Source organism: Saccostrea cucullata, unplaced genomic scaffold (assembly GCF_032062105.1).
Source record: "Saccostrea cucullata isolate Sc308-1 unplaced genomic scaffold, CSIRO_AGI_Scuc_v1 ctg2745, whole genome shotgun sequence".
In the NCBI taxonomy this organism is placed as follows: domain Eukaryota; kingdom Metazoa; phylum Mollusca; class Bivalvia; order Ostreida; family Ostreidae; genus Saccostrea; species Saccostrea cuccullata.
The window spans coordinates 140,775-212,863 of NW_026923164.1; the positions used below are offsets into that span (position 1 = coordinate 140,775).

A 72,089-nucleotide genomic window follows, 5' to 3' on the forward strand; every position below is an offset into this window, starting at 1 on the left:
TTTCGATGAACGGTGTTGCCATGGTTACTAAAAATAGAATTTTCTGTGAAATTCCTTAAAAACGCTACTCCTTCTACAGTTTTGGTCTGATTTCAATATAACTTGGCACACAAGTAGACTACACTAAGATACATAGAATAGTGCATCGATTTTTGATTTCGATGAACCGATGTTCCCATGGTTACTAAAAATAGAATTTTCTGTGAAATTCCTTTAAAACGCTACTCCTTCTACAGTTTTGGTCTGATTTCAATATAACTTGGCACACAAGTAGACTACACTAAGATACATAGAATAGTGCATCGGTTTTTGATTTCGATGAACGGTGTTGCCATGGTTACTAAAAATAGAATTTTCTGTAAAATTCCTTTAAAACGCTACTCCTTCTACAGTTTTTGTCTGATTTCAGTATAACTTGGTACACAAGTAGACTACACTTAGATACATAGAATAGTGCATCGGTTTTTGATTTGGATGAACGGTGTTGCCATGGTTACTAAAAATAGAATTTTCTGTGAAATTCCTTTAAAACGCTACTCCTTCTACAGTTTTTGTCTGATTTCAATATAACTTGGCACACAAGTAGACTACACTTAGATACATAGAATAGTGCATCGGTTTTTGATTTCGATGAACGGTGTTGCCATGGTTACTAAAAATAGAATTTTCTGTAAAATTCCTTTAAAACGCTACTCCTTCTACAGTTTTGGTCTGATTTCAGTATAACTTGGCACACAAGTAGACTACACTTAGATACATAGAATAGTGCATCGGTTTTTGATTTCGATGAACGGTGTTGCCATGGTTACTAAAAATAGAATTTTCTGTGAAATTCCTTTAAAACGCTACTCCTTCTACAGTTTTGGTCTGATTTCAATATAACTTGGCACACAAGTAGACTACACTAAGATACATAGAATAGTGCATTGGTTTTTGATTTCGATGAATGGTGTTGCCATGGTTACTAAAAATAGAATTTTCTCTGAAATTCCATAAAAACGCTACTCCTTGTACAGTTTTTGTCTGATTTCAATATAACTTGGCACACAAGTGGACTACACTAAGATACATAGAATAGTGCATCGGTTTTTGATTTGGATGAACGGTGTTGCCATGGTTACTAAAAATAGAATTTTCTGTGAAATTCCTTTAAAACGCTACTCCTTCTACAGTTTTGGTCTGATTTCAATATAACTTGGCACACAAGTAGACTACACTAAGATACATAGAATAGTGCATCGGTTTTTGATTTCGATGAACGGTATTGCTATGGTTACTCAAAATAGAATTTTCTGTGGAATTCCTTAAAAACGCTACTCCTTCTACAGTTTTTGTCTGATTTCAAAATAAGTTGGCACATAAGTAGACTACACAAAGATACATAAAATAGTAAAATGGTTTTTGATAAGTACAAACCAGTAGAGCTACAGTCTCGACAGAGACTTCTGGTTGATAAGTACAAACCAGTAGAGCTACAGTCTCGACAGAGACTTCTGGTTATCATACGACTGCCGTCACGAGAAAAGGGCCCTTAAGGTCAAATTTTCATAAATTTACTTTTTGGTAAATTTTGATACCCGGACTCCTTCTGAATGCAAATATACATAAATTTTGAAAATATCTCACTTTTTCAGTATCTTATAAGCATTTTAGTAAGGCGCACCAAAACAACTTTGACGTTACTCACTGAAAACGTAATGACGTCGAATTATAAACTTGAGAAAATATTTATTTTTTTTCTTCCAGGCGACTAGTTTGTGACTATTCCTAAGGGATTTCGTATGTTATAACTATTTTCACACTATTTTAGAGCAGATCTATTAATATCGAAAAGGGGGAATGTGGGTCTAGACAGAATCTATAGGAACGGTTTATAATATATTCAGTAGGAAAAATAATACTTGTTTACATCCATACGAATTATTCTTTTGATATAAATCAATCTCACTCAATTTATAATATATATAAAGCACTGGTAACTCTTAAACATTAAAAGAAATAGAGAGAGAGAGAGAGAATATTAGAAGGACGCCGCGCGCTAAACGGGACATCCCCTCGCAAAAAAGCACTTCGATCCCGATATTAAAAAGAAAATAATTTTCTTATCAGTTATCAAAATTCATCATTCACTCACCATTACACACACACTTAACTTTTTTTCCTAGAACTGTTACGATAGGATCAAAACAATATATATTTTTGGTATCACCGAAAAATGAGAAATAAATGCTGATACGCCAAGATATGTAAACTTAAAAATGTTTATTCCGTTTATAAAAAAAAATATGAATGCATGAATTGATGTTCGCTACTTCCATGCAAGCGGATTATCAATTGTTTATTCAACTCATTTTCTTCGCCTGTCTTAGTTATGGTGTAAAAATATAATAAAGAGGCAAATGATGTCAAAGGATTGTCTTATGAATGGTTCATATAGTTTACCTAAAACTGAAACTTTCTTTGAACTTCTTTTTTTTTTTTAAAGTAAATCACGATTAAAATCGGTCACAAATATTTCAGCACATTCACCCTTTTTTTTTTTTAAATTTTGAGGCACCTTTACCCTGTTTCACTTGAACATAACATTTGTATATTTTTCTACGGCCAGGAAAGGTCATCTTTTCATCTTCCTCAGTGACATTGGTAATCTGACACCTAATAAAAGCTTTTCACATTTCGATGCGACTGTTTTAACCAATAATGAAATATTACGTCCAACACACGTTTATGTATTTTGTACGAGGCGATGCGGTTAAGTTATAATCCACCACTCTAATCCATTTCTTCTTAGTTATTAGTTCAAAACATACATGTACTACTTTCTCGATATATCGAAATTAAAATATATATGTATGACTCCATTTCGCCTGTTCCCTACAACTCAGTGACGTAGCGTCGTTTGAAAAGGGGGTGAGGGGCAGCCAGAATTAAACTTCAATTAACCATTAAAAAAAAAAAAAAAAAAAAAAAAAAAAAAAAAAACGTGGGGATTGTCCAAACTCGAATCCAATTTCGCCGTTGGGGGGTGTTGATTTAGATCAGACTTTTTGCAGTATCATTTTTTAAATCAAGCGTAATACACTGCATTTTGTCCTATTGTGCACTAATTTTACTATGCAGCAACAAAAAGTGGGGGTGGGGGGGGGGCAACCGGACTTTCAATGAACCCCCCTTCCCCTATGCTACTAGCGTGCAACTGTAATATAGACAGTATTTTTCTTTCAATGCAGAAATATTTGAGTTTGTTTATTAATTTCTTTCCTTAGAGTATTTCGATTTCAACGGAAAATTAATAAATGTCCAGATATGTGGGATATTTAGATACATGTACATTTATCAGAGTTGCAGATTTCAACGTAAAACAAGACTTATTTACTTCATGTCATGAATTCAGTAGTCAGTGACATATATCTCACGCTCCTTAAAGTTTTGCACGAACGTCCTTTTTTCTGCAATAAACATCATCAGTGCTAAAATTTATTTTTTCATCATTCGTAAATTTAGACTTCTTTGTTGTCTAGGGTTTGAAGTGGTTTATGATTTTAAACATTTTCATAAAATTTGGAAATTACACCCATAACCACTTGTTATCATACTTTTTGCTCTATCATTAATTCTCAAAAGATGTCGCCATATCTGACATTAGTCAGAAATTCGTACGTCTTTTCGCTAGCTGCAAAACAATAGCTCTCTTAAGAAAATATTTTGACAGAGAACTACAGTTCCACTCACTGAAAAAAAAAACTGTATATTTATTGCACACAAAAAGAGCGCTGTTTCTTTAATTTATTTCTCCATGTTTTAAAATGTCAGCTCAAAATATTACGAACTGTGTGTTCCTAGCATATTGTTTCACTGTTTTCACAATAAAACATCCCTTATAATTGTTGTTAATAGGCCTCCTGGCCCTGATATTGAGATCATCGAAAATTTCGTTTATTTATACTGCCATTTTGGTTTGAAAGATATTCCGTCCGACACACTTCGTGCAGATGTCAACTACAAGAGTACCTTATAGAGGATTAAGGTATTTTTTTTTTATAAATCTATCTTTTTCGCCATTGAGGTAAGAATTTGGAAGAATTAATCCAGAACTAAGCGCAGAACTAAGCGCAACTTTTTGTGCGCAATAAATATACAGTTTTTACCATGGGTGGCACTGTAGCTCTCCGTTCTGCCGGTTTTTTCGGAAAGCTACACTTCTTCAGCTATCTTTTCGCTTAATCTATAGTGGGTTTTTTTCTGGTTTATAAATATCCCCATTCATAAATATCACTGTCGATGTAATATGTTGATATTTCTTCAAAATTGGGTATAATGTTTTCGGAAAAAAGTGTACAATAGCTGTATATAATTCCTAAACATATTGCAATTCAGTTTCGAGTGGGATTTCATTCATTCATTTCATCGGAACAATTTTAAAAAATTGAAACATGTATTTATTGGATCATTTTAAATTAGTTTTTGAAACAAAATTTATTTTTAGCAAAATTTTCGTGGCACCCCCATCCACCGTAACGTATTTTTCCTTAGCATATTCTAGATCTCTTACTGTTGATTTCGTATAAAATTATTTATTGTTGATGTAGAAGGTTTAATTGGATCTCCCATGTTACCGGAATATATATCCAGCTAAAGAGGGGTTATGTTTTTTAACTTGAACTTTAACCGGTTGTCTTTTTATTCGGAGATTTGTTTTGGCTTGTCTACTTATCCCCCCCCCCCCCTTTTTACACACATTTTAAAATCGAAAGTTCACAGTGGGCTGGCTATCAGGATACATCAGTATGATACACTGTGGATTAAAATCAAAATGCTTAAATTATGGTATATATTTTTCAGAAAAAAAGCGCTTATTAGAACGGTAATACTTTAAGTGCATAGACCTCTCGCTCGCTCTTTCTCTCTCTCTCTCTGGAAAAAAAGTACAAGGACGTGTATGGAATAAACCTTTTGATATTAAGACTTCTTCACATGAATTCAAATTTAAGCATTTGGAAATTTCTCAAAAACAAATATGCAGCATCTTTAATTTAGTCATGAATAGACATCGTTTTAATCACTGTTCCTGGCAAGGTGCATGTCCAATGTCGCGTATCAATCAACATCAAGTTAAATACATGTACTTAAACAGAATTGTGAATAAATTCACGTATTATATAGTAATAATATCATACAATATATACCTATTAAAAATGTCCGCATCAAATTTCAAATTTTTGTTGCACTTTGAAAGCTAATTTTATTTCTGGATCACGAAACGCAGTTTACAATTTTTTTTACTTCCGTTTTTACAATACCGCGACTTTGACGTCGTTTTCTGAGCATTGTGACGTCAAAAGATAAGGGCCCTTTTCTCATGACGGCAGTCATATCTAATATGTTTAAAATCTAAAGTAAACGATATCTTAGGTATTTAATACTTATATCATTGTTCAAATATTCAACTATTTTTCAAAGTGCTAATTGGAGGTCTTTGATTTCAAATTGCTTAATTAGGAATACATATCTTTTCAAACTTGCTTTCACTGGGCAAGATGACAAGTATCATTTTTAACCATCAGCCTTCCTTCACTAAAACGATTAATCCAATCATTAATTGAATTTATAGGAACTAATTTATCTCAATAAACTGTCTACAAATTATTATATGATACTGCAGAGGGATTTCTAAGATATACAATAAATTGTACAGTCGTTTGTTGAATCAGTTGGACTGAGACAACCATTTTTCGTCACAAGTGACCTAAATAGTGACGTCATTTTCACATTGTGACGTCACAAACAAGGAGAGAAACTTTATTCAGCATAAGCTATTTATAGAACTTGTGTATGGCTATATGTGTACTGAATTTCATTCTAATCTGAATTGTGGTTTTCTAGATATAGAGATAGTTTGCGAACTTTTTGATCACCCCTCGTATATTGAAATCAGACCAAAACTGTAGGAGGAGTAGCATTTTAAAAGTATTTCATAGAAATTTCTATTTTTAGTAACCATGGCAACACTGTTCATCGAAATCATAAACCGATACACAGAATTATGTATCTTTGTGTAGTCTACTTGTGTGCCAAGTTATATTGATATCAGACCAAAACTGTAGGAGGAGTAGCGTTTTGAAAAATTGTTTACAGACAGACAGACGGACGGACGATGGACGCATTACTATCGCATAAGCTCTAAGTAAGTAAAGTTTGAATGTACATTGTTATTTACAAAGTTGTACATATCGAAAACAATAATAATACACACACAATACCTATTGTCATTGTTACTTGATCAGTACGTTCTTGTTCCTGTTGACAAAGCAGGTAACAACCTTGTCTTCGTTTGTAAGGCTCATTATATAAATTGTATTCTAGAAGAACTTGGATTTAAATCTACAAGTAATCCTACTTATACTCATACTTCCCTTTCTAAGGAAGAAATTCTTCAAAATCATGTGTCAGTTTTGAATATTTTTAATATTCCACAGAGCCAAAATGAATTTGAACTACCTTATATATATTGGATTCCGAAACTTCACAAGAATCCTTACAAAGATACATTGCAGGTTCCAGTTAATGTTCAACCAAGCCTCTTCCGCTCTCATGCGTGAAAAGAAGAAACACTTGTTGTGGCCTTCAACTCGACTTTCAGATATATCGATGACGTATTGTCAATCATCAATGGTGATTTCCATTCCTACGTCGATATGATATATCCAGGAGAGCTTGAGATTAAAGACACGACAGAGTCTGACACATCTGTTTCATACTTGGATATTTTACTTGAAAAGGACGTTAATGGTGTAACGTGTTTATCTGAACAATAGGGTTCTTTATAAGGGATATATGATTTTCCTTGTACTCTGTCTGAGTAAAAATGATTAGGAGATACAATAATTTTCCTTTACTCTTCCTGAGTATAATGATTCTGTATATAATTCAATATTATCCTATCAGAGGCTTTACCGAGGGCTATCTAATTATATGCAAGTGACTGGGTAACTTAATTCACCGCGCTTTCTAGGTAAAAGGGTTCCTATTAATATAGAGAATCAGGCGCCTCGATCTTATTAGACCTACTACCTCCTGACTCTCAAATTAATTCCCCTAATACCCTACCGCTGATGAACTTATCTATTCCTACCCTAGCCTTACGTTTTCCTGTCGTCTTCAATGTGTCTTCTTCGCCGTCTGACTGCGATTATTCGAATCTGCCAATTGCACCGACTTATATACCCTTGGAATAATCTATTTCCAAGGGGTGTCAGGTCATTCCATTCTATAGGGGTGTTATATACGTTTCTCTTACGTTTCACTACCCACGCCTCTGATATCGTGCGTCCCGCACGCCAAATCAATAAGAATCATATATATATATATATTTTTATATTTATTCACTTATATATAAATTTTTTTTTTATTACTATATATATTTTTAAAGACATATCTAGAGTAACTATCTGTTACAACATGCATAGCAATATAGTAAACATGTGGATCCCGTCTAGACCCCAATTACATCTACATATACTTGTGAACTGTACACAATAAAGCAGTTAATCATTCCAGATGTCCTCTTCCAATCGCTCGACTACTTCACCATCCTTTTGAAATTTTCTCGTGACTCTGATAATTTTCTGGTGACTCTTTTCTGCCTTGATTGCATCAGTTTGCGTTTCAACATCAACTTTCTGTACTTTCCTCTGACAGCAAACACAGTGTTGTTCATCAAAAGGCTCATTTTGGACATCGGAACCACTGTCGCTAGGTTCCACTACCTCTTCAGTTGTTGTAGGCAAATCTTTTGTCACGGTTTCTTGGACGCTAGCATTTCTTCGCTTAATCCCTGGTAAAACTGGAGATGTCTTCTTTCGGTACGTTCTGCCAGCTTCTAAGTCCACATCCTCAAACAGAAGTTGACCAGGATCCTTCCGCCAGTCTTCCTCATCTTCAACTCGTTTTGGTGTTTCATTCTGGTCAGTGGTTTCTTGATTTGGGTGTACTCTTTTTACATGTCGCACTAACACAATCTTTTTGCTAAAAGCTTTATCGCAATGATCACATTCAAATTTTCTCTTGTTGATATCTTCCATACCACAATTCAGGATATGTTTACCCCACTCGTCCTTGGTTGGTAAACGACTAAGGCAAATACAGCACAAAAATCCAGGTTTTCTTGGTGTAACTTTGGTCTTCGGCATTCTGTCTTACAATCTGAAATAAATACAATCATATTAAACATTGTAATCAAACTCGTATTCAGAATGCCATGCAGGCCTTTTTCTTTGTCTACGACCTGTATAAGCTAATTCTATTTCATTCAATTCTGAATTTCCTAACATTTCCATATGAGTTTCATCATTGTTAACTTCAACATCAGCACCCTGATCCTGATCTTTTGAAATGACACTTTCATTTTCATCCCTAAGGACCTGAGCCCCATAAGGTCTTATTCTATCTACATGTACAATGAGGGTATTTTCAGTGTCACCTTTGCTGATTTTGTATGTGACATCAGTGTGTTTCTCTATTATTGTATATGGACCGTACCAGAAACTCATAAGTTTTGCAGACCTCCCTACGCTTCTCTGTGGAAAGAAAACTAAAACCTTATCACCAACACTGAAACCTTTCCCGACAACATTCTGATCATGGTACTTCTTTTGCCTCAACATTGATTGTTTACTTATTTGGCGTGTGTATCTATATGCCTCTTCCAAGCTCTCACGAAGTTTCCAAACATAATCATGTACATAAGTCGGTTTCATATCACTGGGTAACTCGTACATTATATCTAGAGGTGTTGCTACCTCCCTCCCTAACATGAGCATGTTTGGACTGTAGCCTGTACTTTCATGCAAAGAGGACCGATATGCCATGAGGACATAAGGTAAGTTTTTGTCCCAGTCAGTTTGGTGGTCAGACACGTAGGCACTAAGCATGGTAGCCAAAGTTTTATTGAATCTTTCCACCATGCCATCGGACTTGGGATGGTACGCTGTGGTTCTGGTCTTCCGTATACCAAGTAGATTACAAACCTCATTGAAAAGCTTGCTTTCATATTGTCTGCCTTGGTCACTGTGTATAATTTGTGGCACACCGAACCTGGTTATGAATTGTTCCACTAAAACTTCAGCCACTGTCTGTGCTTCCATGTTCTTGAGAGGGTAAGCTTCTGTCCACTTAGTGAAGTAGTCAGAGATCACTACGACATACCTATTACCGTTTTCAGTTTCAGGAAGTGGCCCCATGATATCTGTAGCTACTCGCTCCATAGGGTTTCCAGTTTGATCCATCTGCATAAATGTCTTCCCAGCAGAACGAATCTTTCTTTTCCGACACTGAGAACATCCGGTGACATAGTTCCTAACGTCACTCTGTAATCCAGGCCAATAAAACTTTTCTCGAACTCTTGCCAATGTTTTTGCAACACTAAGGTGTCCGGCTGTACGTACATCGTGACACTGCTTAAGGATTTCTCTTCTTTCTGATAATGGGATCAACACCTGATTATAACTTTTCCTATCGGCTACCCATTTTCTAGAAAGTAAATTATCCTTCAATTCCAAGAATTTATACTGTGACCAAAGAGACTTAATAACGTAGCTTTCATTTTTGATCTGGACATATTCTGGGCGTTCTTTCTGTTCCACCCATCCCCTTACTTTCTTCAAATCAGGATCATTTTCTTGAAGACTTAGCATTGAAGATTTTTCATAAGGAACACAGTCCGAGGTTACTATCTGTACATTTGCCTCATTGTCAACATCTTCTTTATGTCCACACTGACGACATGGGTATCTACTTAAACTGTCAGCATTACTGTGTTTGGCTCCGGGTCTGTGAGTGATTTCTAGGTCATAGGTACTAAGTAGCTCGATCCATCTGGCCACTTGTCCCTGGGGATCTTTAAAACTCATTAACCATTTTAGGGCACTATGATCGGTGCGAACGATGACTTTATGACCATAAAGATAATGTCGAAAATGTTTGCATGCAAAAACAAGAGCCAGCAATTCCTTTCGGGTGACACAGTATTTTCGTTCACTCTTTGACATTGTTCTACTTGCATATGATATTACTCTAGTTTTGTCGTCTATATTCTGCGACAATACGGCGCCAAGTCCAACTTGACTGGCATCCGTATCAAGTATAAAAGGCAATGCAAAGTTTGGATGTGCCAATATCGGAGCAGTTATCAAACACTTTTTCAGTCTATCAAAGGCATTTTGACAATCAGACGTCCACTTGAACTCTCTTCCTTTTTCTGTTAACCGAAATAAAGGTTTTGCAATGCTAGAAAATCCATCTATAAATCTTCGGTAATAGCTGCATAGGCCTATAAAAGATCGTACTTCACTGACATCACTTGGTAACGGCCACTGTTCCACGACAGCTACTTTCTGGGGATCTGTTTGAACTCCGTCACCAGACACCTTATAGCCTAGAAACAGAACTTCCTTTTTAAACAAAGTGCATTTTGCAGCTTTAAGTTTTAGACCCGCCTACTGTAACTTTGTAAATACCTGTTCTAAGTTTTGAAGCGTTTCATCGAATGTTTTCCCAAAGATAATAATATCATCAATATATACCAAACATATATTGAAATTTAGTCCAGCCAAAACTACTTCCATGAGCCTTTCAAACGTTGCTGGGCTGTTACATAGTCCAAAAGGCATCACGGTAAACTGGAAAAGACCATTTCTAGTTACAAACGCAGTCTTCGGTTTGTCAGGCTCATTCATTTCGACTTGCCAGTAGCCTGAGTGAAGATCTAGCGTGCAAAACCACGAAGCTCCTTCAAGTCTATCAAGGGAATCATCAATGCGCGGTAAAGGGTAGGCGTCCTTTACCGTTTTACTGTTTAATGACCGATAATCCACGCAGAACCTTTTTGTGCCGTCCTTTTTCTCAACAAGAACGACCCCGGCAGCCCATGGACTGGAGGAGGGTTCTACGATGCCTTTTTCAACCATATTTTTCACTTCTTGATCAACGAACTCGGCAGCATGATGCGGTAACCTTCTGGGAGGTTGCTTGGTTGGTTTTTCTCCTTCTGTCTTGATATGATGCTTTATCAATGATGTTCTTCCAAAGTCATCTTTGCTCTTCGAAAAGATTTCACTGAACTTGATTAGAACATCTTTAACTTTAGTCGCCTGTTCTTTTGACAAATCAGTTTTCGTTTTATCAAATAAATCTTTCAAATGCTCAGGAACATTCCCTTTATCCTCTTCAGAGGTAACATTATTAACAATGCCTTCTTTTTCAGGCACAAATACTTCTCTTATTGGGGATGTCAATCCTACTACTGTGTTCTTATAGATTGTCTGAGGCTGACTAGATATGTTCATAAGTCTCACTGCCACTTTCTCAGATGAATGGACAAGCGATCTGGCCACCAAAGCTCTTCCACTATCCTGAAACTTAGCCAAGGGTTCAATCAACAAAGGTATCTGTGGAAGTTTTGGTATGTCCAACACTTGACCCGAACACACCATTTCGCTTTTGGGAGGAATAGATATGGTTTCACATAGACTGACGCGAAAGCAACCGATATTTCCTTGGAGTTCTAATTCATGTTCTACTCCATGAACATGCATCTTGGTCTTACAAACGTCGACAAGACATTGGTTTGTTTGTAAGAAATCTAATCCTAGAATACCATCTGCTTTGATGTTAGCTATTACTGCCTGGGTTTCAAATTCTTGAGAACCAAGTTTTATGTGGAATAATCCTTTCCCTTGTACATTAAGAGGAGCACCATCAGCACCAACGATTCTCTGTGTAACTGGTGAAAGTCCAATTTTCCCGGTCTTATTTATTTTATCATACAACTGATCTGATAAAATAGTAAGAGTTGCGCCAGTGTCTAACAATAAATTACACCGAGTTCCATTTACCATCGCCTTAATAAACAAACCAGATTCTTGTATGTTTTGGTCAACTTTCAGTGAGGTTGTGCTGGAATCTATTGAACTACTCTTCTTCTGTGAATCTGTATTTTCCTTCAGGTTAGGCGAATTCTTCAAGTCTGTTTTTGGCATCTTAGATTCACCCTGACTGTTTTTTACAAAGCAATCTTTCATCATGTGACCTTTTCTTCCGCAATTGTGGCATTTAAAAGGAAACTTGCCTTGCTTGCTTAAAGAACTTGAAGTGGTGATTGTTTCTTTTGTTGAGACATTAGCAATTTTCTTTTCTTAATCTTTTAGGGAAGCCTGTATTTCATCCCTCAATTGCCTTAGTTCTTCCCTGACCATCGAGTCTTGTTGAGCATCAGGTGACACTTGGTTATTGCTTGTGTTCCTCACATATCCACCATCTCCTCTTCTCTGGCGCTCTGCTCTACAGAAGGCCTCTATTTCCACGGCAAAGCGTACAGCATCATTTAATGACTTTGGTCGTGATTGCTGAATGCGAAGTCGCATATCAAAATCAGCCAGTGCGTCTACAAATTGATCCTTCGCTATCATCTCCGTAACTTCTCTGGGTGCCGTTGGATAAGCGAGATGTGCCAATCGTCGAATGCTTTCACCAAGTTCTGGCAAAGATTCACTTGGCTTTTGACGTTTTTCTCTAAGCATAGCTCGATAGAGTTCAGTTTGATTTGCAGGTGCGAATCTTGATTCCAATGCGTCACACAGCTCCATATAGGTTCTATTTGCACCTGGTCGCATATTACCAAGGACCGTTTGAGCCTGTCCTCTTAAAGAGGCTGCAAGGTACAAACTTTTCTGTTGTGAGTTCCATGAGTTGATATCGCTACATGCTTCGAAATGGGCTTTATAATCGATCCATGATCCCGACCCATCATATGTTGCAGGTTTCATAATTGTTTTACCGTATGAATATTCCTTGGGCCGTGCATCTGAAACGTTCTTGCTCAAATCAAGAGTAGGTAGATGTCTATATACCGGTTCCTGCAATGGATTCTGGTTGTTTGACCAAGTAACCGTGGAGGAAGTTGATGACGACACCGCACACCTATTATACAAGGGAGGGGTTGGTGTCAAATGTGTCTCGGTGAAAACTGGTTGACTTATTGTACCAAAGCGTCGCAGATTATTTTCTCTATCCCTATGTAAGGTTCGATCTGTCGTTTCTCTATCTTGGTACAATGTATAACCAGGCTCCGGATATAGCATCTGTCCAAGTGCATGTCCTGTGTTGCTTGGTGTCCTGTAATCTAATTCATCTAAAGTGTTGTCTGAGTTTCTGTACTTAACATCTACTCCGGAATCTGGTACCACTGAAGACTTGGTAATCTGAGGTGTTGAACGTAATTTCTCTATTTCTTCTCTGAGCTTTTCCCTTCTGGCATCAATAGCGCTGAGGTCAGCTATCAATTCGTCCTTTCTATCACTCATTCTGGTAAAATTTGTATTATGTTCCTGGTTTTCTCTATTCTATAATTGCACACAGTCAACGTACTTGGTACACTTTACCAAGTCACACACAATACCAAAATTATAATGAACCTAACCTATATACCCGGTAAAATATACACAATTTCTAAACTTGATAAAATCAAAATACACCTGGTAAAATAAAATCAACAAAAGAACAATACTAATTTCCCTACAGAATCAAATTTAATCAAGTTTCTATCCCTTAACCAGCTGCCACCAAAATGTAACGTGTTTATCTGAACAATAGGGTTCTTTATAAGGGATATATGATTTTCCTTGTACTCTGTCTGAGTAAAAATGATTAGGAGATACAATAATTTTCCTTTACTCTTCCTGAGTATAATGATTCTGTATATAATTCAATATTATCCTATCAGAGGCTTTACCGAGGGCTATCTAATTATATGCAAGTGACTGGGTAACTTAATTCACCGCGCTTTCTAGGTAAAAGGGTTCCTATTAATATAGAGAATCAGGCGCCTCGATCTTATTAGACCTACTACCTCCTGACTCTCAAATTAATTCCCCTAATACCCTACCGCTGATGAACTTATCTATTCCTACCCTAGCCTTACGTTTTCCTGTCGTCTTCTATGTGTCTTCTTCGCCGTCTGACTGCGATTATTCGAATCTGCCAATTGCACCGACTTATATACCCTTGGAATAATCTATTTCCAAGGGGTGTCAGGTCATTCCATTCTATAGGGGTGTTATATACGTTTCTCTTACGTTTCAATGGTAACCTAACAACCAAGCTATATGATAAACGTGACGACTTTAACTCTTCTATCGTCAACTTCCCTTACGTATGCAGCAATTTCCTTCATCGTTAAATGGTGCCCCGTGTCAAGGATAACAACCCCGTGGCACGTAAAAGATCGTTTCTCTGGAATTCGAAAAAGAGTAGGCTCATTGGGGGCCGCCAGAGAAACCAAAAACTTTCAAAATCGTTCATATAATATTTAAATTTCTCCGCCGAAATATGGCTGAAATATTGCCGACTCGGCGTTAAAAAACAATAATAAATCAATCAATCCTTCATCGCCTGCATACGGAGTGTATATATATCTAAGTCGATTCGATACGCAAGAGCATGCTCTACGTATGAACAACTTTTAAAACGAGGTAAATTATTGACAAATTGACAAGCAAGTTGATGAAACAAGAATATCAACAGTCTCGTTTAAAGTCATCATTTCGTAATTTCTATGGTCGATACAATGACCTTGTCAGCAAATACAATTTATCATAGAGTCAAATGCTGACTGACCTTTTTCATACCAATTGTTTGTCCATTATTTATACACTGAATCACAGGTGCTTGAGGACAGGACCCCCCCCCCCCCTTCGATATAGACCCTTGGGCTTTATCTATTTTTTTCTCATAAAAAATCTTTCATTGGCATATTTGTGATATGATCTATACCAGCAAATCGAAAAATTACCTAAAACAAACGTTCTATTAAATCTACCCTACATTCTCTATATAAAAATCAACAAGGTTGCCAACTCCGTCAAAAGCTTATTGAACGGAAGTAATGAGGAGAGGACTAATTCCCGATGTTCCCCATATACCCAAATATGTGTGTAAAATATCAACAATAGATATATTCTAGTTTTTTGTACGAATTCTTCATCAAAATTTTATTTTTAAACGTTTTATAGATTTACACAAATATTTAAGGAAAAGAAGATATTTTTATAAATTGTATTTTTGAAAGGGCATAACTCTCACATGCAAATCAGGTATTTGAAAAATAATGAGAGACATTTCATTTGCATCAGCGCTTTAGAACTCTATTCTCCCAATACATTTAAAAGAATTTTTTAAAGTGTATAACAACCAAATTTCTTCAAAAGTTTACTTCAAAACAGTGTCTCAGACTTTCTGCAGAACTGTGTATTTTGGTAAAAAGTCGTCTCCTCGTCATTTCCGTTCACTAAGCTAAAATGCTGACTGTAGCCTGACATCCTTTCGAAAACTTGTTCATAACGACTGTTAAAGTGCCTTAACCTTCATGAGAGTTGGTGGTTAATGAAAAGAATATTCAATCTACAATATGAGTTGTTGATTTTAGGGGTTTGTTTAGATTTATGAGACGATTCAACCAAAATTCTCGGAAGTGCCTCTCGGTTTGCAGACGAAGTTGGCAACCTTGTTAATATATATATAGAGACGGTAGATATTTTTATAAAATGTAAGTTTAAGCAAATTTTCTGAATTGATAGGATAGATAATATCACAAATGTGTCATCCATATATAATTTATGTGAAAAAAGCCTAACAGGCCCGGGGGTCTATATTAAGGGGGGAGGGGTCCTGTCCTCAAGCACCTGTGCACTGAATTGACGACGGATTTTTCCGTTATGTCCTGATCATGACAAGGAGCACACGACGGGTGTGACCGGTCAGCAGGGGATGCTCACTCCTCCACGGCACCTGTTCCCACCTCTGATAATATATACGGAGGACCGTGTTTACTCAGCTCTTATTTTGTATTGATTTATAGACTTTGAGATTGAATACTGTTCGTTACCTCCATATCCTTCTCTCAAACTGGATGATCTGTAGTAAAAAAAAAAGTAAGCGTGCTGCAAGTGAATCCACTATTTTCATATTCTAGGTAGGGTCTGGGAGTGGAGGGGGGGGGTGGTATGTGTCTAATGTGATAATTATTATTGAAGGTAAATATTGCAATGCTTGAAATAATAAAATTGTGACTGTGAAATCGTAGAAACTCCTTTTCTTTCGATCTAGCAGTGTGAGCTTCAACTCGTCCGTCGACAATCGCATCGATTTGAAACATGATGTAGTATTTCACCTGAACGCTGAGGGAGGCAAAGAAAGATAACTCCAAATTAGCGGAAGTTGTTAGATATGCACTGGAGTTCGTGCGAAGAGATATGCACCAAATAGATTTTCGATAAACCTTGAGATAGTCATCAAAGTCATATTATTTATGGATTCAGTTTGATGTTTTGGATAAGGAAGATCCTGTTAAAGTTTGGTATTGCCAATGCAGGTCGGGAGCACGTTTATTTGAGATATGTGCCCATGTCGCCTCAATTATTTGGTACATCGGCGTACAAAGACATAATGCTTCTTTTGATAAATGTGCGCAGATTATGCCAGATAATGTTCTGGACTGTGCAGACATGGTCGATACGTCGGCATATTTTTTCCCCTTTTTAACAGTTTCATGTTTAGAATATTATCAGTTAATGCGTATTCCCCTTTTTCCTCTTTGTGCATATTTCACATTATATAGTCATTGACCTATTTCAAAAAGAGTAAGGTGCTTTTCAGATATATGAAAACAACATACAGAAAATGTATTAACGTTTCCGCCTGTTTGTACCCTTTATCCAAATGGTATACATGTGAAAATGTTCGCCTGCGTTGCACAGTGACAGAGTCGCGACGTAAGGACCCCTTCGAATAAGACCGTATAAACCGAGGTCCTGTGTCGCAGTATCTGCTGGCACATGTATTTATTGAAGTTATCATAACACGTGTATCAATCGGACACGTGTTAATCTAGTGTATATGAAGAGTGTCGGTCTGATTGGTTAAAGTATTTATAGAATACCTGTTCCACAGGTATTCTGTTAAAGCACGCACGCTTTAGGGTGTAGAATTGTGTGTAAAATTTAAATGCCATTCGAAGGCTCTTTCTCAGTGCAGTCAGACGCATCTATTCAGTGTCCCCATGGATTATGAGCGGCATATTTCTATGTCTGACGAAACTCGTGGAGGAATTCCTTTGTTATTTGAGTCAGAAAAGTCACAGTCCACGTCTAATTCATTTGCATTTTTGCTGCTATTTACACCCGAAAACGTAGCGGGTTAAATGAAATACGAGGGAAACAAGTTACAACATTTGTTTAACAAGGAATTATTAAGAGCTACTTGATATTAATTCAAGGTATTATATGTTTGTAATAACAAAGCTCTTAAGATACCATCGTAAAAAAAAAAAAAAAAACAAAACAAAAAAAAACAAGACATAAGTATAATAGAAATACAGGCAGTTCTCCAGCAGGGTGGAGACGGCATGAAAGTATCATTATAATGAATCTTAGTAAAGAGAGTAAATTGCTTTTCTTCCAATCCTATGGTGAACCTTTTCCCCTTGCTGTTGTTGCTTTCGAGTTCAGCGCTTACATTGCAACACCTCAGTCCAGGGATTTATGCTACAAGTGCTTGCAGACGGCCAGGGTTGGCACCTCAACAATCAATACATCAGCGGTATAAACTCCAATCCATTTGAAGTGAAATTCATAAGTATATATTATCAGTAGATATGTTTGATAAGATAACGATTGAACATTGCAGGTTTTTATCAATAAAATATTCATATGGATCTTAAAATAAATGAATAATAGTTTGTGAAATCATTATGATTCCTGGGAAATATTCTGAGATGTAAACGACTTTATATTCATTTAGCAAATAGCCCATTTAGAATTAGTATACAAAATCTACTCTATAGAACTTTTCGTTTATTTCAGAAAGCATTGGAGATGTTATTATTTCAGGTTGTGTTAAAAAATACATTTGAGCGTAACAGAAAAGAGGATAAAGAAGTGTTTGATTTTAGTTACGATGGCATTGAAATGTGAGAGTCATTTGAAGAGTGTGTCAGAGAATTTTAAGGTTTAATTAACAAGTTATCCTTAGACGAGGTAAGATTTAAAAAATCGATTTTCAGTACAGTGCAAGATTTAAAATGGTCGGGTATCAGATGGAATTCAGGAGCATTCAAAGCTTCCATCCCAGAAAGAAGAAATCAAAAGACAAATATTGTTCTATTTCTTTCAGATTAATCTAAGACTTCTGCTAGTCGTCAGAAAATAATGTCATTATGGGTAACGTTTGTGTAGGTTGTTTGGAAGATGTTTCTATATGTTTTACAAACATTTTGGGACGGTACACTTTATTTTAAGATTTCAATTAAGAAGATATGGTTGAAAATTTGTTTATCATATATCCGAAATTTTTGTGAAAGAGAACGTAAGATTATACAAAGAGAAAGTACATTGGTAGATTCAGTTGCTAGCGCAGTAGGTGCTGGGGTATAAGGGCAATAACTATGCAAATTTGAAATTGGTTTCTTTTTGGACTTTAGTGTATAAAGACAAAGTTTCAACTCATTAATATTTCACAGATATATTGAAATACAAGATGTTTCTGAATCTACCTGTACATGTATGTACATGCTCAAAAGAGAAAGTTAAAACATTGTTTTTGGTTTGATCTGGTTCTTTTTTCCAGTATAAGAAATAAGATTTTATGCAATTAACAATATGTCGTGATGATTATAAGTACTGGAAGCATGATATTAGGCACTGTGTCATTGGTAGATGTGCGTTGATGTGATATGTGCACTGCAGTTGATGTGGGTCCTGGTGCACATATAGGTGATGATTATAAGTACTGGAAGCATGATATGAGGCACTGTGTCGTTGGTAGATGTGCGTTGATGTGATATGTGCACTGCAGTTGATGTGGGTCCTGGTGCACATATAGGTGATGATTATAAGTACTGGAAGCATGATATGAGGCACTGTGTCATTGGTAGATGTGCGTTGATGTGATATGTGCACTGCAGTTTATGTGGGTCCTGGTGCACATTAAGGTGTTATGGGACCTAGTACCGTGGTAGTGCAGATGTATAAAACGGATTCCCCATTCGTTGTTTATCGCCCTGGTACACTTACTACACTATTGTACTGATGATGTCAAAATTATAAAGTTTTCAAAATGAATTATCAAAAATATATTTAAATAAAGTCATTGTTTACATTATGGCCCTGGTATACTAATGTACTGCAGATGTAAAAAATTGAAGTGTTGAGAATATAGTATCCAAAACATATTTAAATAAAGCTGTTGTTTAAGACCCTGGTACAATTTCGTACTACTGATGTTGAAAATTAAAGTTTTCAAAATATATTTAAATAAAGCCATTGTTTCAGGCCCTGATACACTATTGTTCTGCATATTTCAAAAAAAAAAAGTTTTTAAATACAAAATATTATAAAGTAGTTAATGTTTAATGCCCTGGTACATGTACATTTTGTACAGCAGACGTCGACAATTAAAGTTTCAAAATGAAGGATACAATGATATAAAATGAATTCACTTTTAAAAGCCCTGGTACACCATTGTACTGCAGATGTCGAAAATTAATATTTTCAAAATAAAAAATACAATGGTTTAAAATGAATTCACTGTTATAGGCCCTGGTACACTTTTGTACAGCAGATGTCGAAAATTAAAGATTTCAAAATGAATAATACGATGATTCAAAATGAATCACTGTTTAAGGCCCTGGTACACATTTGTACTGCAGATGTAGAAAATTAAAAATTTTCAAAGTGAATAATACAATGGTAGAAAAGTAAATTCACTGTTAAAGGCCCTGGTACACTTTTGTACAGCAGATGTCGAAAATTTAAGATTTCAAAATGAATAATACAATGATGTAAAATGAATCACTGTTTAAGGCCCTGGTACACTTTTGTACTGCAGATGTCGAAAATTAAAGATTTCAAAATGAATAATACAATGGTATGGAATGAATTCACTGTTTAAGGCCCTGGTACACATTTGTACTGCAGATGTCGAAAATTAAAGTTTTCAAAATGAATAATACAATGGTATGAAATGGATTCACTGTTTAAGGCCCTGGTACACATTTGTACTGCAGACGTCGAAAATTAAAATTCTCAAAATGAATACTATAATGGTTTAAAATGAATCAGTGTTTAAGGCCCTGGTACACTTTTGTACTGCAGACGTCGAAAATAAAAGTTTTCAAAATGAACAATACTATGATATAAAATGATTTCACTGTTTAAGGCCCTGGTACACATTTGTACTGCAGATGTCGAAAATTAAAGTTTTCAAAATGAGTAATACAATGGTATGAAATGAATTCACTGTTTAAGGCCCTGGTACACATTTGTACTGCAGATGTCGAAAATTAAAATTTTCAAAATGAATAATAAAACTGTATGAAATGAATTCACTGTTTAAGGCCCTGGTACACATTTGTACTGCAGATGTAAAAAAAATTCAAAATTTTCAAAGTGAATAATACAATGGTAGAAAAGTAAATTCACTGTTAAATGTCCTGGTACACTTTTGTACTGCAGATGTCGAAAATTAATGTTTTCAAAATGAATAATTCGAAATATATTAATATAAAGTCACTGTTTAAGGCCCTAGTACACTAATGTATTGCAGATGTCGAAAGTTTTCAAAACATATACAATAAAGCCATTGTTAATGACCCTGGAACATTATTGTACTGCAGATGTTTGAATGTTGTTTTTCTCAGCTTTGGAAATTCAATTCATGTTTATCAAACAAGTTCATCAAGTTGTGTATTGCAGTGACAAGGCCCTGATACACGCAGATTCACACTGTTGTCTTGTATTAACATTCTTGTTTTGAATTTATTTACTGTGTACGTTTTGCAGAATTGTTTTTGGTTGGTGGGTGAACATCTTTGTTTAACAGCACTTAGGCTCCATCATTTTGCGGAGCCCTTACCCAACTACTACCTGAAACGAAAAGCATGAAATACAAAATGATGTACAGGTATGCCTTCAACAATTTTGTAAGTGATGTCTGTGTCACAATGTATTTGACTTATCTTTCAAGTTTTCTTTTTTTGAAGCTACTCATGGGGTATCCTGGGTCCACAATGTGTCGGGATTATCCGACTCTGACAAGCTCGTATAAGAAGGTTGTATAAAAGAGATCTAGAAGAGAACAATGTCTAAAGAAACCTTTTAATTTTATCAGCTGTAAGTGAAAAAAGTGTTGTCGAAATAATGAATCATTATATGTAATGAATTGTGTACTTGTATTTTCCATAAGGATATATAGGTTTTAACGTTTTTCTAAAATTGTTGATATTATTTCTAAGGTCGCATATTTCTTTTTATGAATTTCATCCTAAGTTATTCATTGCAAAGATAAAAACTGATGTTTAAAAGCAAGGCGCCTTTTGTGTATATGATCACGTACGAATTCTGATACTCGTCCGGTTAATATGCAACTTGGATATTTTTTTTATAAAATTTTATAAAATGTTGGGAAAATAGTTTGAGGTCGGGTAGTGATACTGCTGCAGCCAGTGTCAGTGATCGTCTTCTTAGGAAACATGAAGCATGGAAGTCGTAAAATGCAAAGTTATGATAACGAAAATGTACAATCAAAACGTTCTGTATTGATAAAACAGTTGGGTTTATAATCTTTATCTCTTTTCTTTCTTTATGGTCGAAACTGCAATTACGAGAGCGCTTCTGTACCTACCTATATACGTGTTGTTATTTATTTTATAAATTATTTATGTTCGTTTGAGTGGAAACGAATAAGAACATAAATGTATTTATTGAAGTTATCATAACACGTGTATCAATCGGACACGTGTTAATCTAGTGTATATGAAGAGTGTCGGTCTGATTGGTTAAAGTATTTATAGAATACTGTTCCACAGGTATTCTGTTAAAGCACGCACGCTTTAGCGTGTGTAAAATTAAAATGCCATTCGAAGGCTCTTTCTCAGTGCAGTCAGACATTGCCCCGCCCACCCACCCTCACAAGTATCATGTTTGTTTTATTAATTATACGTTTTTGTTTTGTAGATTTAAGAGTTGCGGAAAAGTAAAGTTGTATTTGTATTATTGTGTGTAATTAAACTGCACTTACGAGAGCGCTTCTGTACCTACCTATATACGTGTTGTTATTTATTTTATAAATTATTTATGTTCGTTTGAGTGGAAACGAATAAGAACATAAGAAAAAGTTCTCGCATTGCTCAAATCCGCGAGAGGAACATTAAACAACAAAGAAACAAACATGAACATCCAAAACAAGATCCAGTAAATAAAAATGAAATCATAAATTCTCAGCATGCTAATTTATGGGGGAAAGTAATTTTATAAAAAAAAAAAAAAAAAAAAAACTAAAAAAAAAAAAAAAAACCCATAAGTAATTGTGATGTTTTTCTTTCTTCTTTATAAAAGGGGAAAAATAAAGTAATTCTTTAATTAAAATAATTTTAGTATGCTTACTGTTGTTAGCGGGTCTCGATCCCGGACCTCAATATTATTGATTCTGTGCATTACCGACTAAGCTAGTCGATACTTATATTCGAACACGCGAATTGTTGACATCAACCGTTGCTGTTAATTATCAATGGCTACTTCTACCGGTCGATGTTTTTTGTTATTAGTTATATATACTTTATTTAAAAACATAAAAATTAATAGTGACAAACATATGGAGAGAGAGAGAGAGAGAGAGAATGCACCAAATATAAATACAGTAACTATTCTAATTTTAGACCACTCATTACAATATTAGTTCCACCTCATGCATATTTATAAATCTTATCTCCAATCAAGGGCAGATAAGTCTATTTTCCCGATATTTGCAGAGAGATAGGGTAAGAAAACAACTAATTATTTTATTGCAACACAGTTTATAACCATTATGACATTGCATTTCATTTGGAAATAGACCAAACTCTATTACACATGACTTAAGGCAAAAATAAAAACAAAAATTAATGTGACAACAGAGATTGAAAAAGACCCAAAAACCGGCGTTAAGTGCAGTCATCCTTTCTTTTTCCTAGCCAGTGATCAGGTGAGCAATGTGGCCTGTAGGCCTCTTGTTTGTTTTTATAAAGCTCTCAGCACATCTTTCCTAAACTGGTTATCAGCGACACTACAAAATCTCCATATCAAGTCAAAATACTAGTAAGTTCTTTTAAACTTCTCATCGCCATATTTTAGTCACATTTCAAAAAAGTATCATTGAATTCAAAGTTTTGTAACTAATGTTCAAACTTGTTGATTAATGCCTCATTTTTGGAAAGCTCATCTTGTACAGAGTTTAAAACATTAGAACCCTTTGAATGAAATGTCTTTTCATAGAGCTCTTGTTTAATCTTGTCCACTTCAATAAAAAAATCTAAAACATTGTCCTTCACATTTGTCAGACTTTGAGAAATGTTTTGGAGTCTCCTCGTCTCTTCAAGAGATTCTTTATTCACACTGTTTTGTGCAAACTCATCATAAGTAGATGCTAAACCAGAAGTCTCTGATGAGACTGTAGCTATACTGGTTTGTGCGTGTAACAAAGGAAAAGTAGCACTTGGATTTGAAACTTTGCAATAGGCAGCAATAAATAGAATTATGAATCTTAGTGTAGTCTACTTGTGTGCCAAATTTTATTGAAATCAGACCAACATTGTAGGAGGGGTAGCGTTTTAAATGAATTTCACAGAAATTTCTATTTACCTTGGTGACACCGTTCATTGAAATCAAAAACCGATGCACTAATTTGTGTATCTTAATGTAGTTAACTTGTGTGCCAAGTTATCATGAAATCAGACCAAAACAGAAGGAGGAGTACCGTTTTAAAGGAACTTTACAAAAAATTCTATTTTAAGTAACCAATTCATCGAAATCAAAAACCGATGCACTGCATTATGTATCTTTGTGTAGTTAATTTGTGTGCCAAGTTATATTGAAATCAGACCAAAACTGTAGGAGTAATGTTAAAAGGAATTTCAAAAAAATTTCTATTTTAAGTAACCAAGGCAACACCGTTCATCGAAATCAAAAACCGATGCACTAAATTATGTATCTTAGTGTTGTTTACTTGTGTGCCAAGTTACATTGAAATCAGAGCAAAATTGTAGTCCTGAATAGTAGCGTTTTAAAAGTATTTCACAAAAAATACTATTTTAAGTAACCATTGCAAAACCGTTCATCGAAATCAAAAACCGATGCATTTACTTATGTATCTTAGTGTGCCAAGTTATATTGAAATCAGACCAAAACTGTAGGAGGAGTAGCGTTTTAAAGGAATTTCAAAAAAATTTCTGTTTTAAGTAACCATGGCAACATTCTCCGAAATCAAAAACCGATGCATTCAATTAAGTACCTGAGTGTAGTCTACCTTTATTGAAATCAGGGCAAAACTGTAGGAGTAGTGTTTTAGATGACAAATTTCAATTTTTAGTAACCATGGCAACACCGTTCATCGAAATCAAAAACTGATGCACTTACTTACGTATCTTAGTGTAGTCTACTTGTGTGCCAAGTTATATTGAAATCAGACCAAAACTGTAGGAAGAGTAGCATTTTAAGGTCAGACGCGACGTATCTTCCATTATTTCCAAAGATTTTTTTCTATCTCCGCAATGTGAAGATTTCCACCACAAAATTCCGGAATAATTCCAGAATTGGTTTGAATGTTAAGAAATTATTATGTCCCTTTATGCGCTTTTTTGTAATTGGAGGTAATTTTATTACTATGTTTACAACATGGAGGAACAAGTTCGCGGGAAAGTTATGAAATTTATATCCGAAGGAAAGTTGAGAAGGATACGGGCATTAGAAGTAAACAACTAGCGGAAAAACCAAGGAGAGATACTTCTGCAGCCAAGTGAGTAAAATTTTGATTATGATTTCTTGTTTTCGATTCTCTTTCATATATGGTTCATACGGACGTATATAAACGCCTTCATGTATATCCTGCATATTATTGTATAACTGTGCATTTCATTTATTAAAGGTCATGATGATGCAAGTCTTGTTCTGTCAGAGACTTCTCACTCCATCGATTTGCCAGAATATGTACCTTATGAGCATGATTATTGTATGTCAGTGCCATCAAACATTGAAGAAGAGGAAATCGTGATAGGTTGTGAAGACACTGGTGATGATGTAACGATAAAGTGGAACGAAGGGAGAAGGATTATTGAAATTCAGTACGTCATTGAGAAGCTGCTTGAAGGTTGTGAATTCTGCAGACATCCTTTGAACTTCACAAATATTTGTGGTGAGATCAGATATGGGCTGGCATCAGTGTTACAAATAAAGTGTGTGAATTGTGATATGGTGGTATCAGTTCCAACAGGAAAGAGACACTCACTTGTAGACAGTGACCATCCATCAAGAACATTTGATGTCAACACAAAACTGGCTCTTGGTAGGCATTGTATATAGATAATTAAATTTTATATGTACATGTACTACAAACAAAAATGTAGTGCAGTTTTATTCTAAGGACACATTTTAATATGATATTTGAATGGTATACTAGTTGAACCACCAGATATATTATAAATTACAAAAATTTAAATGTTATTATGTTGTAAAAAGAACAGTATATAAAATTGTTTATATTTTATAGGTATGCTTCATGCAGGCATTGGCCAGAAGAAAGTATCAATGCTATTAAGTGTACTTAATATTCATCTATGTGCCACAAAACCTTGAAGAAAACAGAAAGGGAAGTAGGAAAGGCATTAGAAGAAGTGGCCAAAAAGAGTTGTGACGATATGGCTGCAGCCGAGAAGGAATCATCAAGGTACCAAATTACTTTTGTAGTAACAGAAATATATTGAACATTTTTTTATCTGTGTACTGTGACAGGTATTTTTATCAAACATTTTTTTAATAATATTTGCAATGCTTATAATATAAATAGGAAAATCAAGGTTACATATACTAAAATGAACTATGCTGTTTTACAGTACACCTAATGAGCTGTCTGTATCATTTGATGGCGGGTGGCAGAAAAGAGGATCAGGTCGATCCTATTCCAGTTTGTCAGGTATATAATTTATTTTCTAAACATTCCAGTAAAATAAAATAATATCACACAACATGCCGTTTGGTTGCGCTAAAGTTAGTAGTACGTAATCCATTGTTACGACTGTGTCAGTGCTTTCAATTTGAGTGATTATATAATATAACTATTATGGTCTTCAGTGAATGGTCAAATTTATGACTGTGGTTTTAAGGACTCATGGCAATTAATATTGACCTCAGACACAGAAAATGATAGCAACCTCGCCTGTTCTTTCGATATCACTCTCTGTGCCTTCGGTCAATATCAATTGCCATGAGTCCCTATAACCACATATCGACCTTCACTGAAGTCCATAATTGTATAATATATAACACTTTGTGGCACATTTTTATCTCTTTAGTGGATGTTAGTAAAATAATAAGGGATATTTTTTTTAATAAAAATTGAATACATCTTCCACTGTTTCATAGTCCAACTTCAATAGACTGATTAGTGTATGGCAAACTGGCAATAAGTAAAATGTAAGACAGTACATTTTATCTTCATAAAGTAATTTAGTTGTGATATTACTCTTTTATTGCATGTATTTTTTATAATTTACACATTATAAATTTTGCAGGTCATGCTGCAATGATCGGAAATGAAACGGGGAAAGTTGTCAATTTTGCAACTCGCAACAGCTATTGTAGAGTATGCGACAACTCTGAAAAATCTGGAAAGGATCTACCCATCCATGACTGTCGAAAGAACTGGTCCAAAAGTGCAAAAGCCATGGGACCAGATATGTGCATACAGATGTTGCAAGAACTTGGCCAAAATGATGTGAATGTCAGCACTGTTATCATGAACAATGATTCAACAACTGTTGCAAGAGCACGCCTGGAGGTAAACCCAGCCCTAAAGAAACAGAGTGATAAAAACCATACAATGAAACAATTTACTAATAAATTATATGACTTGAAGAAGGGCAAGAACTACAAAGAACTAAATACCAAAACCATAAATCATATCAGCAAGTGTTTCAAATACTGCATCAGTCAAAATCAAGAAGATTTGAGCAGTCTGAAGAAAAATCTGGAGGCCATAACACCACATGTCTATGGAGACCACAGGCTATGTGATACCTGGTGTGGATTTCTCTCTTCACCTGAAACCTACAAGCCACAGCAACTTCCATATCATCGCTACCTATCTAACCAGCACTTGAAATCTGATCTATCTCTCCTTGGATTCTACATTTCACAGGGTGAAAAATTAATCAACTTAGGAAGTACATAGGCAAATGAGAGTTTCAACAATACAGTTGCAAGTAAAACACCAAAGTCCACTTTCTACTCTGGATCTGAGAGTAATGACTTTCGTATTGCTGCTGCTGTGGCACAGAAAAATTTAGGACATCAATATGTAATACAGGTATATACATGTAGTATAGTAATTTGTATATTTCATCACTACAAGACAATACAATAAACACGTGTATTTCTATGTAAAGAAGATATCATTTTGGACATACCCTCTTTCATTACTGGTAAATGAGAAGTTGCTTCTTTCTCCTGGACAAGTCACTAGTTCCAGTGCAAAGAAAACAGATTTGAAAAGGAAACGAGACAAGGAAAGAGAAGATACACCAGCTTACAAGAAGAACAGGGCAATGAAGAAAATAGATTCCCAGAAGTCACAAGTCATCAGAGATTAGGGAGGGAACAACATACAAAACGTGTTGATCTAAACAACAATGAAGGAGACATGGAAAACATTACAGAGATACCACCACCTCTGAGAAACCTCAGTCTACTCCTATTGTCCATGACCAGTGCACATTTGTTTATTTTGATTTGGAAACTACAGGTCTTGCTGAGTGTTCATATATTGACTACAGAAGTAATGCATGGAACTGAAGTATTATTTTCATAATAATTATGCCACTGCTTCATTTCTTCCAGAATTATAAATTTGTAATGTAAAAGTGTATGTTGTCTGTTTGTGACATATTGATTTATAATTCCTTTTCCTTATGATTTTATAGGTAAAGATTGTGAAGTCACCAAGATTGGTGCATATGCCTCTGAGAAATCGTTTTCACAGTATATCCTTCCATCTACACAGCCCATTTCACCCTCTGCCACTGCTGTATCGGGTATTGCTGTGAAGGAGAATATTATGTTCAAGAATGGAGTACAGGTGCCATGTAAGAATGCGAAGGATGGTATAGTATATAAATGGTGCCTGTTTTGGAGGGTAACAGTTGAAATTGACACCCCAAGGAAAACCATTGTCAACCGACGCGTCAGCGGAGGTTGACAATGGTTTTCCGAGGGGTGTCAATTTCAACTGTTACCCTCCAAAACAGGCACCATTTATTTTATTATACTGAATGTCTTCTTGATTTACTATGTCAGCAATGCAAATCGTCGATCGCCTTTTCGTTCACGTTTAGAAAGCTTTCAAACTCCCCGCTACTTCGAAAAAGATTTACTGACCTCTTTATTGTTTATTTGATACTCTACGAGTCCTTTATCATCTAAAGTTTCCTTATTTCTGCACTCGCAAGCACGTTTCGTCTGTCGTTTGTTGTTTTCAAGTAAGCTACATCGGACGCAAGCTTTTATTGACGTCAAGTTTATTCCGGGTCTTTCAAACGCGCAACTGACGTTTTGAGAATTCTACGGTGAACCGTACGCGAATAATTTCCACGCATGTGGCATTACCGTTGTGTTACCCGTTGTCACGTGTGTTGCTAAGGCTGAGGGTAATAGAACAGATTGTTAACTGCGTCTAAACCAATCAAATTTTAGTATTTAACATGAAAGTATAATAAAAACATTTATTACATGGTTGAAAAATTTTTCCAACATAGTGTTAGTTGCTCACAATGCAAAATTCGATTCGAATGTTATAATCCGTGCAATGCATCAAGTGGGACTAAGAGCCAGTTACTTCATTATTGGGTTCGTAGACACTGTTATTGAGAATGACAAATATGCTATTTTATTGAGTAGAAATGCTTCTTCATTGAAACATCTTGTAGATGAAAGTATTTTATCTAAATTTACAGCTAACAAAATTGCAGCTTCTGGTCTTCACTATGACCATCTTTGCATTGCTCCTCACAGAGATCCTGTGAATGGTGTAAAGTCTATTTTGTCAGAGAAAAACATGGGTAAGGTCAGAGTGACATCCAATGGTAAAATCATCAAGTCATTACATCAGTATTTTATGAAAGGTAACTGACCACTTCTTATATGAATATACATGTAATGACTATTGTTATATGAATATACATGTAATGACTACATGTTTCTAATTTGAACAATTATCTGTGATATCATGATGATTTAAATACACTTTCTATTCCACTGCATTTGTTTCTCATTTCTTTTTCATATTAAAGGGAGATAACTCAATTCGTTACAATGATAAAAAATAGCATTATCATTAGAAAATTTATTCAATAGCCTGGAAACATGGCTTTCAAAAAATAAATTTCATTTTTTTATCATATTTTTCCATCTGGATATACAGTTTCAATGGAAAATATCTACTATGACTTTATAAATAGCATTCAATACTTTTTTTGTATGTTATAATAAGGATTATCCAATTTATTCTAACTCTATAAATAGCCTGGTGACATACCCCGATCCAATTTTTTGGGCATAAACAGGTTTATATGCAAATAGATCAAGCATGAAGTTTTATGGAAATTTATCTGTAATTGAGGAAGGTCTCGTGTGTCCTTAAAGGAATTTCACAGAAATTACAATTTTTAGTAACCATGGCAAAATCATCAAAATCAAAAACCGATGCATTTGTTTATGTATCTTAGTGTTGTCTACTTGTGTGCCACGTTATATTGAATTCAGAGCAAAACTGTAGGAGGAGTAGCGTTTTAAAGAAATTTCACAAAAAATTCTATTTTTAGTAACCATGGCAACACCGTTCATCGAAATAAAAAACCGATACACATGTTTATGTATCTTAGTGTAGTCTACTTGTGTTCCAAGTTATAATATATTGAAATCAGACCAAAATTGTAGGAGTAGCGGGGGACACAAATTCTCTGAATTAGCTTGTTAACATAAAATCTGCAACTCTCCGGATGACTGGAATTTTTACAAGACTTCAATGTAAACAATATTGCCCTGAAACAGCAATGGCGGAGGTTATGCGTAGAACTGATAAAATTGATTAAAATATGGAAAAAATGAACAATTCTATTATAGAAACAAGGAAGAAACCTATCTAATCAAAAATGCCAATTAAATAAGACATTTCTAAACTTTAGAAATTCTATATCAGAGTGTGTGTTATGTGCCCACAATCTGATTAAAATCAAGTCTTTGTTACACTCTAAATTCTAATTATAATGGTCGCTGTAAATATAGAAGATTGTACAGTGACCATCAGAATTCAGAGCTTAAGAAAGATCTGATTTTAATCAGATTGATGTTCCCATGAAGATACATTTATGTATATGATCATGCTCTATATTCTATTAGTAGCCAAACATAAAAGTATTTTTCGAAACCTTTACTATATATGACCTAGATTTTCATCCTGCAAAGGTAAATTACCCATTCAGGACCCAATAAAAACTTTTCAAATAATTATTGACAACAGTTATATTGTATATAATTGTTTTATTATAATATGATATGTATAAAACAACTAAAATTTGCAATATACTGAACTACAAATCATACTGTTACATATAATGTTGTAAAATAAAATATTGTAACTTAAAAGATTGTAACAAATTTTCAAAGCCATATTTACTTAGTCTTTCAAGTCCCATATGTTCAACATTTAGATCCATGCTTTTTTTTTTTAATGAATCCTTCCACTCTTTTTTATAGAAAACTAATAAACTGTCATGATTGTTTACAGCAATTCAAATCCATAACATATTTTGTATCAAAATATACTGCTCAGGCTAATATGATGTCTCGGTTAATACAGCGGCCATTTCTTCATCAATCACAGTCCAGATCAAAGGCCATCTTGTGGGATTATTTGCTTTTCTTGATATTTCAGTCAATTCCTAAAACATGAAAATTAATGTATTTAAATTCAATTTAACTATCAATTTTCATATCATAATTTATAAATTGATTACTAGTATTTATTATATTGCCCTGGTATATCCAAACAAAGATAAATGACAGGGTTATGAAAGGTCTGCTGGGGGTCAAAATAAGTAAAGCCTCAATTCCATTTCTAATGCCAAAAGCAGGGGGTTCTATCAATTTTTTTCTTTATAAAAACAGTCCAAACATGAAAGCCATATTCTTTGCATATCAAATTCTCAGACCCCAAAATACAATGTTGTCCCAAAATTTTTAAGTAAACTGCTTATTAATGGTTTAAATTGAGTGTAATCCTTGAAAAGTGAAAACTGTCACAGGTATTTTAATTACCTACCTTAAAATACAATCCCACTGTGTACTTCTTTTTATGTTAAATATTCCCGAATTCCAAGCATACATTGGAAAGGTCATGCTCTTGGTATCAAGGCCTTATAGAGCCTTAATTAAAGTGGTCCTAGAAATGGTCAAGAAAATTATAAATTTATAGATAAAAAAAGCCTGTTACATGAATTTTGAAAATTTGACTTAATGTGTTTTTTGTCTCAGAAATACTATTATAGTAGATAGGTTGCCATGTAAATTTTTATCTTGTAAATGGATGTCAAACAAAATGTTGTAAAAATTCAAAAATTAAACAGTGGCGCATCCAGGAATTTTGTAACGGGTGGGGGGGGGGGGGCAGTAGAAGGGGGGGGGGGGGGGGGGGGGGTCTGGTAGCTGTACTGAAGCCCAGCGGGTCTAAGGTGAGGTCCTCTTTGGGGAACCAGGGCTGAAAAGCTAACAACTTCTTACACATAAAAAGGATGTTTTTCCTTGATTTTAGGATAATGGACATAACTAGAGCAAAGCTCGTTGCAAAGCAACGAGTAGGTCTTCCGTCCTGTTTGACCGGAAGTAGCTCTCATTTTTAACAAAAATGAGAAATAACGCCCAAAAATGCTTTGAATCCTCTAAAGCGATGTTAATTAATGCAAAAATAAGCCATTTTTTGCTACTTCCGGTTTGACCGGAAGTGATGACTATGCACGAAAAATTAATTTTTAAGCTCCCAGAGACATATGTTGCCCAAAAACTTGTCAAAAACGGCAAAAATACGCGTTTTCCGACTACTTCCGGTTTGGCAGGAAGTGACGACGTTGGACGTATTTTGACGACTCCATTAGATTTAGCTTGACATTTTCAACAACTTTGCTTCTTTGATGTATAACAAAATCTCAATACTTTTTAAGATATCTGGAAATAACTTTTGGCCCCTCTAGATCCCTTAATTTAGGGGTCAGTCCTTTTTCCGACATATCGTTTGAAAGATCTTCTAATTCTTCACAAATTATGCTCTATATATTTTAACAAAATATTTTTAGTTTAGGAGATAAGAAGCAAAATGTGAGTAATTTTTGGTTCTTTTAAGCGTTCTAATTTTTGACCCCTATATAGCGCCATTTTGAATAAAGAAATCGAAAAACAAAAACCGATGTGCAGAACTTCAATCCTTCTGTTATCTAAAATCAGTAGAATTTCTGCTCCAGCTTTAGCCTTCTCTGAGCCTTTGTCTGGAAACGAAAGCCTATAAATTTTCGTTAAAAGGGGAATAACTCAAAACCGGAAGTGACTTTTTGAAATTTTAGCCTGCATTCTGATAGAGTTTATAAACGTCTATAACCTCTGAAAATTTGAGCGAAATCCGGTCAGAAATGAGCGAGTTACGAGGTCTCAAAGTTGGCGTCTAGGAAAAAAAAAGGTATATAAAGAATAATTTTAACCATCAGAATCAGTAGAAGGTCTTCCGTTGGAAACGGAAGACCTTAATAATTTTTACATACAAAAATTTCAAACCGGGGGGGGGGGGGGGGGGGGCATGCCAGCCCGGGATCCGCCTTTGATAATATCTTCACAAGATATTTGACGATATTTTGGTGTTCTTTACTTTTCATAGAATAGAAAATTATGGAATTTTAAGTGATGAAATAAGAATAATACTAACTTGCATTTGAGGAGGAAAATTAATCCTCTCTGTCATTATCCTTCCCATTAAATCTTCTTCAGTCGGATAAGTGTACATTTGGGATTATCCTGATATATGTTCTATATGATTTATGACAAAACAAAATGACTATATAAATGCAAACTTTTGCACTTGTTCAAAAGATTGACAATTTCATTGCATATTTTGAATCTGTCAAGTAAATATGCAGCCGAGTACTTTAATGAGAATTTTAAAAATGCATATACATCAACATATCTATACAAACTGAATTATTAAAAAAAAAACGTAATTAATTTATTCTTTCGAAGCTTACATTTAAAACATAATTGATTATATTTGTACATAGACTAGCATCATATATTTATTAGTGAATCATGATTACGGATACATTTGACTGTTAACACCCCCTCCCTTTATCATGTAGACTTATGTGAAAACAACATATAATGTACAGAATTTACTGAGCAATAATAAATTTTAAAAGTTAACAGAATTCTTTAAATGCAAATAAAACTAAATGAGGAACTTAATTACCTTTTGAAGTTGAAGAGATGAACGTCTCCCCGAATGCATGTGGCACTACATCATGTGACTGAGGACATTGAGGTTTTTGTAGCGAAATTCATGATTGACACTATGTATGGCTGATACCTAGCGGTTACCCGGCTTTTTTTCTACAGGAAAGCTTAATTTACAACAGCTTAAACACTAAAGGAATCCGGGAAAACATCGACGCGAGGAATCCTTTAATGCAGCCCATTGTCGCACACGTAACACCATTGAGCGAGAATTCGGAAGGTGAAAAAGAAGGTTCCATGTCTTACACAGTGAAATTAGGATGAAACCGGCAAAAGTCTGCAGAATAATTGACGCATGTGCAATTCTGAATTCGATCTGTAGCGCCAGCTTGGTGTTTTGTAACTCGATGTTCTGCTTCTCGAGGTCTGTCCGTTCCAGGCTAGGAGGCTAGAAACCTTGAATCGGGCTCCAGTTCCTACTCTGGGTCGAACTCAAAATTGTACTCTTAGGAGTACGAGATCAAAATCTTAGGTTATAAAAATTTTCGAGTACGTATTCCTAAGAGTACGTACTCGAAAATTTTTTAGTACGAACTCGGACTTTTTTCAATTACACAAGCGGTCTCTTTGGAACTCTTCAGTAATGGCGGCGCCCATGTAATATTTACGCTGGTGAGTTGTGGCAGTATTCCAATTGGTATAGTGATGAGTTCATTTGTTTATTTTCCATTAAAACGTTTTAAGTTAATTTTTTCTCAGAAATTCTTATGAAATTACATATGATTTTTGTAAAAGGTAAAGGGTTGTGTTGGTTACTTTGTATCCGACGACAAAGTACAATATCGTCTGCATATACACAGCAGACTATATACACAGCAGACTATAGGCCTATGTACAAAATCTAAAATGGCAGAAAAAGATATAGAGAAACTCCTTACCTCGAAATAGGTTTTTGAGAAAAAAGTGAGAACAAAGTGATCCCCGGACGAGGAGACGAGACTGATTTCCGCCGTACTGGATAGATCTGTTCGGGGATTTTAAAGGGGGCGAAATCCGGACAGGCTAAGAGGAGGCAGGGCTGGGAGGAAGTGGCAGATGTTTTAAATGCGTAAGGAATTTCTTCCTACTTGGAAAAACTATTATTTACCTAATATAAATATCATATTCAAGAAAGTCAAAGTGGAAATGATCTGCTTTCTGATTCTGTGTTATAGGGTTTGGACAAAATAAGATTGATTGTTTGTCATTGTATCTGAAATATACTTGTAAACATCGTCAAATCACAGTGTGTTTGAAATGTACTTTTCATGTGTTAATATTCAATTTATACGTTTATCCCTTGTGCACAAAATAATGTAATTCAATATTCTGATTTGATGTTTTGAAGCCATAGCTTATGATTGAGGCCAATAAAAAAGAATTTTATAAACAATAAAGAAACAGAAAAGAGGAAAAACAAAGCCATAAATTGTATGTTTAAGTCTAATTTGTTTTTGTAGACAATTCACTAACAGCAAGCGAACGCCAGAAGAATGCAGGTAGAAGTACAACGATGCTAAACAAAGGAGTAAGTGAATTTAATTCCTGCATACATGTATGTGTTCTAACACAAAATGTCAGCTAGATCTAAATTAGTTTGTATAAGTCCATCCTCAGAAAGAATTTTAGTTTTAAAAAAAAGAGAATGTTGTACTATCACCTTGATCACTGGCTTCAGTTTGTTATGGGACGAATTCACTAGAACACACTGTATCCCATTTCTTTATTAGTAAAAAGCTAAAATCAAAACAAAACAAACAATCAGTTTACAATAAATCAATAAAATGCAATAATAATGACAAAATAATTCAGAATTTTCAATTATAACCATAATGTGTTTCCATAGCTTTCTAATATCTTATGTAATAAAGATCACAACTGGCTTCCATACTTTTAAAATCAATTAGCAACCACGTGTATCATGTTTCGTTCAATTACTACACAAATAAAGCTTGATTTCACATCAATTACATAGAAAAAGATGGATTCGATTCATATCGACATAATATAGTGTGATATTGTATGCATATACAATATTTCAATTGCAAACATCGCAATACACAAATCTGCGCACTATGCAGAAAATAGGTCATGTCAGCCAACCGACAAATCAAGAAATTGTGCATCTTAACACAGTATGCATTCCTATGCACCCTAGAATAACAATCTATTTCATAAGTTTACACAATTAAAGCATTAAAGTAAACAACTTACACTATAGAACTGCATTAATCACTGCAAATGAAGTGAGACAACGTGCTCTGCTCTTGCCGACATTACAAAAACAAAAGTAAGTCGTACGTAAAATGTTTCGTAAAACATCACACTCCCCGCCTAATATCCTAAGGATATTACTTAACTCAAACATACAACACATAAAAAAAAAACAAAAAAAAAACAAATATCAAGTTACATCATAGATGACTGTAAGAATGAACAATTCAGTTCAAGTCAATCAATTAACAGTACCAACTCTGTAATTGGTCTAATGTATGTAGTGTCCTTGCCATCTCTGACAACACGAACTTGAACAGTTCTGACTTTTTGATCACTATCACTCTTGAAAACTTGAACGATTAGACCCATAGGCCACTGTCCACGGTGTAACTCCTTTTCACGTAACAGTACCACATCCCCTACTTTTATGTCCAGATGTTCAGACTGCCACTTTGTCCTACGCTGGAGATGTTGCAAATATCCATCCTTCCATCTCTTCCAGAAAGTATCAGAAAGATGTTGCACATGTTTCCACTGCGCTTTATATATTTCCTTGATGTCTGATGAATCTTTCAGAAGAATGTCAGGGAAACTTTTCTGGGTAAGTAGCATTGACGGACTGATGACGTACGGATTGTCAGGATCACACGACACAGAACAGATTGGTCTAGAGTTCACGATAGCGCACACCTCACACATGAAAGTACACAGTACTTCATGGGATAACTGCTTCACATTAGGGTTAAGTAACATGGAATCAAGTATCTTCCTAGAGATCCCGATCATTCGCTCCCAAGAACCTCCTCTGTGCGAAGCATGGGGTGGGTTGAATGTCCATGTTATTTTGTTGTCATGCAGGTAATCTTTAAGTGGTCCCTTTTCTGTATATATTGCCTCTGCCTGAATGACGTCTAGAGCACCTACAAAGTTAGTCCCTCTATCAGACCGTATTTCCTTGACCGGACCACGTAAGGAAACAAAACGTCGTAATGCGTTTATGAATGATGAGGCACTCATCTCTTCTATCACCTCTATGTGGATAGCTCTCGAAGTTAGGCAGGAAAAGAGAACAGCCCATCTCTTGCTGTGTGATAATCCTCCTCTAGTCTTGCGTGCGACTATAGACCATGGGCCAAAAACATCGACTCCTATGGCAGAGAAAGGTGGTCCTGGTGTGACACGGTCTGCCGGTAAGTCACTCATGCGTTGACACTCCAACTTCCCTCTAAGTTTTTTACACACAACACACTTGCGTATGATAGAATTGACCAGTTTCTTGCATCCAACAATCCAAAAACCACTTGATCTCACTTTGCCCTCTGTAATAAGCCTCCCTTGGTGGTACACTTTCTCATGTAAATGAGTCACAATAAGTTTTGCAACATGAGACTTTGCAGGCAAGATGATGGGGTTCTTCTCATCAAAGGACAAAGGAGCTTGGTTTAGACGTTCCCCAACACGCAGAATGTCCTGGTCATCTAAGAACGGATGTAAATTCAAGATGCTGCTTGATGAAGGCAACAGCTTACTGTCTCTGATCCGTTTGATTTCTTCCTCATAGAAGAATGCTTGGACTGTCCGTATGATGAATAGTTCTGCTTCCTGAGTGTCCTGGACACTTTGTGATGGTAAGTTGATGTTTCCTTTCCTCAACTTGCAGATTTTCTTCAGATTTGTAATGGCTCGAACTAAACTTTTCCAAGCGGAGAAGTGTTCAAATCGTGTCACCAATGGTGTGTGTATTTCAGTTTTCTTCACATTGACTTCTGGGCGTATCTCTTTGTCCTTGTCTGGAGAAATCAATGGAAAGGTAAGTATTTCTTCATCGGGTTGAGGAGACCTTAGTAGAGGCGGTCCTCGAAGCCAATCACTCTCAGCTAGCTGCTCCACAGATGTCGAACATCTTGTTCCTATGTCTGCCGGATTTTGTGAAGTCGGTACAAAACTCCATTGCTGAGGTTTAGATCTTCTGTGTATGACACTAACCCGATTAGAAACGTAGTTGTAGAATCTGCGAGTGTGATTGTTCAGGTACCCTAGCACCACTTTGCTGTCTGTATAGTAAGTAGCAGAATCTGGGTCAATATCTAAGTGTCTAATCACAATCTGGACTAATTCTGTGCCTAAAACAGCTGCACATAGTTCAAGACGTGGAATTGTTGTGGACTGAAGTGGAGCTATCTTCGACTTTCCAATGACGAATCCAACCTGAATGTCACCTGAACTGCTAACTGTTCGCAAGTACACTACAGCTGATATCGCCTTCTCGGAAGCGTCAGAAAAGACATGTAATTCCTTCAAATCAGCATAGCTTAAGGAAAGTGGAGTGAACATTCTCGGAATGTGTAAACCTTCTAGACTGTGAAGGGAGTCTTTCCATTGTAGCCACTCTTTCTCCCGACCTTCAGGAAGCGGATCATCCCAGCTGCTGTTATGCTCACCCAGCTCTCTGTACAGGATCCTGCCATGTATCACAATGGGCGCAATGAAGCCAAGAGGGTCAAACAAGCTGTTGATGACAGAAAGCAGTCCTCTCTTTGTGAATGGCTTTACTGGAATGTGTGTGTTGTAGGTGAAGCTGTCCGCATTTATATCCCATGCCAGACCTAGACTTTGCTGGACAGGTAAGTCGTCTGATCCGATGTCCAGTGCCATCAAGTTCTTTTCCAAGTCCTCTGATGGGAAAGCTTCCATGACTTCCACATCGTTGGATACGATCTTATGCAGTCTAATGTTAGCTTTCTTTAATGCACTTTGAGTTCTCCTTAAAAGGTCAATAGCTTCGGCACTTGTAGGTAAGGAGATAAGTCCGTCGTCCACGTAGAAATTCCTGATCACATATTTTCTTACATCTTCGTCCTGATCTTCTACAGTTTTTCTTAGACCATAGGTTGCGACGGCTGGGGATGGTGTGTTTCCAAACACGTGAACCTTCATCCGATACTCCATTAAATCTTCCTCTGTGTCATTGTTCTTATACCAAAAGAACCTCAAGAAGTCTCTATCTTCTTCTCTTACGAGGAATGAATAGAACATTTTCTCAATGTCTGCCATGATAGCGACTTTGTTCATGCGGAATCTCAACAGAACACCTAATAAGTCATTGGTCATATTTGGTCCTGAGAGAAGCACATTGTTAAGGGATAGACCCTCAAACTTCACCGAAGAATCAAACACTCCACGTATCCTGTCTGGTTTCCTGGGATGGTACACTCCGAAAAGAGGCAAAAACCAACACTCTTTTCCTTGTGGAACTGGTGGAGCGACCTCTAATGCACCACTCTCTGTGATAGATTTCATGAAGGTAATAATCATGTGTTCTCTCTTAATAGGATTCCTTTTCAGATCACTGTCCAACACCTGGGCACGTTTCAGGGCTTGAAGTCTGTTATTCTGCAGCTGAGGTCTTGGAGATCTAAAGGGAAGTGGAGCCTTCCACCGTCCATCCTCATCCTTCACAAACCCTTCATCCATGATTTTAATAAACTGATGATCTTCAAGAGACAGACCGACCTGATCATCATCTGCTTTTCTTTTGAAGACATGGGCTCCAATGTCCTCATGGTTAGATGTGTCGTCCTCAGTGAGATGAAACTTGTTCGGACATGGTTGGAAAATGGACTGCCTTTCACTAGTTATAACATTTGTCTTATAAACACTAACGTTTGAAGGCTTGTGTGCCCGGTTGAGACATACGTCTCCAATCACAACCCATCCCAGTCTAAGCTGTAGAGCGAAAGGTGAGTTCTTTGGTCCTAGTCTCTGAGATTGAACATGATGAGCTTCCAAAAGATCTCTACCAATTAAAACCAAAATCTCAGCGCACGGATCTATGGGTGGTAGAGGTAAGTCCTTCAGATGCGCATGGTGTTTTATTACCTCGAAGGTGGGTATTTCATGTTTTTCGTTAGGGATCTCGTCACATTCGGTGATTGTTGGCATCTCCATTACCACAGACCCATCCATTGTCGCAACCATTAGGTTAGATATCCGTCGACCGCTTTTCTGTACACGTCCGGCACAGGATGTTAGTGTGAAGAAATGGGCTTGGGAATTTGGTACACCCATAAAGTCAAAGAGTTCAGGCTTTGCAAGGGTAGCATTGCTCTGATCGTCTATTAGTGCATATAGAGTCAAGCACTTCTTCGGGTCATCCTTCGGATAGACGTTCACTAGGACCGCTTTCGCACATGAGCGTCCTTGGAAATGGGCTCCGCATACGGCGGTACATTTTGAAAGAATCTGTTCTCCTCCTTTAAGAATGCGCTCCCCGCCATGCTGTTCAGGGGTTGCCTGGCTGTCTGGAGGCCTGTGGAGGGCTGTGGGGTGTTGCACACTTCCGCACTCTGTACATTTAACACTAACATTACACGTTTTGAATGCATGAGTGTCAGATTCACAGCATTTATAGCACAGATTTTGTTCCCTAAGAAACTGTTTGCGTTCACGAATCGACTTCTTTCGGAATGCCTTGCACTCATTTAAAGTGTGACCCATTCCATGAATTGGACACTTTTTCTGGACACTAGAACAGCCTGTAGTTTCTGTGACACCTGTCTTCTTCACTGAGAAGGTTCCTTGCTGACCGCGATTTTGCTGCTGTGGTTTATAATTAGGATTGTCTGGCTTGGTCACTAATCCTGGGTCATTTAGCATCCTTGCAGATTCTTCAATAAAGTCACAAAATATTTCAAACGGTGGATATGACACATTATGTAGCAGTTTGTATTTAGATGCCTTTGTGGTCCACTTGGACTGCAAACTGTACGTAAGTTTTTGTAAAATAGGAAGAACTCCTACAGAAGTGTCAAAGTATGCGAAGAGAGGTCCTTGTTTGGGGTCATCCTTTAGCGATTTTATTTCGCAAAGTAGGTCTGACAAGTCATACAGCTTTTTCATGTCGTTGTTCCCCAACCTCGGAAATTTGGCCAATTTTAGCCGTATTGCAGACTCAACTAATTCTGGCGAACCGTATCTCTCATGAAGTCTTCTCCAAAGGGCCTCACAACCCCTTACTGGGTTATGGGTTGTTGTGGCCTTCACCCTTCTTGCGTGTTCTCTTGATTCTGGTCCCAGCCACCTTATAAGTAGGTCTAGTTCCTCTGCCGGTGATACGGAGGCTTCCTGTATTACGGACTTGAAAGTAGTTTTCCATGCCAAGAAATTCTCAGGTTTATCGTCAAAGTTCACTAGTTTGTTAATCATTAGTTCTTTCTTAAGAAGAAAACTTGTAAACTCGCTGTGTTTTGGTTCAAATGGATCAAGTGCACGACATGGTGAAAGCATCCTTGTGGACTCGACTGGCTGTTGGTGAATTTCCTCAACATATCTTCTGGTTCGCTTCATAGGGTCCTCCCTCTCCAGAACTGGTCCGACTATAGACTGTGATGAGATTGATATGCAATCTTGCATGTTTTCCAATGCGCGTAATTTGGCTTCAGCTACTGCAGCATCTCTTTGGGCTCCAAGAACCTCCAAATCAACTTGAATAGATGCCTGTTCCTTCCTAAGTTTGGCTTCTCTCTGTGTGTACTCTAATTTCGCCTTTGCCTCCTCAGCTTCCATACGTTGTTGAGCTAATGAGATGCTGTGAGATGAACTACGAGATGAATGTGAAGTCCTTTGGGAGCGAGCAGATGTATTATCTGGAATAACCTTTGGTTGAGTAGGACTCACTCTTGGTTCCGTTTTGACCTGGATTTGTTTCGGACTGTAGTTAACAAACGATTTCCTCATTGCATCTAATTCGTGCATAAAGTCATTCACCTTGTCTTCCAGTGAACGCATTAGTAAGTCTTGTGATGCCTTTTCTCTGTAGCTCTCATCTGAGTTTGATCGTTCTAGGAAAGCCATGAAATCTTCATGAAGATCACGATACTCCAACATCAGTCTGCCAATTCTGTCTCTCTGTAGAACATAAGACTCTTTTGAATGTGAAGCCTTTTCTTTCATTTCCTCTTCCAATTTCCTTCTGAGTTTTTTCTGTTTATTCCAGAAACTTGTCACTGTTTGTTCAAATCGTTCCTTTCCGACAAAGGTAAGTTTTGTTTTTCTCTTTGGGCGACCCATGGCCTCATGTGTTGGATCATCTGGATCCATCGCTGCAGTGTGCTGAATGCTGATCCAGTCTTTTTACTGTTATGGGACGAATTCACTAGAACACACTGTATCCCATTTCTTTATTAGTAAAAAGCTAAAATCAAAACAAAACAAACAATCAGTTTACAATAAATCAATAAAATGCAATAATAATGACAAAATAATTCAGAATTTTCAATTATAACCATAATGTGTTTCCATAGCTTTCTAATATCTTATGTAATAAAGATCACAACTGGCTTCCATACTTTTAAAATCAATTAGCAACCACGTGTATCATGTTTCGTTCAATTACTACACAAATAAAGCTTGATTTCACATCAATTACATAGAAAAAGATGGATTCGATTCATATCGACATAATATAGTGTGATATTGTATGCATATACAATATTTCAATTGCAAACATCGCAATACACAAATCTGCGCACTATGCAGAAAATAGGTCATGTCAGCCAACCGACAAATCAAGAAATTGTGCATCTTAACACAGTATGCATTCCTATGCACCCTAGAATAACAATCTATTTCATAAGTTTACACAATTAAAGCATTAAAGTAAACAACTTACACTATAGAACTGCATTAATCACTGCAAATGAAGTGAGACAACGTGCTCTGCTCTTGCCGACATTACAAAAACAAAAGTAAGTCGTACGTAAAATGTTTCGTAAAACATCACACAGTTTAAGTTCTCATCTGCAACTTTTATAAAATCAAGAATTTATCAACCATTCAATCCAACAGTATAATCATGTTTATAGAATTTGTATGCTTTTGAATCAAGTACACATTTCACAGTACATATGACTATATAAAATGTTAATTAGTAAATTCCTCATAAGGTTATTATTATGCTTAAAGTCATATATGGCATATTTTTTATAAGTTTTGACTGAATAAAACTTTAAAAGATTTTTCTATATGTTTTGTAATTACTTTATGTTAATGATAAGATTTTCTGTAAACTACACAATTTAAATCGACCGCTTCATACACAGTAGATATGAGAAATTTAAAACAACCAATTTATTTACTGACTTGGCATTGAAATATCAAACAAGTTCTAAGTCAATTAACTATAAACCTAGGGTTATACAAGTTCAAAACTGATGAAAAGTTTAATTTGAACGTAAATAACAAAGATCTTGCTCATGTACACTCAATCTTGTATTTTTATTTTTAAAGCTCAGACATGCCATATATAGCTATAGCATGTTTTTACTTTAAAATAGATTTTTTAAAGAAAGAATGCAGAAAGACAGGTGGCGGACAAGCTGAAGTGGAACTGTCAGAGGCAGAGGAGGTGCCTCTACAGAGACAAGATAGAAGACCAAGCTTTTTTGGCCTAGAAGCAGGCTTTGACAGTGATGGTAAGGAAGTCAAGAAACATGTACTCTGTACATTGTAACTATCTTACTAAACAATAGAGTATATGAATTTGATCACTTCTAAACTTTTGTTTCCATTTCAGTCGTAGTTTTAAATACCGGTAACAAAGAGTGCGAGAAAAGTCAGGATGTGGCATGTGAGTAAATGGTGAAAATATTGAACACATACATATCCACATTCTTCTTCAAATAAAATGGCAATATAATTAATACTTATAAATTTCTCTTAAAAACAGTGATCGTTGCAAACTGTAAATCAGTTTGAGTCGGAAAGGGATGTATGAATGGTGACTGGAAATTAAATGATACTCAATTACTTTAATTTTTTAATCTTTGTTTGCAAGCATTAAATTTTTTCTTTATATTTCACACACCTCCTAACCTTATTAGCATAAATCGGAAGAATTCGGAGATAAACGTAATAAAGTATGAACAAAATCCGTAAACGTCCGAACAGCTTTCCTCGCGAGAATTCAACGAGAGCAAAATGCCAGTGGTGAAAATCGAGAGAGAAATTCAACATGAAAAAAGAGGTAAAACTTTATGTTTTCTCGATTTATAAGGTTTGTAAATTGCAAAAAGTTGAAAAACAAACGTTTCTTTACTTGAAAAGTGAAAGTAGGTATACGGTTTCTCATTCTGTCAAGTGCTATTGCACTTTAAAGTGTCAAAACAACACCTCTCGATTTTGTAAACATGTTTCCACGTGGAGGGGAGTATTTGTGTCGGTCAAGATTAACCCACATACATTGATTTAGTAAACGAAAACACTCGTAAGTAGAATTTTATTTATCTTTTCGATTACCTGTAGCACAAAATGGCTAAATATTTTAGGGCATGTTTGCCAAATGATGTTAATAGCATGTCTTAAATTGAAGAGAAAATGCAGGTGCGCTATAGGCCGTTCCTATTTGTAAGGTAGTCTACCATGCATGCATATGCAGAATTACGCGTATCAAAGTCATTATTTTTACTTATCAATACCCAGTGATTTGTGCGAACCATTTGTGTGTTTTTTTAAATACCAAGAGACTAAAATTTAATTCTATCCGTATACTCGTGTGTATGCACAAGTACTTCTTCCGAATTTCCTCTATACATATACATGTGTACCTGGATTAAGGTTTGTTTACATTTGTTTGCAGTTTTAATAGTGTCAGCTGTTTATATCAATCATGTGGTTTTCACTAGAGCCTACTGATCAAAAAATGGTGGTTACGTACTTTTCTAATTTAATATCATAGGTATTAATATTATGATCAGATGCATGATGTCAACTGAGTCAATGCATGCAGTTCTCACATACTTGTGTATATGTATCAGATGTGAAACTTCACATATGCAGTTTATGAAAGTTTTTGAATATTTCTATGTGTACCACTTTTTCCCCCTTAAAAATATTGCCCATCTAAAACTTAGCTAATGAGATAGTATAAATATTATAAAACTAGAGGTACTGTGAGCATTGAGCTCTGACACTAAATTAGTGTCCATGTTTTGCTATGGGAAACCCAAAATATGTGTTGGATCAAAAAGTAAAATAGAAGATGCACCATTGCAATATGTAATAAAGATTCTGTGAAAGTCTCATCAAATATCACTCAGTGCCAGTCAGGGGTATCAGCTGAGGAATTAGCAGATAAGAGATGGGTACCCCAAAGTGTAACAGAAGGACAGACATACCAACATGTACCAATTACTTTTAAAATATACCCTCCCGCTTTTCAAGCGTGGGTATAATAAATTACAGACATGCATCAATCTGTGTCTCTGTGTATGTAAACATAATTTGCATTGATGTTTTGCATTTCTGTTTGTAAGAATACATGTATCTAATTTACATGAAAAGTATTTTTCTTTTTAACTCTACTGGTCAGAGACCAGAAGAGCTTATGCGATAGTAATGCGTCCGTCGTCCGTCCGTCTGTCTGTCTGTCTGTCTGTAAACAATTTTTCAAAATGCTACTCCTCCTACAGTTTTGGTCTGATTTCAATATAACTTGGCATACAAGTAGACTACACTAAGATACATAATTCTGTGTATCGGTTTTTGATTTCGATGAACGGTGTTGCTGTGGTTACTAAAAATAGAAATTTCTGTGAAATTCTTTCAAAATGCTACTCCTCCTACAGTTTTGGTCTGATTTCAATATAACTTGGCATACAAGTAGACTACACTAAGATACATAATTCTGTGTATCGGTTTTTGATTTCGATGAGCGGTGTTGCCGTTGTTACTAAAAATAGAAATTTCTGTGAAATTCTTTCAAAATGCAACTCCTCCTACAGTTTTGGTCTGATTTCAATATAACTTGGCACACAAGTAGACTACACTAAGATACATAATGCTATATATCGGTTTTTGATTTCAATGAACAGTGTTGCCGTGGTTACTAAAAATAGAAATTTCTGTGAAATTCTTTCAGAATGCTACTCTTCCTACATTTTTGGTCTGATTTCAATATAACTTGACACACAAGTAGACTACACTAAGATACATAATTCTGTGTATCGGTTTTTGATTTCGATGAGCGGTGTTGCCGTTGTTACTAAAAATAGAAATTTCTGTGAAATTCTTTCAAAATGCAACTCCTCCTACAGTTTTGGTCTGATTTCAATATATCTTGGCACACAAGTAGACTACACTAAGATACACAATTCTGTTTATCAGTTTTTGACTTTGATGAACATTTTTGCTTTGGTTACTAAAAATAGAAATTTCTGTTAAATACTCTCAAAATGCTACTCCAAATACAGTTTAAGTCTGATTATAATATAATGTGGCATGCAAGTAGACTACACTAAGAACATAAAGAGACTTAATCAAGGATGATTATTTTTTTATTGCTGTGGTAATGTTTCAATTCCCAACTGCTTAAGAACTTTTCTCTTCCTTTGCTATAAGTACAAACCAGTAGAGCTTCAGTCTCGACAGAGACTTCTGGTTTGTTTGTCTATTGCAGGTTAGAGTACATCTTGAACAACCATCTCCAGGTATGACAAAAATAACACAATTGACCCTATAAGGTCATAAACAAACATTATTGAATTTAGAAAATGTATATATACATGTATATACATTGTAAGACAAATGTGAATCATTGTAGGGCTAGAAAAAATTTCTTTCACTGCTCACTCAGGCTTTTTACTGGTCAGCTCATCATAATATTACTATCCCACTAGGTTACTACTAGCTTGGATAAAAAAAATTCACTGACCCCAGTCCAGTGGGCAATCAATTATTTTTTAGCCTTGCATTGTAAAGTCAGCTATTGAGACATTCCATCCTTTTTGTTGTTTGTTTTTTTATGATATGCACCATCTCACTCAAATCGCATACACAAGAAAGTATTTTTTTCCACTTTTAAAACATGGGCTTTACTGATCTTTACATGTATACAATGTATATCTTTTCTGTTGAAGAATGGCATTGTTGATTGAATTTAAAAATGATCTGCCATATGTATGTGCATGATACTGAACTAAATGCATGCACAAAAATTATAATTCCATTTAAAAAAAGGCAAATATATAAAAAAAAAATCAAATCAAAACAATTACATGTATAATGTGCAATGAATGTTTCTTGCAGGATATACTCTGAAGACAGCGATGTGAAAGTTCAAGGTTTGCCTGTTGTGAGTATTGTGTACATGTAACTGTAAGGATAAACTTATAACATTTAATATGCAACATTATAACTAGTATTTAATTATTTTCATCCTGATCATGCTGTTTGGAATAAACAAAGGAAAAATATGAAGCATGCCCAATTACTCCAATATATACATCTACATATCAATGTATAAAAGAATCCTGTGTAAAGTTATTTATATATAGTTAGACAGACACAGAGAGAGAGAGAGAGAGAGAGAGAGAGAGAGAGAGAGAGAGAGAGAGAGAGAGAGAGAGAGAGAGAGACGTTGATAAAAAGGGTCAATATAATTGAAAATAATGCATAATCAGTGATTTTTGTTTTCTTTTAATGCTCAAAGATTTAATCACATTCTGTTCTATTTTCAGCAGATCCTTTAATAAAGAATGGATGGAAAAATTCTCACGTCATGCTGCATAACAGTACATGTAAGTTCAAAGGCAGAAGAAAATTCATTAAAAGGGACAGTATAAATACAGTTGATTGTATGTTTCAGCAAACAATTTAATGAAATGAAAATTATGCCAATACATAAATCAGCATATTATGCAAACTTCAAACGATTTTCATATTTTTCTGATTTGCATGTAGTGCAATGATATTTGTCAGTATTTTTCATTCAGTTTTTTTCACATAATTGCAAATGCATGTATTTTATTTGGATAATTTAGATTTAGAGGATTGTATTAATTTATTAATCATAATCAGTCTTCACGACAAATTTTTTTCAGCACATGCCCTTTGGGCATGTAGATCCATCATTTTAACCCAGCCCATTCAAATTTTTACATGCCCAACTCAAAATTCTTATATTTACTGGTACATTAATGGTGCAACCAAAATAAATAAATAAATAAAGGTTTTATTTCAGTTTTATTGTATTAAGGACAATGTTTCAAATTCTTTCCAGCTCCCTCTCAATTTCAAGCTCTGTCATTTCCATATCGCTTTCTTCACTTTCTGTTTCACTTTCCTCTAAATCTGCCTCTGCATCTGCCTCTGCATTTACATCTTCTGTCAAGCTGTTTACCTGTAACATCGTATTGACACAAGAATAAATAAAACATAGATGAAGATTTTCTATATTAATGTTTCACTGCGATTTTCAATGGCACACTTGCCATTTAATGAATTTTCAGATACCTTATTCAAAGCAGAATCAGATTCTGTGTTTGCCTGTGCAGTTGTGACAGTCATGGACTCTACGGAATCTTCCACTACCTCCATAATGTCAACCTATTAAATAATTGTATTTAAAATCTTTTGATCTATTGATTAAGATGTTAGTGTTTAATGCAGAGAAATGTTGTACGAGTACTTACCTCATTTTCAGCAGGTAAGGGTTGTGTCACAGTACTTGTTGCTTTTGTGGACATCTGGGTAGAACTGCAAGTCTTTTTTAAGTTATTAATAAGTCGTCTCTTCTGACCAGAAGGAGTTTTCTGAAAGAAAAAGTTTCGTGAAAAAATTTGAAATGCAAAAATTAAAAAAAAACAGGAAATAGCATAATATTAACAACTATAGCAGAAAACTACTCACCATCCTGTGTTTAATTGCTTGCTCTGGGTCGAAGTTCTTTACACTCTCAGACTGTATCTGAATTGTGAGAAGATCATTTAGAGTAGTAGCCTTCATCCTTCCCCTACGTTTTCCTTTGCATAGCTTCATGGCCGAGAAGGCGCACTCGTTATTCACAGATGTTGGTGGAAGACAAAGGGTGATGTCCATAAGCTTGAAGATGTTTTCAAGGCCATGATTGCCGAATCTAATCATTACATCCTTCCAAGACAGCAAAGGAATTTCTCTGTCATACCTTGAGAAAATATTATTAAAATAAGCTGTACTTCTGTAATTTTGTAATTTTATGGCTAACTTCACCTTAAATCAATAGAATGCATACTTTTCATATATAACAGCTTTTAATAGTGCCCATTCTTGAAGCAAATCCTCCTCACTGCATTCATAATAAGCATGGAATTGATCGGCCAGGAATTTAACTTCTTTATTTCCAAATTCTATAAAGAAATAAACATTTTTTTTATCTTATTAATAAATAAAATTACAGAAATATAATAATTTCAATTGTTTTCAGTTTACAATGAAATTAATTTCAAAATGAATTAAGTAATTTATAAATCTACACCTTAGTAATTTATGTGCTGTGTCACTCAGGAATTAATAACTTCTCCAAATAAAAATAAGCAAACTGCAAACCAATTTGAAAACAAAATCTGAAAAACAATAAAAAACTGAAAGTGTCTGAAAAATAATTTCATAAAAAAATAAACAACAACAAGTAACCAGGTATGTTCTCTGATCCTTTCTCTGGCCAGTTAATGAAAGATGCAAGGACAGTGGATTCCACAATTTCTGTGGATGGAAATCTCTTTTCCAAAGATGATTTCAAACTGGTGACAAAATTTTGCACTCTTGCATTTGGTTTTCCACCTTGAAAACTCAAAGTTGTCCCTTGATATGATTCACTCTCAATAACTTCTTTCACTGATAAAACATCTCTACAAATTAAATGATCTTACCATATTGTCTTTGTTTCTATTTGATAATCATGATAATCAACTTTCACTCTCATTAAATGATACAGATGCATGCATGTACTTACACAGGTTCCATATGAGTAAGTAGAGTTTTTGTAACACCAAGTCTGTGAAATCCGTCTGCAAGACATATCCCTTGAGTTTGCAGATACAACGACAGCTTCATCAAGTGGGTTATGATTTCCTATTCAAATTTAATACACGTTTTCAAAAGAAATTCTCATTACCTACATCATGTACATGATTGTCATTTTGTGAATGTGATATTTGTTATTGTTTTACCTTCAATTTTAAGATGTATGCAATAACATGACCATCACTGATCAGACGAGCATATCCCTCTGCCTTTGCATTATTATGACTACTGGTTTCAAGTTGTTGTCGAATAGCTTTGTATCCTGAAATGATTTTAGTTTCTGTGACTTTCGATGACTAAACTATTATGATAAATTTTACTATTATTTATAATTAATCAAATTTTTAAATATTTGCATTAATTTACCCTTTATGAGTACTGTGATGGCCCTGTACGTGTGTGGCAACCACCTCGTTCCTCCTACCCTCGTAGGTAAGACCTGTTTCATTTCTAACGAGGCAAAACTTCGCTGGAGGGCCTTCTTTTGTGTTGGACTTTTGTGGTACAGGTAAAATAGTCCTATAAGTAATGTCATGCATTTAGTATACAGACTTGGTTGGCACGATTTTATTGCATCTTTGAAACTCAATTCAAGACGATGGGCTAAACAATGCACAACAACCAAATGGGGTCTTGTCTCCTTCAGCAGTGCACCAAGTCCTGATTTACAGCCTATAAAAAATAATAACACCATTTATTTTTCATTTAACTTTAATTAAAAGTCATGATCATGGAAAACAAATAAGGCGATACTTATCATAACATTTATCATTTAATTATGCTGATCAGTTTTAAAATTATTAATAAGGATAACATACCTTGCATGTTAGATGCCCCGTCTGCACAAAAACCAATAAGCTTGTCTTTGAACACATCATGAATCTCGAGGCTTTGGAAGGTTTCCTGGAACATCAGATGTAGATCACTTGCTGAAGTGGAGTCGGGACTCCCAATGTGCAAATACATGACTTCAACGACCCCTTTGTTACAAATTCTCACATAAATGTTTTCCAACTCATCCCCTGTAAAGTCAGTCACTCCATCACATGTAAGGGAAAAGAACAAACTGTGACGTAACTTTTCACATACTTCTGATCTTGTAACTGCAGCAATGTGGTGTATCATTGTAGCTGCAGACTTGTCATTGAGGTACTGTTCTCCCACATCAAGACCCTTCATTTTGTCCAACTGACAAATAAATGTATAGTCCAAAAAACTTTTGTTGTGCTTCGCTATAGCATGGGCCGTTCGAAATTTTATAGCCATTTTGTCATAATCGGCTTTTTTAAGTTGCAGTAGACATTTTGATGCCAAACTTTCTGAGTGAGTTTTTAAAGAGTACTTTGATGTAAAATGTTTGTGCCACTTTGATTCCTCGTGGTCCTTTACAGCGTCGATTCGGAAATGATTAGAGCCTGTTGTAAACTTACTTTGTACACCTTCTTTTTTACACCATGCACAAGACATCAGATTGTTTTCCGAGTCATACACCAGCCATGGTCTGTCTTTCTGCCATTGGTGCTGAAACTTTCTGACACGTTTTTGTTCATAATTCACTTTAGAGTCACTTGCTGGTCGTTTCACCGGTTTAGCTAATTTCAAAAATGGTATCATGACCGCCCAATCCCAACTACACGTGGCATCGATGTACGTCTCGTAATTAACCAAACATATATACAATAGGTTAAACTAAACACTTCAATGATTACGATTGACGCTTATTTGACAAGTCGTACCGAGAATGTAGACGCACAAAGCAAGTTACGCGAATAACTTGGGTACGATGGACGAAATGACAAGTAAACATTGTGAGATGACGGAAAATTTAAACATGCCCTTCGGGCATGTCATTTAGCAAGTTTTACATGCCCGCCTGCAATTTTTCCAGGCCCCGGGCATCGGACTCCCGGGTTATTTCGAAGACTGCATAATTGTAGTTCAGCTGCGACAATAAAAATTATCTGATGAAAGCTTCAACCACGAGAATAGGAAAGGATGTCAAGGCCAAAGAGAAGGTACGCTGATAACTGGTGATGATATGTTATTGATGTAAATAGAGTAAAGCAATAAAATAGAGAGAACAATTAGAAATCAGTAGACAAAAAAATTAAATCAATTCTTTTCAAGAATAGGCAAGTCATGATAAGTCACTCTGAGGTAGTTCAGAACAGATTTAGATTTGTTCAGATCATATAGGTATAGGGTGGGGTGGTGCCACAGTGGGGGGGGGGGGTCAAAGTTTTATTCTGGAATATTTAAGGCTTTTTATAAAATCTTATTATTAGATTATCAGAGCTGCGATGCATCATATTTTTTTAATGAATACATCATAGTACAGAATCCCAAAATCAAGGGTATTGGATGTGCCATAATTAGAGACAAAATGTTTATCTTGAAAGTCCTTTGTAAATATTGGAAAATCATTTTGTTTATTTCTTGGCTTCTAATTTAAGTAGAGATTAAAATAATTTCAGTTTTCATAATTTAAATTCCTATTTTAAGGAGACTTTAGTTAATATCTTGAGTTTCAGTCTTTCAATTAATCTTTAAATATCAAACTAGCTGCAACTTAGAATAGCTGGTTATCAATAATCTGCATAGCTCACAAACTAGATAAGGTCTAATAGCTACAATTTTCAGAAAGAAAGCAATATTTTGGGGTTTTAGAAAAGGGGCATAACTCTCATCATGATAGTAAATGATGGATGATAAATGTGAAAAATGTATGCTGTTGGATATCAAGTGAATGCAGTGCAGTCTAATTAAGTACAGTTAAACAACAGTACACATGTATCTTAAAATCAAACAACTTCGACTATCTAGGGTATGTTGATGTTCTTGACAGTATTACAAACTGGATGAATGATTTGCAAACACTTTGCATTGCATATGTTTTACTTTTGTTAATTTAATTAGCTCATTTTGCGCAGATCTCTTTCGCATGCAGATTATTAATGAACAATGATAGATTGAATTAGCAACCATAAATGGCATATAGGACATTTTATACTCTGTTTGAGTTGAACTTTGGTATATATCTTGAACACTGAGAGATATCTTGAACACATATAGATATCAAAGTCATTTTAAAGTCCCTTGAACACATTTTTTGTTCTATATATCTTACCCTGAATCTCTTGGATATCTCAGTTTTTCAGCAGTCCAATAAGCCTTTCAAGATAACAAGTGTGACTTTATTTTATTGATTCAATTAATTTATGATGAATTATAAATATATCAATCATATACTTTTATATTTATGTATTAATTAACATTTTATATTTTTCAGGCCATATAACAAATGGTTGCTGAATTCATGAAGACTGGGATGATACAGTACTTTTTTTATTTGAGGATACCTTTCTAAGAAAAGAAGAATTTGCATATTCAAAGACTCCTTAGTTTATTGTTTGTTTGTATGTTGTTTAACGTTCTTCTTGAGAATTTTTCACTCATGGTGATGCCAACATTTGCCGGTGGAGAGCTGCAAATTTTGTCCTTTACTTGGCACACATGGCTAATTGAGCAATGCGGGATCTTTTTGTTGCTAGCACCTACTGCAACACAGGACCTCTGTATATGCAGTCTTTTCTCTATGTCCGACAGTGGGATTTCGAACCAGCAATTTAATGATCAACTCCTTACTCATGACTGTCGAGCAGATGCTCTTGCCACTGCACCATGCAGGCAACTTCATAGGTTGTACAATAATAAGATAAGATTTATAACTTAAAACTAGTGTTTTTAATAAATTCAGTCACAGTATAGAAAATTTTTGGAAAAAAGGGGGGTAATAGCTAGCTCTCACTGGTATTGCATGCTTAAACTATACGAATTACATACTTTAATTACACATGTATTTTAAACCAGATCAGTAAAGAAAGAAACACTTGATTATTTTTACTATGAATTTTATTATGAGGTTGACTATCTTTAAAAAATGGAACTTTAATCTTTTTGAGTAGGAAGAAAAAAAAATAATTAGAATGTACATGTGCACTAATAGTTTTGTTTATTAAAAAATATTCAAAATTTGGAGATCTTGTGAAGGATATCTAAATATTGTTTTATAAATTTTTACTTCATTTTTAAAACAGCGTAATCTTTATTATAACATACGTCCTGTAATATACAACTTATTTGTTGTTGAATATTTCATTGTCTGTCTACATGATTTCTTGTAAATACAAATATGATTGCATGCTGTTTGTTTACTTTGTCTTTTTTTCCAATATGAGTCATGATATATAAATGGTATGCATATCAGTTTAAATTATTTTTGTTGAATTCATTTAACAAAAAGAAAAATTGATAACTGAATATAATTATGTAGACAGATACCTTCCAGTAGTAGCTGCAGATATGTAGCTTATGTGAAATCAGGTACAGTGCATACTTGAAAATCAATTTACCTGTATTCATTAAACAGAAATTTAGTGAACATATTTATTTACATAAACAGTATTCCATACTTAAAATAGACTGTGAGTTAATGTTATACTCATTCAACATAAACATTGAGCAGAAGTGATGTTGATGAAATAAAACATATATCACAATATATTTTCTTTTTTTCCTCCAATTAATAACAGTTTAAATGTATATAAATTGATAAAAGAAACTGACTATACCATTAAAAATCTTGAGTTGTCTTTCCTTGTGTAAAGAAAATATCTGATGCAATGAATGCTCCCTTGGGTTCATGACCCTGAATATTAATAAGGTTAGGAGGTGTGTTTCAGCAGCCCACAGACATCTTCAAGGACTGACACTTCAAAAGATAAAGAAAGCGGAGATAAGATAACTTGTTTGACCAAGGTTGCACCTTTTTAGCACACCTTAGCAGTAAGTTCTGGTTTCGGGAGCATAAAACTTAGAAAAGCTCACTTTGAATCTCAATTTCATTTTTACTAAACAATGAAATTGAAACAAGAAAATTGAGACCTAGATCAAAAGTGAGTTCATTTAACTTTTTCGCACCTGGGCTTTTCTGATCACCTGTTAACATGTGTCTAATGGTCTGTCTATCGGTCTGCCTGTAAAATTCTCATGTCTACTGATGGTGCTTTTAACTTTCCACATTCTTTATAAGCAAAAAACTGAAGAAATGTAAACATATGCAGTATCTTCGATAAAGAAGAGGATCTTTGTCCAGTTGTGAAGAAGCCCATGGACTATTCGCCATCAAAAACCGAACTAGATGAGAGGTTCACGATCAAGGCTATCAGCCTAAAAGGTGGGTTAATCAGGGTTCATGTTATGTCAGACGAAGAGGAAGTGTTCAACATTAGGATGACATCAGAGGCTAGCCGCAATCCACAGATACTATCTTCAGAAGTCTCAGAACATTCGTCCGGACCCATTTTTTCAGCTCCAAACCCTATTTACGAGGGGTGATCAAAAAGTTCGCAAACTAATTGAATAACTTCCATATTAGAAACAATATTTGGTTTTAATGTTGATTATATTTTAAATTAATCCTACCCGATTTTAATGCACATCAACCACCGTTCTGCGCATGCGCGAATCACGTGATATTGGCGGTCACGTGACCCCCTCCGTAGCGTTCTGTCACAAAAGTTAAAAGATTTTTCCGAATTTGATATTTCTTTCCATGTGAGTTAATTTTTATGACAAGAACAGTTAATTTGTCAGAAATGGTCATATCTCGGCAACAGAATGGGTGGATAATAACATCCTTTCCAAAAATAAGTATGGCGACCATTAAAACACAAATCTTCTGTCACAGGAGAGACCTTTATTCAAGGTGGATAGAGAATGGGTGCATCCTTTTTATCATATCTAATATGTTTAAAATCTAAAGTAAACGATATCTTACGTGTTTAATACTTATATCATTGTTCAAATATTCAACTATTTTTCAAAGTGCTAATTGGAGGTCTTTGATAGCAAATTGCTTAATTAAAAATACATATCTTTTCAAACTTGCTTTCACTGGGCAAGATGACAAGTATCATTTTTAACCATCAGCCTTCCTTCACTAAAACGATTAATCCAATCATTAATTGAATTTATAGGAACTCATTATCTCAATAAAATGTGTACAAATTATTATATGATACTGTGGAGGGATTTCTAAGATATTACAATAAATTGTACAGTCGTTTGTTGAACAAGTTCGACTGAGACAACCATTTTTCGTCACAAGTGACCTAAATAGTGACGTCATTTTCACATTGTGACGTCACAAACAAGGAGAGAAACTTTATTCAGCATATGCTATTTATAGACCTTGTGTATGGCTATGTGTGTACCCAATTTCATTCTAATCTGAATTGTGGTTTTGTAGATATAGAGATAGTTTGCGAACTTTTTGATCACCCCTCGTACACCAGTTTCCTCGTCGTCCCTTCTAAAAGAGATGTCGAAGCTGCTGGGTGTGGATGCTAGGCTGGTGAAGTCTGTCACGAATTAAAGGCTCCTCCCCACCCATATATGTACCATCAAGCTTTTCCAGCTCCCAGGGACCAGGAACCTCGGATGGTGTAGTTGAGTCCCAGGCTAAGCCTGAGATTTCTCCTACCACAGAGCAGCTTATTGCCATTGCGGTAGCAGTGGTAACAACAGACATTTCTGAAGCTGGTGATGCCTGTCCGGACCCTGCTCGCCCAGCTGAGTCAGAGATGATCCCAGCTCCTCCTTCCAACACTAAGTCCTTGCCTCATCCTTTCGCTGTGTGTCCTGAGGAGTCACTTTCTTCTGCCGAGTCCACTGTTCCAGAACCGTCTGAAGTTTTTCCCGATTTGAAGGCATCTGTATTGTTTGAGCTTGCTGATCCAGTTGCATTGAGCACATTGAGTGATAGTCTTCTTTCTCCGGACCCCACATGTGTTGTTGAAGCCATTGCAGACCAGGCAGACTGTACAACCAGCCATATCAGCGAACCAAGCCATCCTTCTGTGACTTTATCTGCACCCTCTGTCACATCCCCGACTTGGAGGGGGGGGGGGTTACTGATTTGCGTTCGGTTTTATGTCGTGGACTTATGACAAAATGGTACCTTTCTGGTTCACTTCTTGATCCAATAACCGTCTGTGCTTGCTGCGTCTCTGCTTGCTCCTCACAAGATTGTCGAGTTGTTGCTTCTTCCTCACTTGAATTCTGCGTTGTCGACTCAGATATGGTAGTCAAGGCGGACTTTGAAGAGCATGATTTATCTTCTAAAACAGAGGATACGGACATTCTTGCAAAATTTTTTGTTTAAAAATGTTTATTTAAACGAAATCCCCCCCCCCCCCCTTTACCCTATTATAATATTTTTTTTTGCTAGAAAAATGCTCACTGGATACTTTTGTGAAATAAATATTGAATTAAACTTTTTTTCTGCTGAGGATGAGAAAAGAACCCTTTAATCACGATATATAATTTCTTTTTTTTTCAAAAAAAAATTGTTGAAACTTATCGAAGGTTGCTATGGAAAAAAATTGTTTGAACGTGTTTTTTTTCCAAGTCCTGGCGTTTTGATATCATTGTCAGCTGCTTTTTCAATAAAAATGGAACTCGTAAATTTCCTTACCTCGTCATTGGTCATTCGCAAAATTATTTTGTTAAAACACATTCTGATTGCACAAACAAGTACTCGGAATTTGACATAAAAAGAGATGCTTGAGTTTCTGATTGACAATATCTATGTGGTTTTTTGGAGACCAGGTCTTCAAAAAATCTATTGGAACTCCCATGGGTTACCAATTGCGCTCCGTTATTAGCAGACTCATTTCTGTATTCATATGAAGCAGAATTTGTACATGAAAAGAAGAAAACACTCACTGTAGCCTTCAACTCGACATTTAGATATATTGACGACGTATTGTAAATTAACAAGGGTTATTTCCATTCTAAGTCGATACAATATATCCCGGTGAGCTTGTGATACATGTAAAAGATACCACAGAGTCTGACACATGTGTTTCATATTTGGATATTTTTCTTGAAATGGACATAGATCTAAATGGTAATCTAACAACCAAGCTCTATGATAAACGTGATGACTTTAACTTTTCAATCGTCAACTTCCCTTACCTATACAGCAATATACCTTCATCACCTGCATACGGAGTTTACAAATCTCAGTTGATTTGATACGCTTGAGCATGCTCTACGTATGAACAATTTCTAAAACGAGGTAAATTATTGACAAACAAGTTTATAAGAGTATCAGCGGTTTCGTTTAAAGTCATCATTTTGTAAGTTCTATGGTCGATACCATGAGTCAGCAGATACAATTTATCATTGAGTCAAATGCTGACTGACGTTTTTCATACTAATTGTTAGTCCATTTTTATACACTGAATTGACGACGGATTTCCCCGTTATTTCCCGATCATGACAAGGAGCACACGGCGGTTGGGACCGGTCGGCAGGGGATGCTCACTCCTCAATGGCACCTGATCCCACCTCTGATGTTTTGGAGGTCCGTGTTTGCTCTGCGCCTATTTTGTATTGTTTTATAGACTTTGATATTGAATACTGTTCGTTATCTCCATATCCTTCTGCTTAACATTCCCCAAGAACTCCGGCTCAAACGAAGATTTCCACCAATCCCCCATTCCCAAATCATGCACGTTATCTCCATATCCTTCTGCTTAACATTCCCCAAGAACTCCGGCTTAAACGAAGATTTCCACCACTCCCCCATTCCCAAATTATGCACAGTGTAAATGATAAATCAAAATGTAAGGATTTCAGTTCGAGAATATTTTAAATATTTCGCAATCTGGGTCGTACATGCATAAAGAGTTGAGAAAAGAGCACCTGTCCCTCGGCTAGATCTCTGTAATACCAAGCAGTGTAATCTTCCATCGGGACCCTCTCTTTCTCTGCGTGCGTAACGTATCCAGCATCCTATTTAAAGCCATACTTATGACGTCATGTTCGCACTGCATAGTGAATGAGTTTCTACATCGTCGGAAACCCACGTTCCAAAAGGTTAAGCGCAAGGACTATACAGTTTTGCGTTCTACAGATTCAACTACAATACCGATACATTTTATATATGGATTTTATACATGTTCTATGATTGAGCATTTTTACAGGATAGCATGGTTGGAGTATCCACTGAGCACTGCTGCACGAAGTATGTGATTTGTTAAAAAAAAAATTCCGAATACATATTGCATACATATATACACATCTTTATTACATATTGCCATTGTGCACCTCCAATTTAACTTTTTGATCCGACACATATTTTGGGTTTTCAACAGCAAAACATGGACACTCCCATTATATTCATATGGGAGGCGGGGGTATCATTTAGTGAGCTCATTGCTCACAGTACCTTTAGTTGTTTTACCTGTTGTGCCTGCCATCGAGGACTCGAACCCCCCCAAGCAGTTCCAGAGAAATTTGGCTTGTCCTTCATAAGATCAATAATCTTCTGGGCGGCAGTAGGGCCAAGTACCAGATGCTACTCCTCTCTCGCTTTATACTTGCACTTGCAGACATTTTTTTTCGTCGTAGCGTAGGTACGGGGACGCGCGCGTGCAGAACGATTTACATGCAACAGAGTTAACTATAAGTCGTCAATTATATATGAGTTAGCTAATTTATTTTCAATAAATTTTCGAACAACAAATTTTTAACTGACATATACGTAAGTTCAACGGCTTGTTACAGCACTATAACTAGGCATTAACTAACGCTTGTGCAACAGAATCCAGGAGAGGAAAACATTTTTTTAAAAGATAATGCATTTTCAATAATTATATAAGTAAAAGAGCCCTACGTAAAACCAGAACTCCTGACCAAGGGCACATGAAATTCATAATTTTTAAAGAAACCCTTTCACATCAAAACAATACATACAGTTTGTTAGATACCCATGAGCAAAAGTCAACATTTCGAAAAACACTGTATTATCTGTGCCCCGCCCCAGCACCCCTGAATATTACATAATATATAAAAAAAATAATAGCGCAGTTAGTTGAGCGTCTGCTCTAAAGTCAAGGCCATCTTGCCATTTATTTCTTGGTTTACGGATCCGCCGACCCTTTTTTTAGAAGAATTAAAAAGAAAATGCAAATTGGCCATTAATGCCGAGTATAGGACAAAATTTGCATCACTCTATCGGCAAGTGGTAGCATCTCCATTTTCAGTGAAAAAATCCTTCATAATTCCTCCTTTTTTCTGCTAAATTCCCCTCTGTAATGTACATCGAGGACAATTTTTATGAACATCTCCAGGTGATATTAAGCTGTAATAAATGGGAGCGATTTATTATTAGGAAATAAAATGAAAACGCAGAATGAACTGCATTTAGAAAATAAACACTTACGTAACGTGTTTAGACCTAAACATGTTTCAGATTGTGTTTAACAGTGAAACATGTTTAAACGTGTGTTATATCTAAATGATGTGAGATTTTACACATGTTTATATATAAGTGTTTAGAAATTGAACACCTTTCTTTGAAGTACAGAGTTATCTTCCCGGAAATGACGCGTATAATTCGAATGATAAATAGAACGGTTATCGAAACAAAGAAAATACCAATGTAAGCTAAAGAAGATGGATTAAAGGAAGTGAATGCTAATCAAGGTGATAATCATGAAGAGATTGTGAAGTGCATTTAAAATGCAACATTACTACGACAAAAGGTATGTTTACTATTATTTTATTTTACATAAATCGACCACGATGAGCTACATGAATAGACATGCGGTTACACATATAGTTGTAGATCATGATTCCCTTCGGTTATTTTGCATTCTTGAAATCTAGAAAGGAGTACATTATATAGAATGTCATTAATAATATCTATATTGGAATCAGTACTATATAGTGGTTCAGTGAGAATCAATAAAAGTAGCACAATAATAGCTATAAAACATGAAAAATTTCATATAACTTCTGCCAGCGAAGAGCATATTTTAATAAAATTTGAATTTCTTTCTTACAGGATATTGTCCACATCGAACTTAAAAGCAAAAATACCCGTATCAGAGGAACTGCTGCCATCACCAAGTCCACAATTAAATGTGATCGTTCTTACATTTTTCAGCACTTCTTTCTTTCTAGAGGAAACTGAATTTTGTGAAGTATGTTGTTCGTTATAATTTTGAACAACCCAAAAACATTCTTATATTATGAAAGTGGATTACTGACTGACGGTCACGGATGAAAACAATTCAGCATGTGTTGCTTAGTGAAAGAATTGCTGGAAGATAATAAACTTGATACACACATAAGGAATAACTGCTTGCTAAGCTGATTAAAATTAAAACCAGTGTATGAAAATATATATTTAAACATATATGTATACTTAATTTAAAATTCTTTAAAATAAATCCATGTTTGAATGTTCATTTAATACAACTTTAAATGTAAACAGTGGTTATATTTTCAGTTTTCCTTCAGGAAGATAATGAAAATATCCAAGTGTTTATAGTTTGTAAACATGTATCTTAACATGTTTTGTAAAGTGTTATAAATCTAAACAGGAAAGTGTTTAGGCTCTAAACACTTTCCGTTACACGTGATGAAATTCAATGTGTTTAGAATTTCAATGCATAAAAAAGTGTGACAAGAATGTGCTTAGCAAAGTGTCCATCATCGGAACACATTTTTTACAGTGTAAGCATTGATAAGGCCCACTTTATTCTTGAATAGTTAAAAAACTTTTGATCCAAGTCTCGTCTTTCTAACGTATTTGCATGGACAATCACTGAGTTATTTTATAAGTTTAAGTGGTGTTTTTTTTTAAAGATTCAATGAAATTTTCTAAGCTAACGTGCCACATCGTCGCAAACCACGGCCAAAATGTACGATCCTCTTCCATTCTGGCCGTGGTTGAACGAGGAAAGAATTCTTCATAACTCATTAAAATATTGACCAATGCGAGTAAAGCAGAGTCGGATGATGAACTTTATCGCGACCTTTCAATATCCAATCGCAGTACACGAAATATTCCTTGTATAGTGTTGATGTCATTTGTTGCGATCGAAACAAAATTTCCCACTGACTAAATATGACGTCACAATAGAGGGGCGTAAATATTATACAGTTATGGAATGGGTACGAGGGAAATAGCAAAGTTTTGGTTCCCCGAGGGTGGAAACTATTTTCTTGCCGAGGGGAACAATAAATTTGCTATTTCCCGAGTTCCCATTCCATAACTGTTTTATTATACCAAAACAATCATAGACGATTTAATTTTTTTTACCAGATATTCCGACGTTAAAAAAAAAACAAAAGTAGAGGGATAATTACAAATGCATGCGGTTTAACACATTGTATGATAAGTAATGCATCGTGTCCTAAAACAATTAAATTATTTTAAAAAAGTATTTTCACTGACATTTCGAAGAATTATCGTTGTCTTCATTTTGCTATAGAATTCAAGTATGATTTTGTCAATGTTTTGACGTCATAGTTACATTGCTAATAACATGACGTCACAGACTCGAGATTCCTTGAACGCGCCGCCTACTAAGCACTTTGATTGGTTAAAATCACTAATAAATATTCATGAGGGAGTAGTCCAAGGGAGTAGCTCTGATTTTTCAGGGAGTAGTCTTCATTTGAGGGTAGTAGTCTTTTCTCGGGGAAATAGATAGTTTTATGGTATAAATTTTATATAGAGTAATTACAGTAGAGGTATAACAATCAAGATTACGACACTTTTTGTGATCAAGCATCCACGGGTAGGAGAGACCTTTATGGGGATAATTTTTTTGATGAAATCTTCCGGTTCTCTTGGGGTGCTTCAAAAATCCTTTTAATCTGTATTGGATGGCGCAAGAAGGCAAAACTGAAGGGAAATCTAAAAAAAACTTCCGGCAAATCTACTCATGTATCTGGCGCAGGTGACTCAAACGCATCAAATACTATAATTTGTTTTAATAATGCACGAAAGACCTCATTAGGCCGAGACTCCTGAAGCGAAAATCAGGAGAGCAATTTTGAAAGACGGACTACCGTTTTGCCATTTCTTTGTTTTCATCGGTTTTTGATGTTCTGGCATTGTAGATCTTCATTATTGTTATTGATGTCTAATCGCTTAAGCTTCAAGCAGCTTGTTACTGTGAAATTAAATTTTCGTTGTTTTCGAGGTATGATGAGACCCAAGAATTTATGTTCACCTCGAAATATAAAATTTCATATTTTGAAATAAGTAATATTTTTGTCCACGAAATTTAATCCCAATAAACCTTTTTTTCTTCATTCCTCGAATTTGACATTTTACTATACATAGACCTCATATCTTTATTTCGCACAGTTGACTTTCACAAAAGAATTCGAACAACCTCCTTATTCCTACACTAACATCTGTTTATCAGTTAAAAAGAAAAAAATAATGGCAATTAAGCAATAAAACTCGCTAACTGAATTATCCTACAGGGCCCAGAATATTATGAACAATGCTGTGTTCATCAATACTAACTGCTTTCTGTGGGAATTTTATTACCATTATTAGAGGAGAAAAAATCCATTTCATTGATAAGACTGATGCTTTGAGCACAAAAGCCATGATCAAAGGAAAGATAAAGACGTATCATGGACGTATCATTTTTAGCTCGCCTGAGCTGAAAGCTCAAGTGAGCTTTTCTGATCACATTTTGTCCGGCGTCCGTCTGTCTGTCTGTAAACTTTTCACATTTTCATCTTCTTCTCAGGAACTACTAGGCCAATTGCAACCAAATTTGGCACAAAGTATCCTTAGGTGAAGGATTTTCAAGTTTGTTCAAATGAAGGGCCACGCCCTCTTCCAAGGGGAGATAATAATGAATTAGTGAAAAATTAGTTGCATTTTTAAAAAAAATTTTCTCAAGAACAACTGGGCCAGGAAAGATGAAACTCATGTGGAATCATCCTGAGGTAGTGTAGATTCAAGTTTTTTTAAATCATGACCCCCGGGGTAATGGCAGGGCCACAATGGCCGACCAAAGTTTTACATAGAAATATTTAGGAAAATTCTTTAGAATTCTTCTCAAAAATATCAAAGCCATGATTGGTCATATTTATATGGAAGCATACTGAGGTAGTGTAGATTCAGGTTTCTTCAAATCATGACCCCCGGGGGTAGGACAGGGCCACAATGGCCGACCAAAGTTTTACATAAAAATATATAGGAAAATTCTGTAAAAATCATCTCATATTTCTATGGAATCATCTTCAGGTAGTGTAGATTCAAGTTTGTTCAAATCAAGAGCCCCAGGGTAATGGAGGGGCCAAAATGGCTGCCCAAAGTTTTACATACAATGTAGAAATATTTAGGAAAATTCTGTAAAAAAATAACAAAGCCATGATTGATCATATTTTTATGGAAGCATCCTCAGGTAGTATAGATTCAAGTTTACTCAAATCATGACCACCGGGGGTAGGGTGGGGCCACAATGGCCGACCCAAGTTTTACATAGAAATATATAGGAAAATTCTTTTTAAATCTTCTCAAGATTAGCAAGGCCATGATTGATCATATTTCTATGGAAGCATCCTCAGTTAGTGTAAATTCAAATGTATTAAAATCATGACCCCCGGGGGTTTGCGGGGCCACACTGGCCGACCAAAGTTTAGCATAGAAATACCGGTATATAGTAAATGTGAACTAGATACTGATTTTATTTTTTGAATATAAAAAAAAGTGTGTGACCGGTTGACAGGGTATGATAATCGTTCAAAGCATATGATTCCACCTCTGATGTTTAAGAGATCTATGTTTTGTCTGCTCCAGATTTATAATATTTCAAAAAAGTCATTTTCGTGAACTCATTATGCAGAAACACATTTTCGTGATCGCATCTAAATTGTATCAGTTATACACCAATAACATCGTCATGATTCCTTAAAATTTTTTTCCTCATTAAAAGTTAAGCAATCTGTTTGTTTTAATTAATAAAAAGCTAATATAGGATGCCAACTCCCATTATTCTTAGTTATCTAAAATAAATATTTCACTTGTGATGGAAAAAATAATAAATTGAGTGAAACATTCTTCCCATAAATGGCAGTTGTATTCTTTTGAAGTAGTGTGGTTTAGTTTCTTAATCCTATCCTTTCGGAAACAATTTTTTAATTACATCAGTAACATTATACAAAATTGATTTTTAAAACTTAAGATTACCCCATTTAAATATGCATGTGTAGTTGGTAGGTAGTTTTCAATGTTTCAAAATAACACTTAAATTCTTCATCTGGGCTATCGTCCCTCCAATGGAGGAGTGGACATCTCTCCGACTCGGTCACACCTGCTGTGTGCCCCCTTGTCATGATCGGGATATAACGGAAAAGTTTGACATTTCGGTGTGTAAATAATGGCCGAACAAATGGTAAGGAAAAAATTTTGTTTTTGTTTTTTTATTGTTTAATGTCGGTCTCTAGAATTTTTCACTCACATGGAGACGCCACCAATTGTCGATGGAAAACTGCTGGTGCTCTTCCTCAACTTGTCAATAATTGTCCCCCCGCTTTCGCGAAAGCTAGAGAACATAAAATCTCATTCGTCTGTCAGTTTGTAGTTCTGACCATCCTTCATAAAATCATTAATCTTGGTCCTTCGTCATATCTTTTGAATGAGAAGAGATGAGGCTTTCCTTTGCACATGTGTATTACCTTTCTGACCCCTTGACCTTGTTTTAAAAAAAATTAACCAGAAGTCTCTGTCAAGACTGTAGCTCTACTGGTGTGTACTTATAATAAAGAAAAAAGAAAAGTAGCAGTTGGGAGACTTAAAACTTTACAAATACAATAAATAGAATAAGGATCCTTGATTAAGTCTCTTTTGAGGCAAGATTTCGAAAAGACTACAACTGTAGGAGTAGCTTTTAATAAAATTTTACTGAATTTTCCATTTAAATTACTTTGGCAACATAAATCAACAAAATCAAAAACACAAAACTGATAATTACAAAACTTACCTCATGTAAACGAACATCATGGCTGCAGATCTATGGAAGGGAATTACCGCCAAAAGTCTATGTGTCTTGCTTTTATTCTTATTCTGCTTTTTTCTTTATGCTTTGTTATTATTGTAATTATATGTCACTTTATTGTTTTCATACTCGTCTTTATTACATTTCACTTTGACTTTTATCTTTCTTCATTTTACCTTTCTTCTATGTTGCCTTATTCTTGTAAATTCATTTTACTTTCTTTTAAATTGATACAGTTTGACTTTCTTAATGATTATCTCTATTACATACGTGAATTCAATCACACAAAGAATGAAGCATATTCAATGAAGATGAATACAGTTGTCAAAATTTAGTGCCGCATTATAACACTAGGTGGCAGGGATGTTCGCTACGAGTGTTGGTAAAACTAGGTAAGCAAACCCGAGCCGGGGTTATTCGAGATTTTTCAATTTTCTGCCTTAATACATGTACTTTATCAATCGAACTTCTGAAGACCGGATCAGATCACTCGATCCAATGATGGAAACTCCATATTTATTTTCTCTGGACACACAGGAATAACGGCCTTTTTTTCATACATAACTTTATATACTTTACTGAATATGTTTATTGAAAGGCCGACCCACTTTTTGTAAGGGTAACGGTCAAATAAGGTTAATGTAGTATAGTAGGGAGAAAATTTAAATTTGATACTGTAGAAGAAGTTAAATTTAACCCAAAACCCACCCGCCCCGAAATAGGATTTCATTGGCGTCGGAAGCAAAGTGAAAGTTGAGGGGGGGGGCATAGTGTAAGAAATATTTTTTAGACCTTCAAAAAAAAAAAAAAATCCTATTTCGGGGGGGGGGGGGGGGGGTCGAACTATAGTGTCAATTTCACCACCACTTTCCCATTAAACCTATACTGCATCGTGTCCATTGAAAGAGGGGGGGGGTGGCTAAACCTACACAGCAATGTTCATACTAAGTCTATCTTTGGAAGAAAAAGTGGGGGCTAAGCCCCCCTCCCCCTCCCCGGTTCTGACGCCTATGTATTTTCAAGTTTGGACAATTTCCTTGTTTTTAATTTTTTTTTTGCTTGTCTAGTTGTTTTCAGCCGGGTAGCTTGAATTTTCTAAAACGATTCTACGTCACTGTTCTCTCGCCTGAAAAATATAACTCTATTAAAGTTATTCATTGGATAATTGAATTCCAGTTTAATTGACATAAAATGTTAAATATTTTGATACTAGTTACCCCTTATGAATTGAGTTGTTTTTCAGGCCCTTCCACTGAACTGAACTTTATTTCACGACAGATAATAACTGCTCATGCGTGTGATTCTAGGGACGGGGCTTTGCAAAGGAGTGAGGAGTTTTATGGGTAGGCGAAGTCGGAACCAGGCTACACCCCAGACATACTAGAAACTCCCCAGTCTTTTTTTCTGCTATAATATTTTATATTGAAATAGCACTTTTCAATAAAGAAAAGAAATATCTTTAGTATACGCACCGCATTTTACATCAGCCAGGAGAGCTAAAAAAATCTTGAAAATTATATTTGGTGGTGGTGGTGGTGGGGGGGGGGTCGTCAACTTTTTTCAATACCAAATTTTACTCATATGCTACTAAATACATGACTTTTAATATTTAATATATAAATTGACAATTAGTACTGCAACAAACAGTGTATTGGATGGGGGCAACAAGCCTTTCGCTGAACTTTTCCAGTAGTAAAAAGTCTGTTACGTTTAGGAAAATGTTTCGTGGCCACCCTCCCTTCTACCGGTGAAACGTACCCCACTTATAGCCACTGAGCAGTGTGGGATCTTTTTTCGTGCCAGCACCTACTGCGATACGGGACCTCGGATAATACGGTCTAGATCTCATCCGAAGGACCGAACTCCACGTCCCATAGTGGTATTGATCGACTCCTTACTACTGTGTTTCGTGACTCTAGAGCAGACGCCGCAACCACAGTGCCAGGCGACTGCGTCCGGAGGGGGGGGGGGGAGAAAAAGGAAGTCATTATCCATTTGTACTCGTGAAGATTATCTATGTTTAACTAAATGGTTAAAATGATTTAATAATCAACCACTGTTAAAATGATATTATTTAAACATTTATTCATAAAGGACGTATAAGTTTTCTTCAAAAACTGAAAACTTTAATATACAAACATTGTTTTACGATTAAAAAAAAACTATTCGGGGGAGGTGTTGCTATGAAGGGGGATGAATTGCTTTATACGGCGAGATTTCCCACGGAAGACTAGCTATGTATTGAAACTTCCCCGGGGGAAGTCTCACTGTATAGTCTTCCGAAGCACCACTATGTAGTCAGTCTTCCAGGAGAAATCTTATAACAAACATCATTTGAAAATTTTAGTTCGATTGATAAAGTATTAAGGCAGAAAATTGAAAAATCTCGAATAACCCCGGCTCGGGTTTGCTTACCTAGTTTTACCAACACTCGTAGCGAGCACCCCTGCCACCTAGCGTTATAATGCGGCACTAAATTTTGACAACTGTATTCGTCTTCATTGAATATGCTTCATTCTTTGTGTGATTGAATTCACGTATGTAATAGAGATAATCATTTAAGAAACTGTATCAATTTAAAAGAAAGTAAAATGAATTTACAAGAATAAAGCAACACAGAAGTAAGGGCAAAATGAAGAAGGATAAAAGTCAAAGTGAAATGTAATAAAGACGAATATGAAAACAATAAAGTGACATATAATTACAATAACTAGTTTTAATTGTAACGGGAACCGTTACAGATGTTCCCCAAACGCTCCCCAACTCCCTTCTTGTTCCATTTTCCTGTAAGACTTTTTTTAAAAATATGCTCAGTATCAAAGGATTTCATCAAAGAATTATCAAAACTACAATGATATCAACTACATATGTATATCCCATTTAACGTATTGCACGCGCACGCACTTGCAAGATGATCAAGACATGTTGTTTAAACCATTAACCTATCTTTATATCGTAAGAATCAATCAAAATATCATAAAAATATAAATGCTACCATTTTCCGAATATATTGGTGATTTTATGTATTGCGCATGCGCACTTGCATGCATGCATGTCCTTGCATTCAAATTTGATAGAAGCATAATGTAGGAATCAATAATATCTATTCACAATCTGAATTTCATCCCGTTTCGTTGAGAACTTAGAAAGTTACAGACATTTAAAGTTTCAGCCAATCAGATTGCAGCACACATGCATGCGCATGTTTTCATGATAATTCTTATATATCATGCTGTAGATCTTTATAGTGTATGAATATGTTCAAAATTTCAAAGGATTTTGTCGAAAAACAAGAAAGATATTGATACTTTTGTTTCAGCCAATCAGAGCAAAGTGCACGCGCATGCGCGTGAGGTATTGCTATTTTGACCATGTCATCATGTCTATACTAATAATATATCCTCATATTATGAGTTTCAAAGCATTTCTTCAAGAAATAGAAAAGTTGCGGCTATATCTATTATATTAGTTATTTCACGTGTCGCACGTGCGCGCTCTTGCAAGGACGTGCGCGAGGAACATGTCATCATGCCTATACAACTAATATATACTTATATTATGAGTTTCAAAGCATATAGTCCAAAAATAGAAAAGTTACGGCCATATCTATTATATTGGTCATTTCACGTGTTGCACGTGCACGCTCTTGCAAGCACGTGCGCGGAAAATGACCTTGATTCCGCAAATCTACATAACATGTCTACTAACCCTAAAAAGGTTTTACCTACTTCGAGTGAACAGTTTACAAGATCACTCGCGGACAAAAAAGTACCCAGGAAGAAGAAGAAAAATAACTAGTGCTAATTGTAACGGGAACCGTTACAGATGTTCCCCAAACGCTCCCCAACTCCCTTCTCGTGCCATATTCCCTGTAATTTTCATTAAAGAAGGCAAAATCTATGCATTTAAGACGTAAACAACGTTTTCCCAAAAGTATACCAAGTATTTCAAATTTAAACAATGCAGGCGTGCGCTAGTGATTGCATGAGCGTAATGACGATATCATCTTGTCTACACTATTTTACTCATATGCATGGGACCATACCTTCTTGTAGGAGTCCATTATGTCTGTCTATGTTCTTAATCCCATCCTGTTTTGTTGAAAAACAAGGGATTTATAGCCATTTAAAGTTTAAGCCAATCAGATTGCAGCGCACGTGCATGTGCGTGTTTTCATGACAATTATTATATATCTTATTGTAGGACATCTTAAAGTTTGCCTATGTTTTAAATTTCAAAGCATTTTGTGAAAAAACAGAAAAAATATAGAGATTTTTGTTTCAGCCAATCAGAGCAAAGCACATGTGCACGCACGTGCATGCATGTGAATGGTGACCATACCATCTTGTAGGAGTTCTTTATGTCTATCTATGTTCTAGATCTCATGCTGTTTGGTTGAAAACCAAGGGAGTTATAGTCATTTAAAGTTTCAGCCAATCAGATTGCACCGCACGTGCATGCGCGTGATTTGATGATAAATTTTATATATCATATTGTAGTACATCCTAATGCATGTCTATGTTATAAATTTCAAAGCATATCATCATAAAACAAAAAAGATATTAAGCTTTCTGTTTCAGCCAATCAGAGCAAAGCGCACGTGCATGCGCGTGAGTTCATGCAAATTTGACCATGTCATCTTATCTACACATCTTATATATCTTTATATAATGAGTTTCAAAACATTTAATCAAAAAATATAAAAGTTACAACCATATTAAATATATCAGTCATTTTACTCATTGCACGCGCCCGCACGTGCATGCGAATGCGCGCAAAATGACCTTCGTTCGGCACATCTACACAACATGCCTACTAACCCTAAAAAGGTTTTAACTTAGTTTGGTGAACAGTTTCTGAGAACACTTCCGGACAAAAAAGTACCGGAGAAGAAATAAGAAGAAAAAAGAATAATAATAATAATAATAATAATAAGAAACAGAGTAAAAACAATATGTTCCCCAACTTCGTTTGGGGAACATAATAACAAAACATAAAGAAGTAGGCAGAATAAGAATCAAAGCAAGATACATAGACTTTTGGCGGTAATTCCCTTCCATAGCAGATCTATGTATCAGTTATTACCTCCCCTCGCTTCAAATCACTTCCGTTACTAAGTTTGTATTATTGCGCGGTAAATTTGAACTCATAAAAAGCAGCACAATTTTACATCCAAAGTAATCCGCTTCGCGGATCATAAAGCGTAAACTGACCTAAACCATATTATACTCGATAAGGCCAAGAATTAGAGTCATTCTTTAAATGAAACATTTCTTAATAAACTATAATTTTTGACCTCGTGACCTTGACCTTTAAGTTTGACCTTTTCACAAACTATAACCTAGCTTTTTACTTTTGAATGAGAAGACATAGGGCTTTCATATTAAATCTGTGTATTGTTCGTGAAATATATGGAGATAACGAAGAGTAATCAAGATAAAAAAAATCCACCATTTTCCGTTATTTCCCGATCATGACAAGGAGCATACGGCGGATGTGACCGGTCGGCAGGATGCTCACTCCTCTATGGCACCTGCCCCTACCACTGATGTTTTAGAACTCCGTGTTTGCTCTGCTCCTATTTTGTATTGTTTTAAGGACTCTTGATCTTGAATACTGTTCGTTCCATCCATATGCTTCATGGTATCTTTTACAAACAAAATGTGTTTTTGAAACTCTGATGCCACCGTATGGCAACTTATGGCGAGGGTTGAATTCTCTCAAATGTATATCAAAATCCATGGGTCAAAAGTGTTGGTACCGAAATGAAGGGCTTGTTACGAGGAATTCACCTGTTAAATATGAAAGCTCTAGTTCTTACTGTTCAAAAGTAATGATCAAGGTTAAAGTTTTTGAAAATTGGGGCAAACTCTTAGGTCAAGGTCAAAAGGTCATGTCACAATGAATACACAGGTGAATTATGAAAGCCCTATCTTTAACTGCTCTAAAGTCATGGCCAAGTTTAAAGAGTGGTATTTTTTTTGTAAAAGTAGGTCAAACTCCAAGGTCAAGAGGTAAAATTTTGTGGTACTTATGAAAGGTCTTGTCACAAGGAATACACCTGTGAAATATTGAAGCCATAGCCCCACTCACTCAATAGTTATGGTTTATGTTACCGTTGACAACAGATAGACATAAAACAGACAGACAGATAAGACAAAAACAATATACCCAGGTATCTTTCGATTAGGGGCATAAAAATTATCTGAGTAATCGGGTACTCGATCGGAAGATTAAGCGAGTAACCGGTTATCAAATTTGACCGATTTGTAAACACTTTAACTTATGTATTCAAAATACAGCAATGATCATAAACATAATCCTCAATACTTTTTGTAAAAATCCTGAAATTGCTGTTAACAATTATTCAGTATACGAGGGTTGTCCCATAAAATCGTGGACAAAGCGTTTTTCTCGAAAAGTAATAGGCGCCCTAAGCTGAAAATTTCAGTAAATGTTTATTTATCATATTTAAGTGCATGATAATTTT

General features: G+C 35.5%; 4 protein-coding genes and 1 long non-coding RNA gene across 7 annotated transcripts; 2 read left to right on the top strand and 3 right to left on the bottom strand.

Annotated features, from left to right (window-relative positions):
* Window positions 1–7,544: 7,544 nt before the first annotated feature.
* Window positions 7,545–8,189, bottom strand: LOC134263343 (uncharacterized). Its single transcript, XM_062745676.1, has one exon. It carries the CDS (start codon window positions 8,187–8,189, stop codon window positions 7,545–7,547), a length of 645 nt encoding a protein of 214 aa, XP_062601660.1.
* Window positions 8,190–25,693: 17,504 nt separating this feature from the next.
* LOC134263344 (uncharacterized) lies at window positions 25,694–27,724 on the top strand. Its single transcript, XM_062745677.1, has 4 exons — window positions 25,694–25,803; window positions 25,970–26,049; window positions 26,648–27,298; window positions 27,591–27,724. The coding sequence occupies exons 1-4, from the start codon at window positions 25,694–25,696 to the stop codon at window positions 27,722–27,724; spliced, it is 975 nt and encodes a 324-aa protein (XP_062601661.1).
* An 8,383-nt stretch (window positions 27,725–36,107) lies between these two features.
* LOC134263345 (uncharacterized) lies at window positions 36,108–41,972 on the bottom strand. Its single transcript, XM_062745678.1, has one exon. It carries the CDS (start codon window positions 41,970–41,972, stop codon window positions 36,108–36,110), a length of 5,865 nt encoding a protein of 1,954 aa, XP_062601662.1.
* Window positions 41,973–43,735: 1,763 nt separating this feature from the next.
* LOC134263341 (uncharacterized) lies at window positions 43,736–53,076 on the top strand. 3 transcript variants are annotated; one of them, XR_009991244.1, is made up of 6 exons: window positions 43,736–44,486; window positions 46,327–46,357; window positions 46,956–47,001; window positions 47,387–47,446; window positions 51,647–51,724; window positions 52,999–53,076. It is a non-coding gene; the product is annotated as an uncharacterized LOC134263341 (long non-coding RNA). The 3 variants fall into 3 exon arrangements; XR_009991245.1 differs by having other exon boundaries at window positions 47,390–47,446; XR_009991246.1 differs by having other exon boundaries at window positions 43,736–44,136.
* LOC134263339 (zinc finger protein 862-like) lies at window positions 49,591–51,443 on the bottom strand. Its single transcript, XM_062745675.1, has 4 exons — window positions 50,528–51,443; window positions 50,076–50,381; window positions 49,856–49,971; window positions 49,591–49,757 (listed from the first exon to the last, which is right to left on the bottom strand). Exons 1-4 carry the CDS (start codon window positions 51,321–51,323, stop codon window positions 49,635–49,637), a joined length of 1,341 nt encoding a protein of 446 aa, XP_062601659.1. The 5' UTR covers window positions 51,324–51,443; the 3' UTR covers window positions 49,591–49,634.
* Window positions 53,077–72,089: the final 19,013 nt, after the last annotated feature.

Bases quoted from the DNA above. Each gene is read 5' to 3' on its own strand.
- LOC134263343 (XM_062745676.1), bottom strand. From the start codon at position 8,189: ATGCCGAAGACCAAAGTTACACCAAGAAAACCTGGATTTTTGTGCTGT.
- LOC134263339 (XM_062745675.1), bottom strand. From the start codon at position 51,323: ATGATACCATTTTTGAAATTAGCTAAACCGGTGAAACGACCAGCAAGT. The intron at 50,382-50,527 runs GTATGTTATCCT...TATTTTTTATAG, and splicing joins CGGGGCATCTAACATGCAAG to GCTGTAAATCAGGACTTGGT. The intron at 49,972-50,075 runs GTAAATTAATGC...AAATCATTTCAG, and splicing joins CATCACAGTACTCATAAAGG to GATACAAAGCTATTCGACAA.
- LOC134263345 (XM_062745678.1), bottom strand. From the start codon at position 41,972: ATGGATCCAGATGATCCAACACATGAGGCCATGGGTCGCCCAAAGAGA.
- LOC134263344 (XM_062745677.1), top strand. From the start codon at position 25,694: ATGTGCCACAAAACCTTGAAGAAAACAGAAAGGGAAGTAGGAAAGGCA. The intron at 25,804-25,969 runs GTACCAAATTAC...GCTGTTTTACAG, and splicing joins GCCGAGAAGGAATCATCAAG to TACACCTAATGAGCTGTCTG. The intron at 26,050-26,647 runs GTATATAATTTA...TAAATTTTGCAG, and splicing joins ATCCTATTCCAGTTTGTCAG to GTCATGCTGCAATGATCGGA.